Genomic DNA, 72,089 nt, shown 5'->3' on the forward strand with positions numbered 1-72,089 from the left:
CAAAACAACGTAGATATTGTTCAATCTTTTGATTGATACGTTCAGCGGCTCCGTTAGACTGAGGGTGATAAGCAGAAGAAAAATTCAATTTAATGCCTAGTTGAGAACAGAATGACCTCCAGAAACGTGAAACAAACTGGGAACCTCTATCAGAAGTAATCTCGGAAGGTATCCCATGTAAACGAAAGATCTCTTTAGCAAAAATCTCCGCTAATTCAGGTGAAGTCGGAAGTTTAGGTAAAGGCACGAAATGAGCCATCTTGGTAAACCTATCCACCACTGTGAGAATAACAGTGTGCTTTTTCGAAACAGGCAAATCCACAATAAAATCCATCGCCAAACAGGACCAAGGTTTTTCTGGAACTTCCAGGGGATGTAAGAGACCACAAGGAAGCGAATGAGGTAGTTTAGTCTTAGTACAGACCTCACAGGCTCCGATAAAATCCTTAATATCCCTCCGTAAAGAAGGCCACCAGAAATCCTTAGAGATCAAGGAATATGTTTTGCGAACGCCCGGATGACCAGCCACCTTACTCTCGTGAAGACACTGTAAGAGCTCCAGTTGGAGTTCAGGAGGAACGAAGTGTCTAGACGCAGGAGTCAGTCTAGGTGCCAGATGCTGCAGGCTCCTGATCTGATCCAGAAGCGGAGAATGGATTTTGAGAGTTGTGTTCGCGATGATATTACACTTAGGTACTATAGAGGATAAAACCGGCTCAGATATGGCAGAAGGTTCATGTTGGCGAGACAAGGCATCAGCTTTAGAATTCTTAGAACCAGGCCTATATGTGAGTATGTAATTGAAGTGAGTGAGGAATATAGACCAACGGGCCTGTCTCGATGATAATCGTTTAGCCTCCCCAATATAGGATAAGTTTTTATGATCCGTCAAAATGGTAACCGGATGCAAAGTCCCCTCCAATAGATGTCTCCACTCCTTTAAAGCCATGATAACCGCTAGGAGTTCCCTGTCACCAATGTCATATCTGCTCTCAGTACCCGATAATTTTTTGGAAAAATACCCACATGGATGTAATGGTTTATCCACACCCAACTTTTGGGACAGGATGGCACCTATACCCGTCTCAGAAGCGTCAACTTCGAGTAGGAAAGGTAGAGTAGTATCAGGGTGAACTAAAATTGGTGCGGAAGCAAACAGCTCCTTGAGAGTCTTAAAAGCCAGAAGTGCTTCAGTAGACCAATTCTTAGTGTCAGCCCCTTGTCTGGTCATATTGGTGATAGGAGCAATAATAGAGGAGTAACCCTTAATGAAACGTCTGTAATAATTAGAGAAACCAATAAATCTCTGAATGGCCTTGAGACCCTTAGGTAAAGGCCAATCTAAAATGGATTGGAGTTTCTCCGGATCCATTTCAAACCCCTCTCCAGAAATCACGTAACCAAGAAAGGTAGTCTGGGATTGGTCAAAGCTACATTTCTCTAATTTGCAGTACAAGCCATGTTGAAGAAGTTTGTGCAAAACCCTTCTGACCTGTCCGTGGTGAGTCTCAATATCCCTGGAATGTATAAGTATATCATCGAGGTATACAATAACACAGTCCTGCTGAAACTCCCTAAGAACTTCATTAATAAGATCCTGAAATACCGCCGGGGCATTACAGAGACCAAAAGGCATTACAGTATACTCATAGTGCCCATAACGAGTATTGAACGCAGTCTTCCACTCGTGTCCCTGCTGAATTCTCACCAAGTTATAAGCACCTCTGAGGTCTAACTTAGTGAAAATCTTGGAACCCTTTAATCGATCAAAAAGCTCGGTGATCAAGGGGATCGGATAGGCATTTCTAATGGTTATCTTGTTCAAACCTCGGTAGTCAATGCAAGGTCTTAAAGAACCATCCTTCTTTTTAACAAAAAAAAATCCAGCCCCAGCAGGGGAGGAGGATCTCCTAATGAACCCTTTGTCTAGGTTTTCACGAATATACTCCTCTAAGACTAAGTTCTCATTCGTAGACAAAGGGTATACATGGCCCCTGGGAGGCATAGTACCAGGAAGTAAATTCATTTTGCAATCAAAAGGCCTGTGTGGTGGTAAGGTATCAGCCTTTCCTTTATCAAATACCGCCTTTAAATCTAGATACAAGGACGGTATCTGTACTTTAGTAGAGTCGGTAGAGTTATTAAGTGTGTTAACAATACAAAGGGGTGACACTCTCTTTAAACATCTCTCTTGACAATCCTGACCCCACGAGACTATTTCCCCTGATTTCCAATCTATAATGGGGTTATGTCTCTTCAGCCAGGAGTATCCCAGGACTATGGGAACAGAAGGAGATGAAATGAGTAGTAGAGATATCTCCTCCTTGTGTAGAATACCAGTAGTTAAGTTAAGAGGTGTGGTCTCCCGGAAAATCACAGGCTCAACTAAAGGTCTACCATCTATGGCCTCAACAGCCAAAGGTGTCTTCCTTAACTGGGATGGGATAGCGTGTTTGGTGAGAAAAACTTGGTCGATAAAGCTCTCAGCAGCTCCGGAGTCTATCAATGCCACAGTCTCTAAAGTTCCCCTCTCCCAAGTTAAAGAGACGGGTAATAGAAGCCTGTGTTCTTTGTAGTTATGAGTAGAGGACAAAATAGAAACACCCAAGGCCTGTCCTCTAGAGAAACTTAGGTGCGAGCGTTTCCCGGGCGATTGGGACAATTCAAACGTAAGTGACCTCTGACTCCACAATACATACACAGGCCCTCCCTTCTCCTGTACTGTCTCTCCTCTTCTGAGAGGCGAGTAAGGCCTATCTGCATAGGTTCTGGAAACTGTGGAGTTTTGGTTTCAGGACTTTGAAATGAAGGAGCTAGTCTAAAGGAAGGTCTACCGGTTCTATCTCGAGTGTTCTGCCTCTCTCTTAGACGTTCGTCAATGCGAGAGATAAAGGAAATTAAGTCCTCCAAATTCTCGGGAAGCTCTCTCGTCGCCACCTCGTCAAGTATTACATCGGATAATCCGTTTAAAAATACGTCTATATAAGCCTGTTCATTCCACTTAACCTCTGCCGCCAAAGACCTGAACTCTAGTGCGTAATCCACAAGTGTTCGGTTCTCTTGTCTAAGGCGCAACAGTAATCTAGCTGCATTGACCTTTCTGCCAGGGGGGTCAAAAGTTCTTCTAAAAGCAGCTACAAAGGCATTATAGTTATAGACTAATGGATTATCATTCTCCCACAACGGATTAGCCCATCTCAGAGCCTTCTCAATGAGTAAGGTGATAATAAATCCCACCTTTGCCCTATCAGTAGGGTAGGAACGGGGTTGTAGCTCGAAATGGATACTGATCTGGTTCAAAAAGCCACGACACCTTTCAGGAGAACCAGCATAACGTACAGGTGGGGTAACTCGGGAAGAAGCACCTACAGTGGCTACCTCTAGCCCTGAACTCACAGGAGGAATAGAAGTATTACGCATCTCCTCAGGTGGATTATTAGGACGTGATAGTAACGCCTGTAGTGCTAGTGCCATCTGATCCATTCTATGATCCATGGCGTCAAACCTAGGATCAGGAGAACCAAGCTGACAGTTTGTACCTGCAGGATCCATTGGCCCTGTCGTAATGTCAGGATCGGGACAGGGATCCAACACGCAGAGTACAAAGAGTAGCAGATACGTATACCGGACCATAGAATGGCCGGACTTAACGTAATACTACGTATAGAATGGTCAGGGACAAGCCGAGGTCGAGGGAACGAGAAGACAGGTAAGCGAGAGACAAGCCGGGTCAAGGATAACAGAGAAGACAGGTAAGTAATAACAAAGCCGGGTCAGAACCAAAAGACAAGAGAATACAAGAGCACTGTGTGACTAGGCTGGCTAGAACCACGACAGGGCAATGAGCAAATGCTGAGAGCTCCCTTAAATACCCTGGTTCTAGAGACTAATCACACCTCCGCCGAGACCTGATTCGTGTCCGGGATTTGACTGACAGGTCGGGCTAGAATAGCGTCATGACGTCGACTATTGAGCGTCACGTTACAAAAAGGCATAGTTCTCTCGCGGCCGGCGTTTACATGCGCGAGGGGACCGCGAGGAACGGGAGAATCATGCCGTCTGGATGGAAAAACGTCTAAGTCTCTACCCGTCTCAGGGGTAGAGACTACAGGTACCCTGACACCTTCTCGCTCTGGGAGGAAGTGACCTTTCAGCGTTGCCTTGCAGGAGAGCAATGAGGGCTATCTATACAGCTCTTGAAGGTTCTGTATCAGATGAAATCTGCAAAGTGGTCCAGCTATGGGGAGAAATGTATGTATCTCTCCAGCCAGATCTCATATCATTAGCAGGCCCCTAGGGTTACTGGCTGTCACCTCCTGATGGTGTCCCTGAAGAAAGTTTTCTTCTGTAAGGTATCCTAGTGAGTAGCAATGGCTAAAAGCTCCCTAACCATTGCCAAAGGTTTGCTCACTGAATGTAAATTAAAACTGGCCCCGGTTAGGGATTTTCAGAATTAAATGCTATTTGGACTCTTTCTAAAGCAACTCTTGCATGCAAATGCAAATTGATTCCAGGCAGACCATACACCTGCCACTTCTCTTCTCCACTAGACGTTCTTCTCTTCATCAGCACCTTCCCTTCTCTGTAGGTCCACTTGAGGAATGTCTCGCCAAACTTCTTGTTTTTTTTATCAACCAAACGTTATGTCTCTATTCTATACTTTACTTATTGTATTCTGATTGTTTTCTATTTTTTATGCATTAACTATTTAGTAACTGTCAATTACATTTTAACATACTCTGTTTGTATGGTATACTGATTGTAAAGCAGCACTCCTTAGAGTGACACAATCATGGATATATTTATGCTAATTTACAATTTTTTCCCCATAACCTTTTGACTTAACACACATTTTCCCTTTAGAGTGTAAGCTCATGGACCTTCTTGCATAGTACCTTGTAGGAGTTTGAAACCCACCCTATCGTTGTGTCTATTTATATATTGAATAAAGAAATGTAGGATTTCACACATTCAAAATTAATTGCAAAACATATTCTCAGTTTATTTCTCCATAGTTACATTTCACGCTGTCCTTTCTATTGGTTAACATTCTCTCCGGTTCCATTTTCAGGGGTGTGTAATAAAAGAAGAGTACTAACATATGAGTGGCAGTGTCTTTTATTAATATTAGTGAATGTTTATAGAGTATCAACAGATTCTGTAGCACTGTACAAAAAGCGTATAAAAGAAAGCAAAACAAATAAATTCAGACAATCATGTTAAAGAGCGGAGGCAAAGAAGACACCTGTCATGCAAGTTTACAATCTAGAATGCAGCATTATTACATCAATATTCATAATGGTTCAATTTTGTATATTGCTGCTAAGGTTACATAGGAACAGGGTTTGTATCAGAGGGCCCATTTTAGTTACATGGTATCTGTACTCAATATAATAATTCCAGCCAGTCAGAGAGAAGAGAGTTAAAATCCACATCTTCTATGCAGTTTAGGGAGTTCACAGATGTGTTCAAATGCAATCTAAGGACCCTGTGCTATAATGATAGTTACACTAGTGTCCATAGCTCTGTAATTATTATCAACTGCTTTGTAATGCTGCCGTGCTCTTATTATGACTACGTGAAATTCCATAACTCTTCTTACATAATTTTTATAGGGTTTTTACTAAAGCAAGAACTCAAAGTGATTATAAATCTAAGGCCAGCTTTGCCAAACTTTTATAGTTTGGCTATTGTGACTTTAAATTTGAATTCAACTTTGCAATCTCACGTTAGTGAATAATCCTATTACAGGTTTCATGATGACATTTTGAAAGTAAATCATTTTTCAGTTTCCCTGTCTTGCAAATAATCTTTCATTTCCTTTCACTCCCTTCTACCTTTATTTTCATTTACTTTTCCATTTCTCTCTGACCCTCTACTAATGTCGTGGGAAGTCTGCTAATAGAGGTGTCATTGTACAATAGCAGCAACAGACTGCAAATAGCTGGTGTGTGTTCAGACTGTAAGCAAGTGACAGCGTGAGAACTTGTGTTGTCTTGGTCACGAAAGAGTCACACCCTCAACCATCAAAACTGCAGAACCCCACAAAGAGATAAATTCCCAGCGAAATATTTAAAAAAACAAAACACAAAAAAAATTGATGTACATATGTATTGTATAAGAAAGAAATATTTTCTTCTGCCGTCTTGTGAACTGTATATATGTTAGAAATGATATGAGCTATAGTGAAACACTTAAAAAGAATAAATATATATTTAACCCTCTAAGTACTCAAAAATTGTGCAATGCATTTGGAACTCTTTGGCAAAAATTGCAAGATGTATATTAAAGTAAAGGAGTTATGTTAGCATTTATCTGTGGCAATAGATAATTTAAAACACAATACTTGTCGAGTTTAGGTTGTACTGAGAAGTTAAAAACAACAGTAAGAATCCTGGATGGACATTTATGCATAGGGTGCCCTATACATCCACAGAGCTGACATGCCCACGTGGGGAGACGTATTTGTCACTGGTTATGACAAAGTGCACCTCTTTGACCTTGCCCCCTAATATTGGTCTTCACAATCACATTTTCCCCCTCCAGCCTGAAAAGAAATATTGTTTAAAGGTACACTATAGGCACCCACGCCACTTCAGCTCCTTGAAGTGGTCTGGGTGCAGTGTCCCTGTCCCCCCTAGTCCTGCAATGTAAAACAATGCAGTTTTTGCACATTAGGTTGCCCCATCGGATGAGGACGGAGGAGGCAGAGTGCTGACCCAGTGCCAAGGGACATTGGCACTGGAATCAGATGAGTAGATAAAGGGTTTTTAACCTTTATGATCCACGGGGGGTTGACAGAAGGCATAGGAGGGGGGGCGGGACCAGAGGGCATTATTGTATTAGGAATACAACTTTATATTCCCAATACTATAGATTCTCTTTAAGTACTTGTCTTCTTTGTATGCTTTCTCTAGCTGATTGACAGATGCAAGGATATACAATAGCTTGTAACAATAATTGAAGGAGGTAAGATGGAGATGCCCACTTACAGTATACAGAAATGTTAACTTATATTATTACATTTTACATTTAATAAAAAAATTTCACATATCACAAATACATATTTGTTAAATAGATGAGATAAGTAAACATAATGTTAAAAATCCTGGTCACTGCCAGTTCTTTAAAATATTTCAATATGTGGTTTATACCTCAAGCAGAGTCATACGTGTTGTGCATCCCAAGTAAATATACTTGTCAGAAACATCATACATTGATTTTCACACAGATACATATATATATATATATATATATATATATATATATATATATATATGAACAAGACATTATAAGCAATTAGATTGGCTTCACAGTAGGCAGCTTCACGGGAGACTATCATGAAAAATGTATTTTTGATATGTTGTAGAATGCATCACTACGGAAATGTTTGCAAAGTTGTAATGGCCATAGTAGTTGATTTTAAAACATATTAATTAATGTTTTATTCCTACGTCCAAACACTTATAATTACTCAACTGAAAACAAACAAGAAGTGAGCACATCTAACCAAGCATATTAGGTTTCCAAACAGGCAGTCTTTGGAATACTTAGAAATCACATTTCCAACTACAAGAATAATTATTACCAGTACCAAAACCAATAATTTCTTAACAACATGGCTACTGCCATTGTCACTTTGCAGAATAGAATATACTATCTATTAATGTATGCAACAAAATATCTGAAGATATTTGATTAATAATCCCACTTTATGGAAGCTAGTTTAAAACTGGAGTTTTTTCTTATATATAATTGCTGGGGAAAAAAAAAACCTTTAAAACTTTTACACAAATCTATTCTACAGTTCACTGAATTGTCTTGATAATCTGCGCTCAAGTTGCTGGCGTCCTAGAAGATTTTACATAAAGCTGGCATGCTCAGTGTTCTGTAAGTTTTTAGTATGCCACAAAAGCTGTGTGTCAATCTGTCCTGCCCGATTCCACCTCCCATTGTCCTCTCTGGTCAATGAGTCCACAATGTCTCACATCAGTGACTCCCAGTTGAGAAAAAGTGTGACAGAGCAAACTTTATTTAGCAATTATGTGCTGTGTATTCTTTAAATGTCTGAAATCAAGACATTCTGTAGGTTTTTTTTATTTTGCTTTGTTGCAGGTCTATTATTTAAAAGTTGAACTTTTTCATAATATAGATGTTGTCTATATTATTTTTATTTTGGAATGTTTTGAAGTGATCACAGCTTTTAAAAAGTTTGCAGTGCAAGGGACCATTCATATGGCAGTATACGTGCTAGACAGTGTGTATGCCGCGCCATTTTAGGCCCTCTTTTTTTACATGCTCTTTCACTTCATTGCTTCATCACTTCACTGTGGGTGCACAAACTGATAAACAAGGCGCTGTGATACATCCGGCTTGCGAATTATTCCCTTTTTGTAGTACTGACGGATAGAGCGGCTCAGTTTATCGTAGTTCATTGCTGGTCGGTTTTTTCTGATTCCCCACAGACGTGCAACCTGTGCAGAGTCTTCTATCTTGAAAATACCTGAAATTAGAAAATAATCTTTCACAAAAAGTACAACTAGGAGACAAATATTGACCATATAAACTAATGAAATACATCAGAAATGTAAGAAAAAAAGCTAGGCATACTAATTGACCAGAAACAAACACCACCCCCACAAAGGTGTCAACAAAAATAAAATAATTTATGTAGCTGTATTCATTGTTTTCTAAACATTATAGGAAACATTTACAGACTTTTGATTGAGCATACATCTCTGTATCAAAAGCTGCAAGTTCGCCCTTCAATACAGGTACAGCTCCTTATGCACACACGAGGCAACCCCTATTTTCTTTCCATTGATGGTGTTTGAGTTTCAGCTAAGGCCTCACAAACTCTAGAGCAGCCCCTGTTGATGAGGCTCAATAAGCAAAATTGTCTGGGGTTGTTGTATGTCTCTCTTGCCCAGGGAACTTTCCAGGGTTTTGGATCTGGACTGTTCTTATGTGTGGGATCAGTCTAAATGCGTGACTAAGGTTCTCTTTTTTAATGACACATTGAGCTAAAACTTAAACAGACCTGAGCAGGGACTCAGCAAAGACAGAGCTACTTGAGCCAGTATCCGTTCTTAGTACCACTTTGTTTATGCAGCCCTAGCCCATTTTCCCTGTCTGACTCATACAGCCTTGCTACACACTTCCAGAAAAATAGGTCAAACCTTATCTTATTGCACTGTCTGTTTAATTTAGAAGTTTGTACCGCCTGCTCTGTTAATTGCCTGCTTGACCATACAGCAGCCTTCTGCATGTGTTCAATTAACAGAACAGGAGATAAGAACAGTAAACACACTGTGCTATGAGATCAGTGTGAAAATGAAATCTTTCTTTCATGAAGTCTGTGGCTCACAGCTGATTGTGAGTCACAGCCAGGAGAGGTGAGACTTAGAGCTGCATATTTAAAGTAATTTAAAAGAAAACTCCCAGCACCATACCAGTACAGCCGGTTGTAGTACATAAAGTGCCAGGATCATACAGGCACCGTCCAAAGATAAGTACCCAACCTGATTGATGTTGCACTCAGCAAATGAGCAGGCTCAATGTACAGCTTAAGCAACGCCTGCCTCAGAGTGGTTTGACGTCTTACCATGGGAGAGCACCAGGGCACTGTTGGCACCACAACCATTATAGCAGTAGGGTTCTTTTAATTAAACAATGTATCTAAGTGTCACATAGCGTCTTTTCATGTCTATGATCAGTAGGAGTTATGAAAGAAAAAAAATAAAATCTCAATTTTCCTAGGAACTTCTTTTAACACTAGCTAGTAAATCAGACTCAGCATCACCAGTTTGGTGCTTTTTCTTTAAAAGTAATACTGTGGCTGAGTTAATTTTCTATGGCTCCATTTGAATTTTTTTTTACCTCAATACTAAATAGTAAATTAAACTTATGGATATTCTCAATTGTAGTAGCCTAAAAAGTAGTTATTGAAGTGTGCAGAATGTAAAAGTAGCACAGAAGAAACGGTCTGTGCCAAGCTTTTTCTAAAGCTTTCCTTTAAAGGACCACTACAGGCACCCAGACCACTTCAGCTTAATGAAGTGGTCTGGGTGCTGGTCCAGCTAGGGCTAACCCGTTTTTCTATAAACATAGCAGTTTCAGAGAAACTGCTATTTTTATATTAGGGTTAATCCAGCCTCTAGTGGCTGTCTCATTGACAGCCATCAGAGGCGCTTGCGTGCTTCTCACTGTGAAAATCACAGTGAGAAGACGCCAGCGTCCATAGGAAAGCATTGAGAATGCTTTCCTATGGACTGGCTGAATGCGCGTGCGGCTCTTGCCGCGCATGCGCATTCAGCCGAGGAGGCGGAGAGGAGGAGGAGAGCTCCCAGCTCGGCGCTGGAGAAAGAGGTAAGCTTAACCCCTTCCTCCCCCTAGAGCCCGGCGGGAAGGGGACCCTGAGGGTGGGGGCACCCTCAGGGCACTATAGTGCCAGGAAAACAAGTATGTTTTCCTGGCACTATAGTGGTCCTTTAAATATAAAAGGAAAAACTATAAATATATAAGCAATACAGGCAATGCAATATCAAGTGTCGGGGAAAAAAATGTGCATTCACCTTTCTCTTTGTTCAACCAACGAATGGATCGCCCATAGTTATGTGGCTTCAATAAAAGTTCTTTTAAGAACTGCCAAAGGTGGATAGGCTGCCCTGAACTAGAGGAATCCACTTCGGAGTCTGCCCAGCACTCGCTCACTACCCCACTGCCACCTGGAAAACAAAAATCAGGGGAAAATTATACAGTCAACTTTAGAAAATCAATCAGCATGTTAATGTATACACTTCAGTTACTGTCACTAGCAAACATGCAGTTGAACTTTTTTTTAAAGTTACGTAACAGTCTTAAAGGGGCCTTGCATAGACCAGTAGCTAACTGTAAGTTAGCCATGTGTTGTGTTTTTTAAATACTTTACACTATAGTTCCCTCTGCCCCCACACCATTCCCCGCGCAGCAAACGGCACATGCGCATTAGGCCTACCATATAGGAACATATAGAATCAATGTTTTCCTATGGGAATTTTGAAAACGCTGAGTTTTCAATGGGCTTGAAATTTCTTTGGAAAAGTCCTGAGTGTGCAATTCCTAAGAAATAATGTCTTGTGTGGAGAATTTAATGGCAATATGATATCTTCACCAGAAAGACAGATTTTCTGTTCTTCTAACCTTGGAACTTGATCACCCCATATCCATATTACTTCTAATACTAAACACCAAAAAGCTGTAACATAAAGGGTTGGGGAAAGAACCTAATTCCCATAAAACCTCATAAAAAATTATGAGAAATAAACACTGAGATTGAAACTTCTCATCACAATGATCCCTTTCCTTTTTTAACTGGTTAGATAGCCCATATTTATATAAATGAACACTTTTTTATTTTTTAGAAGTGATCATGGTGGTAAGAGTCTATCTGTGCTTTGATTTTGCTTGAAACAAGGAGTGGAATATAATTGATCAGCACTGGATTCCAGGTAAGTTTTAAACTGATTTTTGAATTAATAAATTATTTCATTAATTTATTTTATAAGTGAGGGACCTATTACCTAGTGCCCAATAGGCCATTATAAACAAACAAAAAAAAAGATGTATAAACCCCTTTAACACCCTTTCCATATATCCATGCTCTTCTCAACATATTTTTCTTATCACAGTATCAAAAGAACCTCTCCAAGTTCACTGTAGTAGTTATAGTTCAAGAAGTGCCCTGGTGCACCCCTATTGTAAAGCATCAAATTATTTTAGAAAAGTTTAACGTTTCCCTGCCTCAAACAATGGAGAACTGGGAGTTTCTGCCAGTTTTCCTAAGCTAAGCCTGGCATTGCATGGCTTGCTCATTGGCTGAGAGTTCCAATTGATTATTCTCAGCAAGGTTTAGCTCAAATAGAGAAAGTATGTCAATTAATTTGTGGGTGTGTGCTAAACAAAGCCAGGACGGTTTTCCATCTCTGTGCACTTTAAGATGGGTGCTGCGTCTATTAAGCTGTTTTGCCTTGAAATGCCCAGGCTGAAATTGTGCCCAATCTGGGCCTGAGTCAGTTTTATTGAATAAATCTCACTGTTAAAATATTTTTTCCTTACCACAGTATCTCATGTCTCCTTGACCTGTCTTCTCTTTCATCCAGGCCGCTGTAAAGAGCATAAGAAGTTAGAGAACAAGAAAAAAGACTGCAAAAAAGGAAAGATGCAGATTAACATAGACACGTGTGGTATGCCAATGAAATGGCTACCTCAATATGCTTTTCTGTCTTTACCAACTATAAATTATGCTTTTGAAATGAAATGTGGTTGCATTTATTAGAGATCAGTGCTATCACATCCTCATTCCTGATATTGCTGGACTAAACCACTCTCACAACTCCTGGCAAGGACCAATGACCAAAGGCATTCAATAAGGTTTGAGCTAAACCAGTAAGAGCAAGTCAGTTGTGTGCCAGGTGTGCCAAAACCAATAAACAGGTGGGCTTGAAAAAATGAGGCAAACATACCACCTAATCTCAGAACAAAACTAAATTAATAAACCCCCTCCTATTTTTAGGCCTTGCTTGTACCTCGACTGATTCAACAACTCTTACATACTGCCAATATCGCCATAGGTTGCTTGGAAGATAAAAATGAAGAACTTAAAGGACCACTATAGTGCCAGGAAAACAAACTTGTTTTCCTGGCACTATAGGGACTTTAGATCTCCCCCACCTCAGGGTCCCACTTCCACTGGGCTCAAGGGGGATGAAGGGCTCTTACCTTTCTCCAGCGCCGGGCTCCCTCGGCGCTGGGGAACTCTCCTCCCTCTCCCGAAGTCAGCTCTGAATGCGCATGCGCGGCAAGAGCCGCGCGTGCATTCAATCAGTCCAGAGGAAAGTATTTCTCAATGCTTTCCTATGGATGTCAGCGTCTTCTCACTGTGATTTTCACAGTGAGAAGCGAGGAAGCACCTCTAGCGGCTGTCAGTGATACAGCCACTAGAGGCTGGATTAACCCTAGTGTAAACATAGCAGTTTCTCTGAAACAGCTGCAGGGTTAACCCTAGATGGACCTGGCACCCAGACCACTTCATTGCGCTGAAGTGGTCTGGGTGCCTATAGTGGTCCTTTAATAATGTAATTAAATAGTAGACTTGGGCAGAAATTATACTGTAACCCAGTGAGGAATATTGAAACATAAAACTATACTAGTTGTAAGATAATGTATTGGATGTAACTACAGCTGCTGACTAGCCACTGTAAGTAAATTGCTGGCTCTTCCCAACAGTTTGTGTCTTAGTGCATCATCCAAAACTGGACCAAAGACAAACTGTCAGAATGTTGATTGACCCCAAATTCCCTCTTATCTTATTTTCTCCACTCTATCATTCCAAATGTTGTAGTGGTCGTTATAACCATACCTGAAACAGAAGAAATTAATTATACTGAAAGGTTTTCAATGAGCTCAACCATGGGTTCTTATGACAAACTGTAAAACATCCAAGTACTGGCTGAGCTATCTTATGTCAAGCAGTGAAACAATTGAGGTAACACTGGTGACTTAGGAGGCCCAACTAGTTGCAGATGGTGATGTGAGGCTGTAACAGATCCTATTATCCCTGTAGGAAAGATCCTTGTAGCTTCTCCCAAAATCCCAGCTGAAGTAGAGCAGAATAGTGATTATAGCTCTCAATCCCCCAAACATGAGTTGAGACTTGAAGAGACATGAAGGGGTAAAACAATCTGTTTAATGATGGCCACAGCTCAGCCTTTTATGCAGGTCCTCCAGCAAGGGATACTCCCACAGGGACCTTGTGGAGGAATGAAACACAAGATACATTAACCAATCATTTTACAGCAGAATATAAAACACACCCACATAAACAGTGAAATCCCTCCTCTCTATCCTGGAGATAATTGGGTTAAGTATCTGTAGTAAACTTAATTATCTCCAGGTAGAGAAAATACTTCCATTTTACAAAAGTAACAAAATACATTAAATTATATAACTTTTATTTTACCGAACGGAACCCACACATATCCCTAGATAGCTTGGGTCTGAGCGCTCAATCTAACCGAACAGAGCTCAGATCCCATGAACACAGTCCAAACTCCATGGAGCTAAAGAGTCTGTTCACCGACTGTTCGATATAAATATATCCAAAATTGGCTCCATGGATTTAGCTATCTGGGGTCGGTCTTGTTCGTGTATTGAATGTACCGAACTACATGGCGTTTGCGTAAATGGAGACGAAAGAGGTGGAAGTTGGATAGTCCCAGCGGGGTTCATGAGAAATTGTGGCCGAAAATAGTTCCACGCGGTCGACGACCAAACACCGCTGGGCGTTCGTCAATTTAAAATGGCAGCCGCCACATGTTCGTTCAAACGAACTGCGACCACCCAGCCGTTTGTCTAATAGTTGTTGTGGTTAACCGCAGCTTCTGGGCGATTAATGAGCTGCACACTCCTATTGTGGGTGGTCTGGCTGTTCGGTATTTTGTTCGGTTTTTAAGAAAGGAACGAAATAGGGATAAATACACGAACAGCAGACGAAATAGAGGGTCCTGGCATTCACAAAACGGGTTTTGTCACAGAGGGTTGGACCATTGAGTAAGTATCCTACCAAGCGTTGTGGTGGAAAGTTGGCCTCTCGTTGACAATAAAGAGATTTAAGATAGATTGGCCAGGACAGGTTAGGACCTAACTGCTTTTCCAAAAAGGCAGTTATGAGGCACTAACTATGATTTGAACCAAAGGTGAAATACCTCCATAGTTGTGAATAGAAGTTGGCCTTATAGTACAGCTACCTAGTTGCACAAGAAGCCTTAATACTACCTAGGGCTGAGTAAGGTATCCTAACAGCCAGAAAAAGCTAAATGTAGAGTCCTGTAGAGAAAGTGCCCTAAGAAGGGAGATAGATTCGGAGAAGTGAGTCACTTGGAAAACGTGAATGCGAAAAACCTAAAATGACTAAATAGATCTACAATTGGAAGATTGACAAAACGAATAGTTTTTGAAAGCTAAAGCTCAGAACCTGACAGTATAAGTGAATAGAAACGCAGAGGGCAATAGGTGTACAGAGGTTCAATAGTGACAAGGGAATTTAGTGTTCATAATTCAGTACTACATTACTAACACTATGAAAATGTGCCAGTAAGGTAGGTGAAGAAAGTAAAATGAGCACCGAATGATTAAAATGCTCTAGTTTTAACAGAAGAATACCAATTAAAATTGAATCAGTATATTAAATGATCGAGTTGACCATGTATGCTAAAATAGCTCTAGATCAGGGGTAGGCAACCTTTGGAACTCCAGATGTTTTGGACTACATCTCCCATGATGCGTTGCCAGTATTATGACTGTAAACGCATTATGGGAGTTGTAGTCCACAACATCTGGAGTGCCGAAGATTGCCTACCCCTGCTCTAGATATTTAATGGCCAGTATGAAGCATACATGGAAAGACTTAATGTACTTAATGTGAATAGATATATGTGAGAAGGTTGCGAAGGAGGTGGCCAGTATGTATAAATATCTAAACCCCTGTAATTAATATGCTGAAAAGCAAGCAACAAACAACTTAACACAAAAATAACAACTTGCCAATAACCAGACACATGTCTGGGCATTGTCACAGTGAGGTATAGTAAAAAAAAAAAAAAAAACACACAAAAAAAAAAACCAATGAGGACATGTACCGTGCCTGAAATTTACTTTTAACATGACATAAATGAATGAATGACATGCCTCAAACAAACCTGATATATTAATTAGATAGTGAGGCATGCATACTTCATAACACTAAGCAATCGAGACTGCTACGTAAAGCAAAAGCCAAATAAACATAATATATTGAACAGTGAGACACTGTAAGTGTATATGTTATTGCGGATGAGGGGTGTATTGTTGTTCATTATGAACAGGGTCCTGTTTTACAACGTAAAACTATATACTATTACTAACAATAACACCACAATATATCATACTGACCAAGTATATTGTCTGATTCTGGAGAAAAAGATAAAGTAAATATATCTATGTTTGCTATATAGCCAGACTGGGGCTCAAGTAGCAGGTAGCTGAGAACAATACATAGTCAAGCTGGATTCTGCATGAACAGAAAATGATATGGCTATGAATCAACAAACTAGTTTTGGAAGCAAATTTCTATTTGGTTTTAGTCATAGTCTTTTGACTAAAAAGCCACTTTACTTCTAGTCGTATTTTATTCAGTATAGTTTTAGTCGACTAAATTTTCAATAGATTTTAGTCTACACAACTTTAGTTTAGTTAAAGCCTTTATCTGTCTCTTTTGTCCCTTCCACAGCCCCTCTGTGCAGTTTTAATTGTGGCGGTAAATTTCAATTTAGTTTTAGTCATAGTCTTTTAACTAAAAAGCCATTTTAGTTTAAGTCGATAAAAATACATTTGACTAAAATTGTTTATCGACAAAATTAACACTGCAACAAACCACTTATGTGAAAGGAATGATTACAGCAAAACTATGGACATCAGTATTAATACCATACAATACAAGTAATCTTTGCCTGAGAATCATGTTTACAAACGTAGCACACAATAACAGTAATTACGAAAAACTCAAGTGATGTCATAGGATGTGTAGGATAGTTTCTTTTATATCACTCATACATGCGAAAAGCAAAACTGTGAAAAACAATGTGTACATTTATGCACCACAGAGTTCCATAGCAGCAAAACCAACAGAAATAAGTAGTGACCCTGATTACAACAGTGCTCCACAGCAACAACGCAGCGGTACAATCCCCGCTTATGGGATATATGGTGAGTGTTCTTAAAGATGGTTGTGTCAGGAACCACCCCCCAAAAAAACCAACAACAATAGTGCTTTCAATAAAATATTTGTAATCAATAAAATGTAATAAAACATCCTTACAAAGGATAGAGCAGGCTCACTGCTCTTTGACAACAGCATCAGTGGTATGATCCCCACCTGGGATTCTTTGGAGTATGAAGAAAGAGTAGTTGGTGTCAGGTTGAATAATAAAAGATAATGGTAGAAGTGGAATAAAATTACCAAAATCTATTTATTAAAGGGACACTACAGTCACCCAGACCACTTCAGCTCAATGAAGTGGTCTGGGTGCCAGGTCCCCCAGGTTTTAACCCTGCAGCTGTAAACATAGTAGTTTCAGAGAAACTGCTATGTTTATATTGCATAGTTAATCCAGCCTCTAGTGGCTAGAGGCGCTTCTGCGATGCTGGATGCAAAAATCGCATTCAGCGTGCAAAATGTCCATAGGAAAGCATTGAGAAATGCTTTCATATGGACTGATTGAATGCGCGTGCAGCTTTTGCTGCGCATGCGCATTCCGCTCCACTCGGGAGCTGATGTCGGCAGGGGAGGAGAGGTCACCAGCGCCAAGGGAGTCCGGCGCTGGATTAAGGTAAGTGGCTGAAGGGGTTTTAACCTGATGGTTTATGTACTGAAACCAAAGTGAAATATGAAGCAAGGCCGAACATAGGCTGAATGTATAGAACCACACTTAATATGTGCGTGGCTGAACATAGGCTGACCATGGGTCACGGAACGGAATCTCCCCAACCGATGCCAAAATGCCTTTCTAAGCTGGGAAGCCAGCGAACAAGAAGTAGTGTGTAGTAACCTAGCAACCAGGTTGTAAATGTCAGCATAACGTCAGGAAGAAGCAGAGAGAGAGAGATACATACACACTTATATACTTTCTCTTCCCTCCAGGTGATAATTGTTTGTGTTTTCCTCAATCTCGTGTCCTATGGTAGTTTGAAAGTCTGAGGGTTCTGTACAGGATGTAAGCTGTTCCTAGAACTGCACTCTTCTGGAGAGATGTAAGATGTACTACCTAGAATCTGCTGAAGCCACTCCCCCAACTTTTGGGTATAGCCCAGAGTGCTCCTATTTCACAACCAGAATATTAAATAATACAATAATAATATTGTTTGCTAAATAAACACACGCTTTGCTTTTTCAGTTACAAAACAAACCGTTGCATTTTCAGTAAAATTTCGGAAAACCACTTAAAGCATTAATTGTGTTAAGCTATTTCAATGGTTTTTTTTTTTGTTTGATTTGTTCATTGCAAACAGCTGAATGTCTGAAAATCTGATTTTCAATGGGGATTAAACAATTTTGATTAGAACTGTACACACACACACACATATTGCCACACTCTCTAAGGTTTGTTTTCCTTCCTATGCCACCCACAAACAACTGCCCTAGACCCCATAATATACAGATCAACGCAGCAGCTGTTCCTTGTACCCCTTGGCACTGCCAGCAAGAGGCTGCAATGGCCATGAGCTGAGGCCAACAGGAAAGTTCCAATTATCTCCACGGCTGGTCCTTGTTGGGCAAACAGTGCTGGACCAGAGAATCTGCGCTGTAGCGTAGATCTCCCTCATCAGCCAGTCAACTGTTAAAAAAGGGTGCCCTTAGCCAGTGTATCAGAGCGTTGCTGCTTCAGCAGTGGTCCCTGCATGGTCCTGATGGCTGGAGGGCCATCACAAAGCCTGTTGGTGGGCAGACTTGTCCCTTTGAGCGGACCTGCCCATTATGGGCGTCGCTAGTGATGCAGGTCACATTACTGGTGACAATGCCACAGGGCCCCGCCCACCTTGTTCCTATTCACCTGTCCTGATTGTTGGGTGGTATGATAAAAACCTATATACACTCTGATTGGCACATAGAGATTAACCCATACACATAAATACACACACTGACACCTCTAAACAATTGACACACAGATACTGATTTATACACACTGACAGACACCGAAACACATTCACATACGTTCACACACTTGCACTCAGTTAATATGGTCTGTTCACTCCTCCACTGTACTAAAGGGCCATAGGGCATACAAAGGGTGACAGAGGGTGAGGCTTTCGCAGCCTCCATCTATTACAGTATGAATATATATTATGCCAAGGATGTCAAGGCAGCATCATGAGACAGATTCTGCAGTTCTTCTTCACAATTATATTCCACTGCTGCAGTTATGCCAGGCAGGCCTGTTGTGCCCCATCAGACCCGGCACCTGGTGACATCTACCCCCTCTCTGCTACCCCACTGTCTAGATAGCATGGAATTTTCTTTGTTTCTGCCCTGTTCTCCATTATGTTGATATTGTTTTAAGTAGAGGTAATATGAATGTTTGCTTTGTGTGAATTGCCAGTTCAAATGCATGAATACATATATACAGTGTCATGTAAATACATGAGTCTTATTTTAGTGTGACTGTCAATATACATGTTCTGTTAAATGTAAATGAACTGTATGTATGCAATTTCTGATTAAAGCATTGTTTATGTGAACATGTTTGTTTCTATGAAGGTTATTGTGCATGTATATATTTCTCATTTTGAATGTATACATAAAATACCCTACAACAAAATAAAGGTGCCGTTACAGATTTTAATATTATGTATAAATTATGCCTGAAGTAAAACCTTATGTATCTATCCATGAGCCATTTCACTGACTCACCGATCAGAAGACTCTGCCATGTGATACCCATGAGACTGACTCTATCATCTTAACATCTATGATGATTTAATATTTGGTCTCTTCTCAAATTCTGCCCCTAAACTATAAAAACTGTAATCTTACGTATAATAATACCTACTCCTACAAACAGATACAGATAACAAATACACTCCTACAAAGGTAGATATAGATGCGTGGGTAGACTCAGACAGATGTATAGAGATCAGGGGCGGATCCAGAACCTAATCTCGGGATGGGCACTGGTAAATTATTGAAAGGAACAATCCAGGCACAATAACCACTACAGCTCTATGTAGTGGTTATGGTTTCAGGAGTGCCGTGGTGTCCCCCCCAGTATAAGTAGTCGAACCGTTTTAGAACAGTTTGACAACTTACCTGGAGTCTGCCAGGATAGGGGCTCTAGTAGAGTATATGGGCAGTAGTGTGTGAGGGGTGCAATGTGAGTGTGTGAGGGATGCATAGTGTGTGAGGAGTGCAATTTGTGTATGTGTGTGTGGGGTGCAGTATGTGGGAGGAGTGAAGTGTGTGTGTGTGTGTGTGTGCGCATGTGTGTGTGTGTGCAATGTGTATGTTTGTTAAGGGTATAATGTGTCTGAGGGTTGCAATGTGTGTGTGGGGTGCATGGAGGGGCGCAGTGTGTTTGTGAGGGTTAGTGTGCTTGTGTGGAGGGGTACAGTGTGTGAGTGGTGCAGTGTGTGTGTGAGGGTTGTATTGTGTCTGAGGGGTGCAGTGTGTAAATGAGGGGTACACTGTGTCTGAGGGGTGCAGTTTGTGTGTGTATGTTAGGGGTGCAGTTTGTGTGTGTATGTTAGGGGTGCACAGTGTGTGTGAGGTGTGCAGTGTGTCTGAGGGGGGCAGTTTGTGTGTGTTTGAGGGGGGCAATTGCCCCGTTGCTCCCCCCCCCCCCCCGATCCACCACTGAGAGAGACACTAATTAACAGGCCAATACATAAAGACACACATTTACTTGACATATTAACCTTCCTCTGTATCATACCATAACAATATCCCCTCCTAATGCCAAGATATCTTATCCCCTTCAATACCTATTTTATTTACCCTCTCCATTCCCTAGCATGTAATATTACCCATACCATATAACTAGCTTCTTACCCATATTATTTTAACATCCTATCCCTATCCTAAAAACACCTTAGACACAACTGGGTAATACCTAAATCCTGGACGAATAGTCAATGATGATATCTAACTTATTTATCATCTGCTATCCACTTTACATCTAAAGTCATTAAGTTGCCAGAAATGAATCATTGCAATATCTACAGCTCTAAAACTCCAACTCCTATCATTCTCACATATTAGGTTTTGTTATATAATTTCATAGTTGAGTGAATTTCATTTTCAATCATTTAGCAGGAAGTTGGGATCCAGTTCACAATTAATCATGATTTTAAGAGGCTCTGTTTTTGTGACTACTGTATTTATAACTGCTGGCTAAGTTACATCTCAAGTTCACTTGACACGTACTTTAGCCTGCAGTATTCATGATACTTTTTGTAGCCGTGGACCTCTGTGTTTGCTGGGGCATCCTGCACAGTACTAGGAGGTTTGCTACTGTGGAGCTTTGCCAGACAGGCAGTGACACTATAAGTGGCTGAGGGGTTTTGTTGTTGTGGAGCCAGGGCCAGATTAACTGGTGCTGACAATTATGAGGGGCCTAAGTACAGAATCTTATCGACCAAAAAGACTAAAACAGTCATACATCTCAAGCGTTATGTATCTGCTGGAGATGTTGCCGGAGGGAAACTCATGGGATGCAGCTATAAAAACACTCAGATTCTATTAAAATATGCTAATCTCTCCCTAATTCATGCTTTCATCTTTCAAGTAAATCCATACCCCCTAAAGCAGTGTCCAGTGAAGCAGGAAGTCAATGGGCGGTGTAAAAGGGTGGCCACGACTTGGACCATGTAACCAGAACTTCAGAAAGGGATGAACATGCCCAAAAAGGAGGCGTGTCTGCCCAAAGAATTGGAAGGATGCCTGCCAATCATGCATGCTGGCCAACAGCATCCTGAGCTTGGCATAAATGCGTCTAATGATGCGCTTGCTTCATGCTTTCTAAGGACTGTCCCTTAGCACTCACATGTCCACTTGTCTCCTTACCTTCTTACTAGCAGGCAGAAGCTCCTGGTATACAGTCTAAGACAAAGAAAAGGTGGATGTAGTGAGTGCAGAAGAAAGGGAACATGCCACAGTGTTAGAGAGACCAAAGTCAACATTACCTTAACTAATTTAATTTCAACTAGTCCACACAAGTTTTGTTTCCATATATCCCTCTTAAGTTTCCATACTTAAGCAAGAGTATGTGAAGAGTAGTTAGGGTTGCCACCTTTCTTGGAAAAAAAATAAGGGCTTACTAATTTGCATAGCTAATTATGTATGCGTGACATCACATGATGCAACTCACAAGGAGTGACAGAGAAAATTCTGTGAAATCACCAAAAAACTACTTACAATTTGATTCTGCTGTATAGATGAATTGCTCCCAGTGTCCCCATGTCGCCCAGTGTCGCCTATTGTCTGTGTCCCCATGTCACTAGGGGACACAAAGACCGATGTCTCCTAGTGTCCCCATGTCTTTGTATCCCCATGTTGCCCAGTGTCACCGTTTTGCCCAATGTCCCCTAGTGTCTGTGTCCCCATTTCACCCAGTGTCCCCTAGTGTCTGTGTCCCCATGTCTCTCAGTGTCCCCACACACATGGGGACACTGAGACACTAGGGACACTGGAAGACATGGGAGCACTGAGACACTTGGGGCATTGTGTCCCTGGTGTCTCAGTGTCTCCATGTTTTCCAGTGTACCCAAGTGTCTCAGTGTCCCCATGTGTGTCTGTTTCCCCGTGTCTTAGTGTCCCGATGTGTGTCCATGTCCCCAAGTGTCTGTGTCCCCATGTCTCCCAGCGTCCCCCAATGTCTCAGGGTTCCCAGGTCCCAGTGTCCCCTAGTGTTTCAGTGTCCCCATGTGCCCCCATGTGTGTCTGTGTCCCCATGTCTCAGTGTCCCCATGTGTCTGTGTCCCCGTGTCTCAGCGTCCCCAGAGGTCTCCCTGTGTCCCCATGTCTCAGTATCCCCATGTCCGCCTGCAGTCTTTACCCCATTCCTCACTTGCCTGTGCTGTAGGCTGTTGTCTGGACTCTCTGTGCTGTGTAGCTGCTCCCCCACGGATCAGTGAGTAGAGAGATGCAGGTATATGCTGCAACTTCCTATCCTTGCCTCTCTCCACTCACACAGTGACCCCTCCTGGCCGGCAGAGTAATCTCTGTTTATACCGAGAAGAATACCGGCATTTGTATTGCCGGTATTACTGCAATATCGACACCGGCCAGGTGGCAACCTATGAGAAGTGTGTTAAAAAAAAATTATTTTTTTATTTTTTTTTTTTTATCGGTGGTCCTATTCCATCAGCCCCTATGTTAATCATAAACATCCCTAAGCTATCCTAAACAATCTAATTACATCAAATGTGTTTTTTGTAATTACAGTTCTTGTGTGCTAGTTTTTTAAAAGCGACTTGTTTCGTCAATCTTACTCAAAGTAGGTTGTCTTTGTTTTCATGTTTTTTCAGGTCATTACGCAAGTGACTCGCTTTTCCAAAAAATGCCTCCCTCCTTAGGGCAGCCACTTGCTCTACAGGACTTAGCCTGGTCTGGCTTGTAGGGTACCTTAGTCAGCTCTAGGTATTATTAAGGCTACTTGTGCCTCCAATCTTCAAATATCATATTAAGTACATCACAACTCCAACTCTTGGCAAAGCAATTAGGACTTCACCAGTCCCGACCAATCTATCTTAAATCTCTTTATTGTCAATGAGAGGCTACAATGTCGCCACAATGCTCAGTGACATACTTACCCAATGGTCCAAAACATAGGTAGTGTCTCTAACCACCACTTGGCAACTAGTTAGGCCTATCAAGTCACCAATCTTTGCTTAATTGGTTTACTACGTGGCATAAGATAGGTTAGCCAATATCTGCATGTTTTACAGTTTGCCCCACTAACCCATATTGCGTCTCGTTAAAAACCTTTCAGTATAATTATTTTCTTCCGTTTACAGGAATGTTTATAATAATTGCTACAACATGTGGAATGACAGAGGGAAAAAATAAAAAATACTATACTTACAAACAGTATAGTTTCATGCTTTCAACATTCCTTACCGGATTACGGTATAATTTTGCCCAATCTTACCAATTAATTACATTGATAAGTCCTTCGTGCTTATCTTCCTAGAAACCTGGGAAGATTTTGGTGGTATATAACAGTTGCTGAATCAGTCAAGGTACAAGTCAAGCCTAATAGGGGGTGAGGGGTTGGTAATTATTTTTGTTCTGAGATTAGGTGTTAATATTTTTTGCCTTCTTTTTTTCAGGCCTACCTGTTCATCTGTTTTGGCAACCACACCACCATCCATACAGGTATAGTTCAAACCTTATTGAATGCCTTTGCCTTTTGTCCCCGATCACACATGTAAAAGCAGTATGGAGCAGGTTTAATCCAGTATCTACCTACCCACTTCCCAGCTACCTCCTGATGTTCTGTCGACGGTTGAAACCCCTCTATAATGCTGTATGTCGGTTTTGGCACACCACAAGGCCTTTGTATACGTTTGCTTGTATGCAATTAAGAGCACCAATATTTTAATTGAAAAATCCCTTGTAGTGCACCCTCATTTTTTTGGAATATATATATTTATTTGTGGTAAGGTGTAGATACATATACAAAGGGCCATGCACTCTGGATTACACAGCAGTCTCAGATCCCAGTGCTATCTTTAGCAATACATACAATTGGCCTAAACTGTCCAACCTATTTGACATGTCTCCACAATTCCAGTTTTAGAGGGAGAACACTTACGGGTCTAGTCATTAAAGTAGAAAATCTTTGTTTTGAATGGAAATTGAAGAATAATTTTCTACATTCTTGACTAGATCAATTCTATAACTGGAATTGTGGAGACATGTCAAGTAGGTTGGACAGTTTAGGCCAAGATAGCTGAGCTAGAAAAATAATTGACTTGGAAAATATTTTCAATTTAAATATTTTGTTCTAAAATCTGCATAAACTATATATCTTATACACAATGCCCAATTTAGTAAATACACAGAATTGTTAATAATTTCTACTTTTTTCCCCACAAGATAACAGGTTTACACACGTGCCTATAGTCAATTTCAAGCACATTCATTATTTTAGGTTACTTGCACTCTTTATGTTTTATCTGTATCACCTGATTTCCAGATGTCCAAGTGGGCATATAAGACATCTCCACACAATGGTGATCTGTCTCTAAAGCTGTCTTCACTCAGAGTGCACAGGTCTCTTCCACTCAGATCCTGGAAACTACGTCCTACTTGTGGTAGACGATACTGATGCTCTGTCCATAGGATCCACTTCTGAACGTTACTTGTGGACCACTCCATTGGGTCTATAAAAAAAATATATATATATATATATATATATCTCAGAATCTCTATGCGTACCACTAAAGGGAACATTTCCATGACTTCTTCAAATGCTTTTCTAAGTTATACAGGTTGGTTAAGTTTTAATGCAATACAAAGTGGAACAACTACCAGAGTACATCCAGGGCTTTTTCTCTACACTAATCCTTCATGTACACAAAACCAAGCGATGATACTAATTTCTAATGTAAATACATACAAATGTGTATGTATATTTATAATATTGTATTATATAGATAGGCAGATACCTGGTGTAACATTTAACTGAAATCCTGAAATTTTGCCCTTATGTCTGCAAAAGTGACAGTCTAGTCCCTACAATTTAGCTTTTACTAGCAATGTAAGTAAATGAGTATGTGACTGTCTTTTGTTTTCTATTTATGATTTGCTTGTAATATTATTAACAGCCATTTAAACTAGATTAAGCACTAACTGTGATCCCCAGGTATGCATGTTGTTAACACAAACCCAATTATTCTGCTTTTTTAATGACAATCTAGACGAAATCCAAATATATTGATATAGAGTTGTGATCACATGTATACTGCAATAATGTTTGCGAAAGCAGAGACAGATTTTAATTTACATATTAAAACACACTTTAACTGATCTTATTTTAATAACTTACCCAACCAAACTTGCTTTCCCACTTCATTGCTTTGAATATTCTCTAACTGGAAGAGATTGCTATTTGTGAGTCTGTTAATACCTGAGGGGCTAACTGATGTGTGTGTCATGCTTTATGTTGGCACAGTGCTTATAGTCTAAAAGTAATAACGTGAATGTGTACACTGACAATACACATGCAGAATAAAAATTCTGTTAGCTGTGTGCAACAGTGAACACATTCTATTATATAGCTATTTTTACACACTGGTCTGCTCACAGTTTCACTGATATAAAGAATATACTAGAGTAGAGTAGGCCTAAGAAGAAAAAGTTATGCATTGCAAGAAGTAGCAAAAAATATGTACAATAGCAACCGTACAGTACTGGATGCTCCAAAGTCATATGCAGTAATTTATTTGTCAAATTATGCTGGAACAGAGCAGAAGCTAGAAGGCTATCCCCACCCTAATAATGATTAGAAAGAACAGCTATCTAGAAGGGACAGTCCTTATTTTGGGCCCAAATCCCCCTGTCCCTCTTTTGTAATCTAATGTTTTTCTTTTGTAGGAACTCATGACATGCGCACAGTCGATTATTCGGCAGGTGCGCTGTGTACCCCAACCCCCCAATAACTTACAGACACCGTATTTCTGTTGGAATAAAAAAGTCCACAGCTTTATTTATTATTATAAACAAGGTAACAAATTGGGGTCATTGCCACAAATGTAAATTTACCTCCACCCCCCACCGTACATAAATTACCCCCGGCAATGACCCCGCCCAATAACAATAAATAACATTATAAATAACAAATAACACATAACACATGGCCTACCAAAGAGGCCCCATATCCATAACTTTTTTAACTGTAGGGGTGTACCGAGACCCCCCTACACCACCTGGTTCGGAGCCACCGACGAGCTCGAACCCACAAACCATTTCACATTCCAGTCTAATCCAGCCTAACCAATTTATACTCCTCCTACCTTCCAATTACCCAAGCCCTATCCCGCCGCTGTGACCAAACGGGAACTACAAAACAACAGGGAGGGTGGGAGGGACAATTACCAGGTAAGTGTCAGTTTAGTTAAAATGTCCCTTACTCATAAAATGGCCGCTTAATATACTCCTATTATCCAGCCCCCATTTTCCAATAACCACGCCCCTTTAACTGGTTACTCCCCTGCCTACTCCTGGCTCTGTCAAGGCCCACTCCCCTGACTGCGCTGTTCCATGGGCTTCAGTATGCTGGATGTGTGTATAGTAATAATACTCACATTAATGTGTCTTTAAATTACAAAAAATGTATTCAGAAGTTGTTCTAAATTGCATTTCCGTTGTATAAACTGTTATTAGTAAGCAACCCAACACTTGTCAAAACAGCTCCCCCCTGGCAACACAACATTTACACCTATAAAATTAAACTGTTTCTCTTTGGCCATTTGAAATGTTGAGAGCAGTGGCAGAACTATCGCGATCACAGCTGTGACCGGGCCCGCCACTGCAGGGGGCCCGGCTTCCCTGTTGACCCCTGCGACCGGGTGCCCACTGCCATGTGTTGCGGCCCCGGCCCACACAGTAGAAACACCAGGGCCACACGTTTAGGGGCCCATCGGGTGGCCCATGCAGTTAGGGCCACCCGATGACAAAGTATAACTAGGGGGGGCCCAGTCAGCGCTTCGCGGCATTAACAGCACGACCGGGCCCCTGTGATGACATCAGAGCTGGGAAGAAGTGACTACCCCGGTCACTCCTCCCAGCCTACACACAGTGCTGCATGGGAGGAAGGAGAGGAGGGAGTCAGAGTGGGAACTCTGACTCCCATCAGTCTGAGCCACCACTGGACCCCAGGGAAGTCACCCTCCTGCATCTAAAAGGTAGGAAACAGGAGGGTGACTAATCATCATCATCATATCATATAATTTACTATTACATTTTTTTATAAAATATTATGAAAAAAATGCACCACACTTTTTCTAACTTTGACCCCCAAAATCTGTTACGCATCTACAACCGCCAAAAAACACCCATGCTAAATAGTATCTAAATTTTGTCCTGAGTTTAGAAATGCCCAATGTTAACATGTTCTTAGCTTTTTTTGTAAAGTTATAGGGCTATAAGTACAAGTAGCACTTTGCTATTTCCAAACCATTTTCTTTCAAAATTACATTGTAACACTAATATCTGTCAGGAATCCCTGAATAACTCTTCACATGTACATATATTTTTTAAAGAAGACAACCTAAGGTATTAAACTTGGGGTATTTTGACTCTTTTCATGCAATAATTTTACCACCAATCTATGCCAAATGAAAAAAAATAAAAAAAAATAATTGGTGATTTTTTTGACACACATAGCAATTTAAGAATACATGTATAGAGAACTTTAAGGGATACTGCCAAAGAACACCCCAATATGTGTTCAGCAACATCTCCTGAGTACAGTGATACCACCCCCATGTATAGGTGTGTCGCATTCTCTGGGGGCTAAAAGACCTTATTTGGAGGGTGCGCATTCCAGTTTTCCAACTTGGAATTTACAACCGCCAAAAAACACCCATGCTAAATAGTATCTAAATTTTGTCCTGAGTTTAGAAATGCCCAATGTTAACATGTTCTTAGCTTTTTTTGTAAAGTTATAGGGCTATAAGTACAAGTAGCACTTTGCTATTTACAAACCATTTTCTTTAAAAATTACATGGTAACACTAATATCTGTCAGGAATCCCTGAATAACTCTTCACTTGTATATATATATTTTAAAGAAGACAACCTAAGGTATTAAACTTGGGGTATTTTGACTCTTTTCATGCAATCATTTTACCACCAATCTATGCCAAATGAAAAAAAATAAAAAAAATAATTGGGGATTTTTTTGACACACATAGCAATTTAAGAATACATGTACGGAGAACTTTAAGGCTTACTGCCAAAGAACACCCCAATATGTGTTCAGCAACATCTCCTGAATAAAGTGATACCACTCCCATGTATAGGTGTGTCGCGTTCTCTGGGTGCTAAAATACCTTATTTGGAGGGTGCGCTTTCCAGTTTCCAACTTAGAATTTTCACAGCTGGTCATCATGCACCATGTCCTATTTGGGACATTTGTGAAGCTGGTCAATGTAATTTACCCCCATCGAACCATATATTTTTTTTTAAAGTAGACACCCTAGGGTATTTTAAATGGTGGTATTTTAACACTTTCCATGCACTAATTCTACCACCAGTCTTTGTCAAATTTTTGGGTAGTCATTTTGTGTTTTTGTTTTTCTCACATTATACTTTAGGCATGGATTCTCAGTTCCTGTTATGTGTTACTGACAAAGAACACCCCAATATGCATTCAAGCAAAATCTCCCGAGTACAACAGTGCCCCCAATGTACAGGTTTTACGGGTTTTTGCAAACTTACAGGGGTCAAATGTAGAGTTTTCCCGTTTTCCATATTTGCACATTGAAATTTGCCAGATTGGTTTGCTGGGCCTATGTTGCCTTTGAGACCGTATGGCAGCCCCGGAATGAAAATTAACCCCTTTATGGCATACCATTTGTAAAAGTAGACAATCCACGGTATTCAAAATGGGGAATGTCCAGTCTTTTGTAGTAGCCACTTAGTCAGAAATACTGGCCTAATTTAGCGCTCATATTTGTTTTTTGCATTTTTTTTTTTACACACAAACTGCACCTTTTCTGGTAATTTCATTGTCGTGATAGGTTTTACTGTTTTAAACACTTATATTTGTGTTCAGCGAAGTCTTCTGAGTATAACAATACCCCCCATGTACAGGTTTTATGGTGTTTTGGAAAGTTACAAGGTCAATATAGGGCTTGCCCGATTCAGTTTGCCAGATTGGTTTGCAGAGTCTGTGTTGCCTTTTGAGACCATATGGTAACCCAGGAATGTGAAATAACCCCATCATGGCATACCATTTTCAAATGTAGACAACCCAGGGTATTCAAAATGGGGTATGTCCAGTCTTTTGTAGTAGCCACTTAGTCACAAACGCTGTCTAAATTTAGCATTTTTATAATTTTCTTTTTATAAATGTGTTTTTTTTTCCAACTTACAATGTATATATATATATATATATATATATATATAATATGTGTGTGTGTGTGTGTGTGTCACACTCCCCAATCCTGTCACATTCGCCCCCCTTTCACCCTGCCACACTCACCCTATCTCATTAACCACTCCAATTCTGTCATACTCAACCCCCCAACCATGCAACACTAACCATGTGGGGTGAGAATGAGACACATGGAGGGACTAAGTGGCTGGGGGGCACCAGGGCAATTTTCACACCGGGGCCCCATGGTTTCTAGTTACACGTCTGGTTGAGAGATATGATATATCCTTAATGTGAAATAGGCCTTCATTTAGGTGGTATGTCAGTGGGCCTAAAAATTGAAATTCAATTTATGGTTTATTCAGGACAAAATATTTATACTCACTTTAGGGTTTTTTCACTAAACATTGAATTATACAAACATGAAAACCACATATTTAAAGTTTAGGCTAAAAAGCTAAACTATGACTGCAGCATAGTTGGAAAAACATTTCCAATTCACCATTTTTTGCCTAAGTTTTACAGATAAGTTTTTTTTTACTACAATTGAGAGTTTTGTGAATGAACCCAGTTGCTCATTAAACCATCCTTTTAATGAATAACCCTGACAGGTTTACTCAACAGATTGGTAATTGACCAAATATTAGATTTGTCAAGTTTATTGAAAATATTCATGTTTGTTTATGTATGTAAGGACTAAAAATGTGCTTTTAATTAGAAACTAACCTAAACCTGTTGTGTCATCCCACCTCCTATAGACTGTAAGCTCGTTTGAGCAGGGCCCTCTTCAATCTATCGTTCCTGTAAGTTTTTGTGATTGTCTAATTTATTGTTAAATCTCCCCCTTTGATAATATTGTAAAGCGCTACGGAATATATAGGCGCCATACAAATACCAGTAATAATAATAATAATCAGAAAATGAATGATTTTTTCATGTTATAAACACCAACATTTTGCACGGCGCTGTACAATAAATTAATGAGATTTCGAAATCGTTTGATCTGTGATGTGAATCACAGGACACGTAAATGTTATTTTAGAACGGAGACCTGTTTGTTCCAGCTGTCTGAGATAAATGGGAGTTGCTCTCTTGGACAGCAACCGCAATTCACAACTGCCATCATTCATTCCGTTCCCCACACCTATATTACAGCTGCGATTTAATAAGGTTTCCAAATGATTCAGTACTGCTTTATCTACAAAAAGTCTCATATGGTGAATTCTATACATAAATAAAATGGAAAGTTTTTCTAACAGCATTGAATTAAAGTGCTTGGGGCGAGAAGAGAAGACTTTAAGGGAAAATCTTTTAAAAGGATTTAATATATATTTAAATTATTGGTTTTTAAAAAAAAAAAAAAAAACAATATTTCTTGATATTTTAATATTAAAAAAAATACAAATTTAAAATATATATAAAAATATTAAATAATTTAAAATATTTTATAAAAATTACTGAATTGGGGCCTATGGCCTTCCAAATGGTTCGATACTGTTAGAATCTAAAAACAGGGTGCAAGAGAATACTTAGAACAGACAACTTAAACAGCTTACCCATTAGTGAGATCCCTGCCCAGTTCTCAAGCTGATTTTAGCAATTGTTTGCCTTTACAGAGATAACCTAAACATTTGCATATCAGACTAATCCCACCCAAAATGGCAGTCCATATCCAATATACAGGCCAGTTCACTCTGCACAAGAGATACAGCAACCCCGGACAATATGTTAGTAAAACATCCCAAATGATTTATGTACGGAAGTTAACATTACAGACTACTGAAATGTTTGTATCTAAATCATATGGAACGTTTTTCTAACAGTATTAAATTATTTGGGAAGCTTAATAAATTGAAGCGTATGGTCCTGAACTATTATTTTTAGATACGCTTTCCAAATGGCTTAATATTTTTGGATAAACGTTTAGAACGATTTAATCTTATGGAATATATTTTAATTTTGTAATATTTAGATTTTTATTTTTTTAAATCCTTAATTTTGTGTCACGCTGCACGAGTGTCAGGGTCGACATTCAAACATTTGAAGCATAATAGTCAGTTCCATACATATGGCAATGCACGATAAATAGTACATTATGCAGCATGAACATTAATATATATATATATATCACTAATATATATAGATATCATTAATATATATATAGATATATATATATTAATGTCTTGAAAAAAGTAATTTAAAAAATGTATCCAAAAATATTGACGCATTTGGAAAACTTATCTAAAAATAATAAAACAAGGCCGTTGTTAGTAATGCGAGAGGACAAGATTACATATTTACAGTTTTACATAGATTCATGACATTCTATTGACATTCCAGTTGCTATGGAATAAAATCTAATAAACACATTAATAAAATGATGTAATATAAAAGATACATAGCAATAGTAGCATCATCTCACTCTCTGGAGTGTACGGCTCTACGGAATTTGCTGGCGCTATATAAATAATAAAATAACAATATTAATAATAATAAAACACTTGATCTACAATATTGTGACTTATTATGATATCTTCAGGAATTAACAATGGCATTATTTTCCTGTGAGAACTAAAGGTTAAGTAGTTAATGAATTTCTCCAATGATTATTTTCACGCTCCAGAATTATGTATCTTGTGAATTACAGGATTTTTAAAATTAGGATTATGGTTAAGGTTAGAGTTAAGTTAAAGGAATGCTATAGGCAACAAAATAACTTTTGCTTAATAAAGCAGTTTTTGTGTATAGATCATGCCCCTGCAGTCTCACTTCACAATTCTCTGCCATTTAGAAATGAAATCACTCTGTTTATACAGCCCTAGTCAAAGCTACCTGCATTTGACTTGCAAATCCTTGCTGGAAAGGAACCTAGATATTATAAATTCCTATATTGCACAATCTGTTTAATCTAGAATTTCTTATCGTCTGCTCTCCTAGACTATGCAGGAGCCTCCTGTGTGTGATTAAAGTTCAATTCACAGAGCAGGAAAGAAAATCTTTTAAGCAAGCTAACATCTGATTGAAAAAAAAGTGTGCCTATAGTGTCCCTATAAAGGGACAATCCAAGCACCTCTGTAGTGGTTAAGGTTGGTGCTGGACGTGTCCTGGTGCCAACCCCCAGTAAGATGCCAAATGGTTTAAGCACTGTTTGACCACTTTCCTGGCAAGATGCCAAATAGTTTTAGCACGGTTTAACCACTTGCCTGACATCTGTGCCCCTCCACAGCATCCAGTCTTCTCTAGCAAAAAAAGCTAAATGCCACTTTAGAGCAAAGCAGGACCAGAATCATTAAAGGGAAACTATAGTGACAAGAAAACAAACTTGTTTTCCTGGCCCTATAGCTTCCCCCTCTGCCAAGCCCCTCCCTCTCCCATCCCCCATGGTGCAGAATTGTTAAAAACTCCTTCTGTCACTTACCTGGGGTCAGGGCCGGCACGGGTCCACCTTATCTCCTACCCGGCAGACGTCAGCCTGCGGGGGAGGCCTAATGCACATGCGTGGGAGTAGCCACACTCGCATTTGGATTTCCCCACAGGAAAGCATTATTTAGTGCTTTGCTATAGGGTTTTGTGTGACACTGGAGGAGTCCACCGTCATTTCGGCGACCAAAAGTCACCTAACAGCCTGGAAGTCCCTCTAGTGGCTGTCTGGTAGACAGCCACTAGAGGTGGCGTTAACCTTAGCAGGTAATTATTGCTGTTTCTTAAAAACTGCAATAATTACCCGCTCAGGGTTATGGGACCTGGGAAAGTGCACCCAGACCACTTCAATGAGCTGAAGTGGTCTGGGTGCCTATAGAGTCCCTTTAACTGAGAGCACTCATCAGACAGTTTCAGCCAATGAATGCAGTCCTTTTTTACACTGACATGATATCTGGCTTCTCCTGCTGATGGATGTGGCATAATCGCCTGGTGGGATCAATATAAGTTGTCAAACCATGCTATAATAGTTTGGCATCCGACTGTGTGACGGTGTCAGGAAATTCTTCACAACATAACCAGTGGAGTATGCTGTTATAGTGCTTTGCGTGCTTCTTTAACAGAATAGGAACTGAGTTAATGATAGCAGCTAAGAATGTAACTGTGTACTCTGAGATTCAACCAATTTGTGTAATATATAGACTGAGTGGTTCCCCAAGGCCCTAGGCAGGTTACCAGTTTGATTCCTTTTCACTCTATATAAGGATTGTAAATGGGACCAAGCATTTGCACTGTGCATGGGCCCATTTCTAACTCCTGGATCCTACGTTGCCGCCTTAGTTGTCTTTATGTTTAATCTGGCTATGTTCTCCTTTAAAGGGACATTTAGGCATCCAGACCACTTCATCTCATTGAAGTGGTCTGGGTGCAGTGTTCCTGTACCCTTAAAACTGCAATTGAAAACATTGCATGAGGACATACAGCAAAATGCCCAGTGAGGAAAGTCTCATGCGCTCAAGATACTCGCCGCACATGCACATTAGTTTCCTCCACTGGCATGATGTCGCTGGAGACCTCTGGAATTAAGGTAAGTGGAAAAAAATGCATTATTAACCCTTTCATGGTCACAGAGGAGACCTAAAGTTACAAGCAGGGACACACTAGAGTATCTTTTAAATCACATGATTTACAGGGTTAGAGCTAAAATGACGTAATCTCATTGCAACCCAAGAAAGATGAAAGTTACATTCCTTAGCAGGATTAACTATTGCACCTGCCACCATTATTCAGTTTTTCTCCAAATAAAGAGGACTTGTAGATGGACTGATAATGTTTTTGACTGATGATATCATATCTGCATTAATCTCCATAATGACTAGAGGCTTACATAAGGGTGAACATGTGATGTCCTCTTTGCTTTACTCTCCAAAAAAGAGCCTTACCTTATGGTGAAGTGCATACTATGAAGATTCAGGAGACATCACAATAATCCACAAGATGGAAGATCAAGTGGTTAATGAATGTCTATAGAGCCTTGAAATGGAATCACAATACACATTTAATTTGGCATGCATTAAATAATGTATAGATTGCTGTTCATGGATACCTACAATAAAGTATATTGTATATTTACACAATTTAAAGGGACACTCCACTTACCAATATACATATATGACCATTTAGAAGATATACCCCAATGAAAAGATACATGCATTAATTATACCTTTTTTTTTTACTGGTGGTTTACCTAAAACAACATGCAAAATATGGATCTTTATTGGAAAAGAGAGGGGAGTCTGTTAGGTAGAGGAGTTCTCTAATGTAAATAATAATAAAATGGATTATAGGGCATGCAATGAAAGAGAGACTAAATGGGATATGTAACCGATAATGATTGACCCTGTAAATGTTTGTGTGAAAAGCTTTATGGTATTTATAAAATATGTTACCAGGATGGATACATTGAGATTTCTCCAATCAGTTTGATTTTCCCAAAGCAGTCTGAGTTAATTTAAATATCTTTAAGTGGTAACCCATTGGTTGATCAAGGGGGGTCTCTCCCCCATGATTTTGAGGTATGCCCTCTTATCCTGTTGGTTGACATTAACTGTATAGAAATTACACAAATATAGAAGTATTGAAATAAAACAAACTGCAATTTAATTGGTAATATATGCCTGACCATGCTGGCTATATAAAATGTGGATCCGAAATTGTAAAAACAGAACCATGTGATTTGTTAATTGACTTCAACAAAATGGAGAACATTTTAGAATTTTCGTGAATCTCCTCAATACCTAAATTTATATTTAGATCACAAATACTAAACAAATAAATAAATACAAATGTTTACAATATTACTCAAAACATCATATAAGAAAGGAAAAGGAAACCCTTTATAGTGATTTAGGGCCCTCGCCCACCGCTCTGGAGGGGAGGACAATAGGTGTCCCCCTATTGTTATTTAGGGCTCCCACCCACTGCTCAGGGCTGGGGGCCGGGGGGAGGACAATAGGTCCCCCCCCTATTGTTATTTGTGGCCCTCACCCGTCGTTCATGGGTGATGGGTGGAGGCCAAGGGGGACCCTATGTCCCCTGTTTACTTTTATAGCCCCCACTCGCGGGGCACGGGTGGGGATCGGGGGGGGGGGGACTATGTCTCCCCCCCGCTAGTTAGTAGATGCCCCACCCCAGGGCATTTGTTAGAGGGGGGGCTTTTTTCTTTTTTCTAACAATGAGAAGACACTGACTGCTCACTGCATAGTAGACATGCCCCTACTCGCGGCATAGCGAGTAGGAGCATTTGAGAGATTTTATTCTTTCTTATGCTCTTATGGGGGTCATATTGACCCCCATAGAGTGAGTGAGGACACTGGGGGCTTAGGAAGTGACGGGGAGCACTGCTCCCTGCTGCTTCTATTTTTACATATTACAAGGAGGGGATTGCGCGCCGGTAGCTCCCTCCTTGTAATAAAACAAACGATTGAAGAGGTCTTCGTTCATTCATTTAAAAATTCTAATCAATTATTCGTATTTATAGTACTGTGTTTACTGTACAATGCGCTCTTTCACTCATCCTTTCACTTGTTCTCTCTTAAAGGAACACTCCCGTTGTAGCAGTTATGGTGCCAGGATTTCCCTGGCACCCTCCCAGTGTAAGTAGTCAATAAGTGAGGAGGTTCTGAGTACTGAACCTTGGGGAAAGGAAGACAGAGGGAGGTAGAGTGGAACATTAATGACAGACAGAATTTGAGTCGTGGCAGGGAAAGAGAAGGTAGAATGGAACATTAATTTCAAAGAGAAATAGAGTCGTGGTAGGGAAAGAGGGTCATAGAGTTGTGGTTTGGGGGGGGGGGGGGGAATAAAATAAATCCCCATTTACATTCTCATAGGTCCTTTCCTTTCATCCCTTTAAGTATCTTCACAGTTTATTTAAATTTTTTTTTACACAAAGCAGCTAAGAAATACAAAACTTAAAGGGTTATTCCAACTTTCACAACTGGGCTGTAGTGGTTATTTTAAAATGGTTTGCTCTCTTACCTGGTCCTGCTGGGCGCTGAGGGTTTTCTGAAGCAGTGTTTACAACATCTGGCTTCAGCAGAGCTGCGGAAGTCAGGTGCCTATTCTGCCACTGTCAGGTCTCAGCAAAAACATTTGATTCTGTGCATAGAAATTTACACAGAATTGAGGTTAGTCAGCCCTCAATTCTAGATTTGGGCTGGTTGATGACATCCCAAAACTCGGTATGTGCAGGGTTTCTCTGCACATACAGGCAATAGGCATGGTCATGGTGCCTGGAGTAACCCTTTTGATGTATTTAAAATTGTAGTGGTATATATAGTATACATGCAGAAATATTTACATGCACATACATGCAACTGGGATTGGGACATGGAAGAATATGCTGGGGGAACATACATAAATTGCCCAGTCTCTGACATGTGTAATGTCAGCGTGACCTGTTACATGAAAATGGTCACAGTGGAGATTAATGAGTACCTGCCAAATTGCCAAGTTTCTTGTTGTCATTTACATCCGTGATTATAGTTTTAAATCTGGAGAGTATTGTAACCTTTTATATGACTGATCTTGAACTTCAGCTTGTTGCCAATTGGCCTAAGTAAAGAGTTAATACTACTGACCATTAATGCCCCTCAACAATATACATTAATACTTTACTCTAACCATTATTTACTACGTCCACATACTCCTGGCAATTACACATGCTACAATGTCCCTCAAAATTCTCTCATAGACCCTTGCCAAGTGACTAGCCTTACAATATTTATATCACAATACTCTCTTGCTAATATTTCACCTAACTATGTTCACGTTCTCAATTCTCCAGTCAATTATGCCACCGCAATAATTTACATATCTATTTTAATATGCTAAGTAACCACTCTGTCCACAATTTACAACCTTACTTTTTCCCCTGGTCATTAATCTCTTTACAATGTACAGCTGCACTTACCCCTGCCAACTACTCTCCATACCCTATTCACACCCCCATTTCCCAGTGCCAGTTACCCCCAAACAATATTTTACTTACCATATTCACATCTCTATACTTATTTCCAGAAAATTGATTTCCCTCGACAATTTACATTACCCTGTCTAATATAGCAGCGTCCTTCCACAATTTCCCACCCAAATTCCCCCCCAAAAAACCCTCATAACAATTTATGGCCCCACTTTCCCTAGTCAATTACCCCACCCCATAACTTTTTAACCTACTCTAACCTGTTCACAAAATTACCCTCAATTTTCCATATAACCTACCACTCCCCCATTTAGTTCAATTTTTTTTTGGCACAGTGGCTGATGCGCCAGGTGTTTGCATACACCAGCTGTACACATATGTGCCATGGTTCTCTTGCATTCTGGTACGTGCCTGACAAGGTGCAGAGTTATAACATCAAGACGTGTGATATCTTAACTCTTCTCTTTGCACTATTCAGGTGTGGAATGGAATGGATCAGTGACAGAGCTGTGTGCTGCAAGTAAACTGACTCAAGTCCTTTTCTTGTTCTGTAGTGTGAGCTGGTGTGGGTATTGCTCAAAAACTTTTTTTCCAGGACATTAGACGTATAACATGCTGACACTATCTGCCTCTGAAAATCTGTAACAGCCCCTGAGTGCAATGAGTTCTCCTTACTCCTTGGTTAGGAAATTTGTGGATAGCAACTAATGGCTTCTTTGCCACCAAGATCTAGTGTGTAATCTGTACATCAATCTACATATTAAACTAATTATTGTATTGCTGAATTTAGCAATCCTATAGCAATTTGTTCCAGGACATTAGGACATGGTGTGTAGCCTGTGTGCCATGTTTAAAAACATGCATATTAAATGGCACATTCGAATTGCTGAATTTGGCACATCTACAGCATAGTCTGTTTGGGTGGTGCAATGCCTTTGTGTGTGGCAAAGATAGAGGGGTGCTGAATCTGACATTGAGTACAGCGCCTAGACTTAAGGGGAATAGATAGCGGATTTTAAGAGAGTGGGTGCAAGCATGGAGTTGCAATGTGACTGCAAGCAGACACTGTTTTTTGGATTTAATAGGGGCATAGCAGCAGAGGTCAGTATGGTTTTGATATTTATTTTTTACTGGTATTTATAATGTGCCGCACTGTACAAAAATACAAAAGATAGAGAGGGCCCTGCCTTTAAGCTGAGATCTACCAATTGAAGCACTTTTATTCAAAGTGCTTAGCTAGATAGTATGTGAGCAAATAATAGTGATGGTTACGTGTGCATTTTTATGGTGGATTGGGAAGCAAGTTGGAGTTTTGAGGGTGGTGTCTGGTATGTAGATGGATTGACGGTGGCGGTCAGTGTCCAAGAGCAAAGCATGGTGTGGGAGGAAAGGGAACATGTCTGAGCCTAAAATTCATCAATCTTTTGACTCAGCAGATTACCAGCAGAGAGTAATTAACAATCACAAACAGTCACACTTGCTCATAAAATCTAAAATATTTGTATGTATTTTCAAAGCTGCTGCTTCTCATGTAAAGGAATGTACACAGAGATTGGTGGATATTTACCTAATTACCTGAGAAGTCAGGTTATTGTCAGTCCACCCCTTCTGTGATGTGTATATATATTTATTTATTTTATTTACTGTTAAAAAATGCATCAATAGCCATTAAGGGATTTAACATTTTGTAATCACCTAAACTGAGAGCAAAAGGGTCTGAAGCATGATGGTGCTTCATAGATGTCATGAATGTATCTCTGGCAGGTGGTACACTTGGGAGAAGGTCACCCAGATAAAAATAATAATAATAATAATAATAATAATTTATTTGCAGTTTTATTTGGATGAGCAGCCCATATCAAATCAGACTCTACAGTTAACTGGCCAACTGCTGCTCAATCTAAAATGCCTGTGTTTGCAGTTTCACACAGAGCAACCACAGCTGAAGGCAAGTTGAGGCTGAGCAGCAGTTGATCAGGTAACAACGAGTCTGACCAACATGGCTGCTCAGCTAGATAAAAAAAAACACAAGTGCAATTTTAAAAAATAAAATTAAAAAAAATTATATATAATGTAAATATACATAATTAAAAATATATATTTGAGAGGACAGCATATCTACACTGTTATACAGGCTGTACACTTACTACTTTACATTGTAGCAGAGTGTCATTTCTTCAGTGTTGTCACATGAAAAGATATAATAAAATATTAACAAAAATGTTGGCGGTGTACTCATTTTTGTGAGATACTGTATATTATTAAAGGACCAATAATGTCACACAGATCTCTTCATCTTAAGCAAGTGGTCTGTGTGCAGTGTCCCTGTAGTTTTATCCCTGCAATGTAAAACATTGCAGTTTTCGTAGTAATTGCAATGCTTACATTGCAGGGTTAAACACACTCTATTGGCTGTCTAGAAGACACCAACTAAAGGAGTCCTGGCAGCAATGGCCAAGTAAAACTCGGTCACAGGACACAGAAGCCCATAGGAAAGAACTTAATTTGATTTGTAGAGGTGCAGAATGCAGAGAAAGTTTTGGTGCTAGAAGAAAGAAAAAAAAAGCTTTTTATACAGGTTTTCACATCAGAAACTGGGTGGACCTGAATCTAACTAGGGACAGTGGCGCTATGGCGTTAGTAATGTAAGTTTGTATTATTTGTTAAGCTAAAAAAAAAAAACTTTAGCACTACAACATTTAACCTCCAAATGTCACCCAAAATGCAATTCAAATATTTACTAAAAATAATTCATATGCACATCTTTTTTATCCTTACGGAATAGAATATGACTTTGCATGTTAAAATTATTATGTAATATCAAAAATCAACTTACCTGCTGATATGTTGAGAAGTTTACATGCAGTTTCAATGTCTTTCAACACTTCCCCCACTACCATAGTCTGCATTTGCTCCAAAGAATGATCTTCCATATGTAATGAGGTTTGATATTCCAATTCATGGTGTAGTCCCTGGCTGTCTATAATAGGGCATTGCTCTGGTTCCTTTTGCACTTCCCCCCGATGTCCAACTGGTATTAATCCTTTTGATACCCAGTTACCTCCGTCAGCTCCAAAGAGCATATCGCAGAATGGCAGATAGTAACCAGATGTCCCCTCTTCTGGAGGTTTATCCAGACTGGTAAGAGTGGAATCCTGAAGATCCAGATGGGAATGAGTGCCGCCAGGGAGGTTTGTACTGCTGCTGCCCATTTCTTCACACTGCCGGGCATTAATGTCTAGAGAAAATATACAGAAATATTTAACCTAAACGATTGATTAACATTATTCCTTCAATAACTTTTAACAAGTGTCTTATCTCCTTTATATCAACGTGCTTCCCTTGATTTTTATTCCTTAACTCCTCAAGTACCAATGACCAGGCATTATATGATATGAAATGGTGTTCCGGTTATTTGTTAAGCTCCAAAAAAATCTTTAGAACTACATTAACTTCCAAATTTACACCCTAAAATAATTCATATGCACATTCAATGAAAAAACAATTACGTTGCCACTGAGCAGAATTGTGCACAGTGGAAAAATGTGTTTTGGCCTCACCAAATATAAAATTTAGTCCGGAACTTCTGACACTTGTTCTTTTAAGGGTTTGGCTTGCCCGAATAACGTCTATGAAAACTATTCAGGAAAACAATTTGGACAATCAAAAAGAGGGTGAGAAATAGGGTCAAAAAGTGTACTGCAAAATATATACATAACATAAATATTATGTATTTTACGGCTCCTGCTTTTTTTGTTCTGTTGGTTCATCCATTTCACTTATCTTTGATTAAAATCAACATTCAGTTGCTGCCCCTGAGCCACCAACCTTTTTCCCCCATCAATCATCACTTGTTTTGTTCCACAGGTGGAACTCCAAATCCCAAAGCAAATTAACAATTCTCATCCATTGTACCAGTCGTTTAGTCATTTCAGTATACAGCGTCAGCAAAATGAAATTCGGACTGATTGCAATTAGTCTGAAACTGAATGCACAGAGTATAAAACGTGGTGGTCTCCAGGAACAAAATAGGACCAAAGTTGTATCACTCTTCTTCTCTGCAACCTAATGTGTTGTAGTTGGAAGAGACTGTGAAAATTAATAACTGCCATGGCTCCTCTAACTCTTTTCCGTAACATTTGCTGTTATATGTTGGATAATTTATTAATGTGGGATCCCAGGAGCCTCTATAATGTAGTATAAAGCCAATAGTATACCCCTTATTCTTAAAATCATATGTACAGGGGTGTGTGGGTGAAGTAAGGGATTGAGGCAAGTGCCACTTACATTAATTCTACCCCATTTTCACTGCAGAAGCCTCCAGGATCCCAGTTTAACAAACAGGCACTTGCACAGCACCCTTCTCCTTTTCCATAGTCTGAGCAAAAGAATGTGGGTTACTTACACCCGTTTTTTGCTCTCCATAAGTTTAAAGGCTAATCCAGATGTGGACCCCTCGCTCACGGTGCCTAGAGAGATATCAGCTATGCCTCACTGATGATGCCTAACAAGGCTGAAACGATCATCCGGGGTTGCTGTGTCTCTCGTGCAGAGGGAACTTGCTGGCATTTCGGATCTGGACTGTATGACCGTATCGGTGGGACCAGTTTGATATGTTTCAGAGATGTTCTCTCTGTAATGGCAGAAGATGAGCTAAAACCAGCTTGAGAACTGAGCGGGGACCCACCTAAGGGCAGGCTATTTTAGCTGCTGCCTGTTCTCAGTATTCTCTTGCGCCCGTTTTTTGCTCACTTAATTTATAGGGTGCATTACACGCTCAGTTTTAGACTCTAGAAGTATCAGCCATCCCAACCAAAGATACAGTGCCAGAGGATGCCAACAAACAAATTTAACAGGCCATCCACTTGACATCTATATGCTTACATACACAGCTATGGCACAGCACATTTACACCACCTTGTATGCACCTCTGCATGTATGTGAGTGGTTTGGCTGTGCCAAACTGTCACATATCTGAAATCATGTTCAATACAGTTAATGTTTGTTAGTGGTACATATTGCTAGGGATGGTTGGACAATATGCTAGCACCGTATTTAGAGAGATCTATACCATTAAAACCAGATATGGGAATCCACAGGACTACTTATGGTGGTGGAATATGTTTTGGCACATGCAAGCATTTCACTCAAGCTCACTACTCACACTCCGGAGTTCATTGGATACAGAAAATGGAGGAAGCTGTGGTTAACTGCTCTAAAAGCTTGGAATGGGTATCAACAAGTTGTCTGTTTCATACCCACCTGATCAGAATGTTGACACCCAACCTGCTGAGTGGAATGTGATAAAATAGAATTCCTATTTCATTTTAAAAAAAAATGTTTTACCTCATTGCTGCCTTTACTAATCGATTTAATATGTTTCAGAAGTAGTAAAGAGCTGCCCTGCTAGAATTTCAGTTTTGGAATAAATGGGGTTACGAAAACGATTCATCATTACATCAGGTACTGGTTAAATACAAGAATTTAATGAAAAATGTGAGCTTCTGAATTGTCCTAAATTATTCATTTTTGCTACTGCAGTTTCAGTCTTCATACATTTTGAGGTCAACACTGCATCTATACTCAAATATATTTTATCTTAAAATGTATTCTGTTGATACTTTTCTTCTGTGTTGCTTCAAGCGGAACAGCTAAAAGGTTTGTTTATAATTTATTCTTGCACAGTAAATTCATTGACATAACCTAGAAAAACCTGAACGCTTAGTACAAAATTATACCAGTATCTCACTTAACTTCTAGCAATATATTTATTACAACGCATAATGCACAGCATGACATATACAATGAGTATTAACTAATATAAACTTTGTGCTACAAAATTTCAGATTCATAGAATGTATTACATGGCAAGTACATATGTGTTGTAAATCCTATATACGTTGCTAAGTGGTGAAATCCCATATATTCCAGTGGCTGAGCAGAGATAAAGACATTTCTAAGCCTGTTAAAGGGGCCACAGTCTGCACAAAGAGAGCCTCCCAAACAGGGATAAGAGGCAAAGAATTGGTACTTAAAATAGGACCCATGGATATATTGAGGTCAGATTGTTTAATTCCACCAGAACACTGTGCTCTTAGCTCTTCTTTTGTGGAATAAAAGGTTTTATGAAAAGGATTCCTGTATTAATCAAGTTTAATGGTGGCCTATGGAAACAAACGTTACATTAAGCTGTGTAATCAAGTTATTAATATTCAGCATATTTTTGCCACGAAAAAGAATAGTTAATTCTGGTCTCTAAATGTCTGTTGAAGCAATATTACATACACTTTTTGTGTGGTAAATTTAGCCATATGTGTGTCAGCATGGCAGAAAATATAAAAGATCTACTGTGTATACAATATTGACTCATTAGATATTATTGCATAAAATGAGACAGAACCTATGCTTGCGGAGACCTCCTACCACCCTCACCCTCACCCCCCAAAAAAGATATAGGCATAACTTTTCTGATCATCATATCACTCTGTTGTTATCTATGGAATAACCCTAATCTTCAAATTCATTTTTTTAAAGCACTACATTGATAACTTTATTTTACCAGCTGATTTTCACATTTAGACCATACTAATAAATACAAAAGCAAATGTTTAATGTCATGTTTGTCAGTTGACTAACTGATGGAACTTTAACACACTCTTCACTTTGCTGTTTAATGTCAGACTGAGCTGTTCTTGCCAAATATTTTGATTGTTTTAAGCAGTGCTCATTAAAAATCTTTGAATAATAAGACTGGACAAAGTTAGTAATTCACCAGGGAGCGAATTATATAAGATATTTACAGATATATAAACAATGTTTTAATGCATCGCTGGGGATTAATTTTCACGTTTAAAAGAGTTTATATTCCATAAAAAATTTTTTTTAAAAATGTTTAAATGTTTCAGAGAAAGGGTATTTCTCTTGCAACTCTCTTGTATAATAAATAAAGGAATATATTATTAAAGTGTGTGTGTGTATATATATATATATATATGTATATATATATATATATATATATATATATGTTTACATTTGGTAAACTGATTTTGTATTTCTATGGGATTAATAAAACATATACATTCTAAAACAATACTGCATTCAATTTTCTTGAAAAGTTTATCAATGGCTTTAGGTAAAATCAATTTTTAATATTTTACAAGTGAAAATTATTCTTGAAATCAGTTTGGAACATTTGGATGAATAATATCACAATTTCTTGTAATTGACTTGTAATCAGGTATATAAGTATACAACTTCTGAACATTTGGTTTAAGATTATAGGATCTAAGCTAAAAAAGATAAGAACCAGCAGAAATTCCCCAAATCACCTCCGCCTTTTATCCTCTAATTACTAAACTTAAAGGGATGGAACTAATTTTAAACATTGCACTAATCTTGCACAAAATTATTCTAAACCAAAAATGTTGCAGAAACAGATAATTAAACCTAGGACATAAAAGACAGTAGAGACATCATAGCATAGCTAATCATTCTGCAAAATAATCAAAAACTAAAACATAGAATTGAATGCATAACTAACTGCAGGTGTTTCTTTTAGAACAATACATTGTTTCAAAGCTGTTTTTTAAGTTTTGAATTTTACCTTTCTGTAATGTGCCACCTGCGGGTTGTCACACTGTCATTGGTTTCTATGTGACACCTCTGTTTTACCTACTGTCTACTTTCTATGTTCCCCTTTATTTTACTCCCCTTCTTTCTCCCACCCCCTTGTTTGAGTCCTTTCCCCTCCCTCTGTCTCTCGCTGACGATGCTTTAAATCCCAGAAGAGACACGTGTCACTGGTGTGAGGGATGTCACTTTCTTCCTTCTTCTCCCTTCACTTGTTCTGTTAATCTGTTTCTCTGTGTATAGCTTCTTTTACTCCTTAATATTTGCTTTCCATATCTCCTTTCATTTATTTCCTTGTTATTTTCTGCACTCCTTATCTCAACACTATCTACCAAATCTTAATGTTTGCCTTCCTTCTCTATCATGCAACTATCTTATTTTTTTATTTTTTATTTTTCTCCCAACCCCCTCTTTTCTTCTACCTGTTTTTTTTTCCTTGCCGTCTCCGATTCCTTTTTCTCTCTTTTGCGTTTTCTTCTTCTTTTGATTCTCCTTCAGTCTCTCCACTGTAGAATCCTCTCAGTTTATATAGATCTGTCCCGTACCTGAGTAACACACCCTGTATGTTCACATTTAACAGGTGTGGGACCTGCCCGTTTAACCATTTACTGGCATTTTAATTCACAGTGTCAGATAATTATCAACATAAATTGCTCAATAATCTGAAAACAAGTTAGAAAATTTTAAATGTTTGAATGTAACTTCAAAACAACGCACAGTAAAAAAAATTCACAGTTTACGAGCCATTCAGCACTAATATACATATCTGATTACTATTCTCAAAAAGTACAGTCTTCAAAACATATGTTTGTACATTTAAATATTAATTTTGTGGCATTTCTCTTGCTGTGACTAACAAGTTGCAGCAGATAAAAAACTAATTAAATATATCACAAAGCTAGGTTGCTGGTTGTAATAAAAAGACATTATGTTATCGGCTTAGCTACTAAGGTTTAATTGGCAAAGAATACAAAATCTGAAGTAGAAAGTCGTTTCGGAGAGAGATAAATAGTTTTTTTCAATATGAACGCCATGAATTTGGGAGTTCAGAAACCTATATGCAAGATGGGGCACACTTGTAGCAGTACCAGACAAGCAGTGCATGGTTATTCAATAATGTCCCAATCTCCTCTAACTGATGAGAGTTGGGGACGTGGAGACGAAAACAGTATATTAGCATTTATCTGTTTTACATAATGCAGGGAAATTGTTTAAGCATTTAACAAACATAATCACATAGTCATATAGTCCTTACATTGAGAGTTCAATGAGTGAATTGCAGGCCTGCCTCATCACAGAGTCTCTCCATCTGACACACAATGTTTCCTTAGTTTCACTGATCGCCTAACATACTGACACTGTCACCAGTGACAGGAGTACTAAGGGAAAGTGCATCGTGAGCATCTGTATAACTGCACATGCAATGCAATCGGAGTTAATTTCAGGGCATTTTAAGCCCTATAAGTGCCACTGCAGTAGTTTATGGATAGACAGTCATCCTGGCGCACATAGCCCCAATTTTGGGCAGATTTGTTGTCCATGGCACTAATTATATCATGTTAAAATAAATTAGGTCCAGGCACTCAGGGTTGCTGCAGGAAGGCAGGTTTATTGGAACAAAAAGTGCAATGTTTTGGCCTACACAGAGGCCTTTATCATGGACATGACCACTGCTGGCTCCTTACTACCCACTCCAAATATCACAGAAAATATAATATTTATTACAAATCATTTGAAAATCCAAAGTTACCTTCAGCACGAGTGCGCGTTCGTGCGTGCGTAGGTGTGTGTGTGTGAAATACAAGCAACTATTTTTGCTGAATGAAATGGTGATAATTTACACAACCTTCCCTATCCCAAATTTACAGTAATAAAAGCAAGCCCACCATCATATATGGAACATATTACTTCCAAGTCAAAGTTAAGTGAGGGTCTTGTTCCCCAATCCATCATCCGCAGTAGAACCATGACTTCTGATATTTGGAAGACTTTTGTTATGTTGACCATTGACAATTCTACCACCAGTACTCCACCACCACTTTCATAACCAGTATTTCCTTCGGCAGCTAGTGTGCAGTCCCCTACTGTATATTGTCCAGCATCTTCAAGTCCATCTGGTGTAAAATTGGCTCATCCAGTGGAGACAGATAAGACATTAGCTGTACCAGCTACCGCTGGCACAAGTAGATCACCAATTGTCAATGTTACATCACTTGTCCCGCCACAATCAACATATCCATTAGCATTAATTAACTAACTTAATTAAGTTGGTCAAATAAAGGCTAGTGTCACAGCTTCCGTTGATACAAATCCACCAACATCTAGCAGTCACAAGGAAATTGGTACTGTGCTACAAAGAAAACTTTGGGATCATGTTCAGTGCATCCAAGAGGGCCAAATTGCAGCAAATTGTACATCAAGAATGTGAGAAGGGGGCAGGTGAAGGGTCATCTCACTAGTTTTTATTACTGAGGCTACAGTGATAGTAAATCCACCAAGCAGCAACCCATTTTTAAACTACATTACAATGACAGGCATTTAAAAAAGGGGTATGCAGCAGCTCTACCACCTCCACTACCACATCTCTTACACCCTTAAGCAGAGCAGTGAGACGTTAAGGATACTGACAGTTATCAACAGAGGCAGGTTGGACAGGGACAGTTGGAGTCTTCATCATCCCATAGAATGTGTCAATAGGTGTCAACCAGCCCACTCTTGAGCATTTTGTTGGATTTCATTCCAGGCCCTACTCAAAAGCGCAGCCTAACAAAATCGCCTACCTGATTTCCCAAATGTATGGAGTGCTCCTACTGGCCTGCTTGCCTTTATTTCCTTGACAACACACCCGTGGCAGCCCACAATGCCTGGTATGGTGGTGGTAGTGGAGGAGGTCCAGCCTAATGTTGGGCATTTCCTCCATAGTGTAAGGGCTAGTCAATTCTTATTCTGATAGACCAGGCAATATTGTAGCTGTTTTTGCATGGCAACAATCATATGCACAATTTATACTGCTTTTTTGTCTGTTGAGATTACGTTCTCAAATTGTTTGGTACCAAAATTCTGCCAAAATTCTACCATTGTGAAAAAAAAATAATTCAGACAAAGTGGAGATATAAAGTACGTAGAAAGGGAAAAAGGGGACATTTTTGTCAATTTTTTTTTTTTTTTTAATTCTTTATTTTGTTGTGCATTAATAAGACAAGGTACATTTTATACTAGCAATGCCACAATAGCAAATGCCAGAGTTTTCATAAGCATAAATGTACAATCATTTGGCATGGATAGACTGTGCACATTTATGTTATATAAGAGTAGACAACAGTATAATGCTGAGCTTAACGTGTATATAAAAAAATTAAACAGGCTTATCTCCAAGTTATGCAATATAAGAGTGTTGTAAATGCTTGTCTGAGAGTGCTAAGGTAGATGCTTGTTCCCGAGGGGACTATCACTTTGCTCAGTTTAATTATTAGGCAGTTAAACAGTAAAACATGAAACTTAGTACTATTTCACCATGTTCAGTGACGATTAAGTACAGGTAAATATTGTCTGACCTATCAAAAGTTATATATTAGACATATTAACATAATTGCCCGTGTTTGGCTCTGTCTTCAAGAGTGGTGCTGTCAAGGCTGGTAGTAAAATGCCGCTTAGTTATGTTAGCCTGATATCGCTGTATAGTAATGAACTGCCTAATTTCCTAGCAGTTAAAACATAAAGGCTAAAAAATATATGGGTATGTGCTCAAGATTGCCTATGCGTAGCATGGTTAAGTAAACAAGATAATGTGGACGCTTGTGTTTCATAGTATGCATGATGTACAGTGGTAGTCAGCCTGATCCAGCAATTATATACCAACAGTTCCTGCCGATTTTAGACAGTAGATCAAGCAAACTAAACGTAAAACAGGCTTAGAGAACAGGCTTGTGACACAGGCTTACAAGAATATTAATACAAGAAAAGTAAATGTTAATCTCAAACCAGCACTATGTACATTATAGAGTCTATTTTGCTTGGTTAATCATCAGTGAGTATGTGAGTATGTCGGCATGAATACTATAGGACCATGTGTTGTCCCTTCATAAGTACAGTCCACCACAGGTGCCTGGTATCCCAGTCAGCCGACGCCCACCCTTGAGGCTCGACAAGTGGGCCATGGGTACTTGCGGTGTCTGTTGGGGCCGAGAGTTCAGTCAGCCGATGCCTTCCAAAGGGGCTCTGCAGTCCCGCAGCTCTGAGGGGCACAGTGAGCCTCTGATTCTGACGGACGACAGGTGGGGTCGGTCTGCTGCTGGCGTAGTGAGCAGGCAGATAGCGATATTTGATAGTCCACTGGTCGTAGGATCTGGGAACCCGGTGCAGCCACTGCAAGGCCTCTGGTGTCTTGATCTTAAGTCCGCCACGGTCTGTGTCGGGTCTAGGGCTGGAGGGTTGTGAGTTAGTCTCCTGATATTGTGCCCTCCGCATTGCGGCCCTGTCGTTCTGCCACAGCGGGTAGAGAGGGGAGAGTGCATGGTAGCGGTGTGGCTAATTACTCTGCTTCCCGCAGTTGCGGCCCGGGGGGTGAGTCTCTGCTGTGGTTTCAAGCGACTCACCAGTGGGCGAGGATTGGGGCGCCGCTGCTTGCGCCACGATCTTTGTTTTGCTGCGTAGGGGCCCCTTCTGTGCGACTCGTTTGTGGTGCTTCGTTTGGGCCGTGTATAAGGGTGGCCGGGCGGTGGGTTTGATCGTAGCGTGGACTGCATTGTTTGCCGGTGTTGGGCCCTTGGTGTCTCTAGAGGCCTCTTCTCCCTCTGTGGTGCCGGTCGGCCGTCAGGGTGTTGGGGCGCCCGTCGGCTTTTTAATTGTAGCTTCTGCTCTGGGGGGTTTTCCCCTTGGAAAGGAGATGATTGCCATAGTCTGCGTTCCAGCTCCCTCCAAAGCTTCACGAAGTGCCTGTTCAGCCTTATGTGATAGTCTTGTATAGCCTCGTTGTGGTGCTCTGTATCTGCAGATTCGGCCATCTTGGGTGAGGCCTTGCGCTTTCTCTTTACCCCTGAGGCAGTCTGCTCTGCTACAGCATGCCTGGGATAGCCTCCGCTGTGCGGACCGGGATCTCCCCCACCGGTCCAAAGGGGGGGGCAACGGGGCTCGCTCTCTTTGAACGTGTCGGCAGAGTACCTCCAGGACGGGAGAGCGGCCGCCTCTCCCGCCTGTCGTGTGCTAGGCCACACCGCCGGTCCCGGTGTCAGCGGGTCTCTAGCGGGTCTCCCAGGCTCCCACTTCACGCCCACTGTTGCGGGGTGTTTACAGGTATGCGGTACCGCTGTTTCTCCCCTGGGATGTTGCCTTATGTCGCTTGTGCTGTCTTTGTTGAGCAGGAGCTCCTGAGACACACGTCTGGTCGCCATGTTAGTTAGGCCCCGCCCCCCCATTTTTGTCAATTTAAGAATGCACGTGTCAAGAATATTCTCCCTCTATGGAAGCACATACTGATTGTCATCTGGTGCACTGCCTCTGAATAGCTACACAGGAATATTCCCTAACATTTGACTATTAGTAAAATAAAATAAGCAGAGTAAGTGTTTTTATTGTCTGTTGTCTGTACCTCTACTAACATTTCAAAGTGGTGTTCAGCTTTTAAAAAGATGAGCACCTTTGCTCTTAAGTGTCCTCAAAATCATGGAGCAAGTAAAAGAGAAGTTGATGTTTTTTGTTTTTCTTTGGGAGGGAGGATAGTGGGAAATAGACGTTTTTAGGTATTTTGCACCTAAAAGCATCAGAGATGTACATATACCTGCATGTATGCATTCCAAACTTGATCTAATTTTTATTTATTTTTTTTAAAACACCCTACAAAGGGTCTTTATCACATTTTGCCATAACTACTTGCATGTGTAGAATGACCAATTAAAATATTTATTATATTTGAAATGTGTTACTATTAATATTATTATTTAGTTACACATACATAGCAGATTATCAAATAGCAAATGGATAATAAAAAAGAAAGTATGCAAGAATGCAGCTGCCACCAGGCAAACTGGAGAAGGATGCTGACCAGCTGATTTATGAGGAAGAACACATGCTCTGGAGTGAGACACATGTCTTGGGTTAATGAGGAAATGGATAACAACGCAAAATAATGAATAAATGTAGATAAACCAGCAGATCTGACACTTACAAGTCATATTGGTATGGACCAAATTCCTTCCTTTTCTTTGCTATTCTAACAGCTCTTTGACTTCAGTCCATAGAAGAAATGGATCACAATAGCAGGATCTGCAGTGAGAACCAAACTGTAAAAATTCCATAATTGTCCATACTGGACCTCAACCTATATCTGCAATCTGCTAAATTGTTTGAGTGAATTGTCATCAATATTACTGCGTTTTACTGATATGAACACTTAAGTAATGCATCTGTACACCTCTAAACTTGACGATCCACTAATTATTTCCTCACCATGTCTGTTCTCATAAACAGTACAGAACAGAACCACATGCACAGACAACCTTTCTTTAATGAAGCTGTTGACCTAAATAATACTAATCCCATGATTCATCAATAGCCTTAGTTTTCTAAAAAAAAATAATGTGGATTGTAGTCCAGTGTCATCTATGGCTAAAGAGATTTGGACTAGACTTGAGCATTCAGTTTTGTTCAAACTAAGATTCGCCTGGATTTGGGCCAATAGGGGTTTGCTGGACAATATGTGTGCCAAATGATCTGGGCTGCATATCTTGTCCAATCGAAAGGTAGAAAAAAAATGGTGATTGATGGTTTGTGGGCAGTCACTAAGGTTAATTTTATTCACAGAGCAATATGTGACCAATAGAGGGAAGAAAAGGAGGAACAATAAACCAATCCTATTTCTTCACTGATTCATAGGTTTGCCCCCTATCGGTCTCTCCACTCCACTAGTGACCTTCTCCTGTCTTGCTCTCCTATAGGGCCACATTGCACTTTCACCTTCATTTCTGCCACTTTCCCACCATGTCTATTTGCTGTCTCTCTCAATACCCTTCCTATTGTGTTTTTATACCCCACCTCCTCTAGACTGTAAGCTTGTTTGAGCAGGGTCCTCAACTACCTATTGTTCCTATTAAATTTTGTTATTGTCTTATTTGGTAAATTCCCCTTTTATTGTAAAGCGCTGCGGAATAAGCTGGCGCTATATAAATACTACTACTACTAATAATAATAATATTTCCAAACCAGATTCTTCTAGACACTGATTTTAGGCACTGATGGAGAAAGTCTCTTTGATGTTCCTGTGAGGGAATGGGATAAAGCCTGTGTCACTCATTGTAGTGTGAGACTGTTTAGGTTACTGCTGCATCTAGTTCCTGAGAATTATTATTATTTGAATTTTTTAAAATTCTTTATTTTATTTGTGCATTCGGTAAACAAGCAGGTTTGCACTGCCACAACAGCTGGTGAAAACTGGGTATCAAGCATAGTATAGCATTTATGTGGCTATGGGTACAGTGCACATTGTGCACCTTTGACTAAAAATCTATTTTAGTTTTAGTCGTATTTTAGTCATCTGAATTATTTTAGTTATAGTCTTGTTTTAGTAGACTAAATCTCTACAATTTTAGTTGACTAAATCAGACGGAAATTGTCAGTCAACTAAATTAACTGGTAGGAAGGCAAGCAGAGGCGGCTCTCTAATTAGGCGGTTTAGGCGCCTAAACCGCCTGTGGGCAGTCTGTGCCAGGTCCTCGGCTGCACGGCCAGCCACCGCAGACACCGGTCTGCAGCTCCGCAGTGAGCAGAGCTGCAGACCATGTGTCTCGCGAAAACCGGCCAATCAGAGCGTTGCCGTAGGTTACCACGGCAACGCTCTGATGGTCTTGCGAGATTACAGGGTCTACAGCTCTGTGGAGCTGCAGACCGGAAGCAATAGCCACCGGACCACCAGGGAGCCCACTGGACCACCAGGGAGTAAAGGTAGGTTCTCTCACCCCCAACACACTCAGCCTCCCTACCACCCTCAGCCTCCCCAGCCTCCCCACCCTCCCCACCACCCTCAGCCTCATCACCCTCCCCACCACCCTCAGCCTCCCTACCACTCTCAGACTCACCACCCTCCCCACCACCCTCAGCCTCCCTATCACTCTCAGCCTCCCCACCCTCCCCACCACCCTCAGCCTCCCTACCACCCTCAGCCTCACCACCCTCCCCACCACCCTCAGCCTCCATACCACTCTCAGCCTTCCCACCACCCTCAGCCTCCCTACCACCCTCAGCCTCACCATCACCCTCAGCTTCCCACCACCCTCAGCCTCACCACCCTCCCCACCACCCTCAGCCCCCCTACCACCCTCAGCCTCACCACCCTCCCCACCATACTCAGCCTCCCTACCACTCTCAGCTTCACCACCCTCCCCACCACCCTCAGCCTCCATACCACCCTCAGCCTCCCCACACCCTCAGTCTCCCTACCACCTTCAGCCTCACCACCCTCTCCAACACCCTCAGCCTCCCCACCACCCTCAGCCTCAGCACCCCACCACCCTCAGCCTCAACACCCCACCACCCTCAGCCTCACCACCCCCTACCACCCTCAGCCTCACCACCCCCACCACCCTCAGCCTCCCCACCCTCCCAATACCATCAGCCTCACCCCTTCAGCCTCACCACCCTCCTCACCACCCTCAGCCTCACCACCCCCACCACCCTCAGCCTCACCACCCTCCCCACCACCCTCAGCCTCCCTACCACCTTTAGCCTCACCACCTTCCCTTACCCTCAGCCTCAGCACCCCCCACCACCCTCAGCCTCCCCACCCACCCCACCACCCTCAGCCTCACCCCCACCACCCTCAGCCTCCCCACCCTCCCCACCACCCTCAGCCTCACCACCCCACCAGCCTCAGCACCCCCACCACCCTCAGCCTCAGCACCCTCAGCCTCACCACCCCACCACCCTCAGCCTCACCACCACCCTCAGCCTCATCACCCCCACCACCCTCAGCCTCACCACCCCACCACCCTCAGCATCTCCCCCCCTCACCACCCTCAGCATCACCCTCCCTCACCACCCTCAGCATCACCACCCTCCGCATCACCCCCCCACCATCCTAACCACCCTCAGCATCACCCGCCCCCCACCCCAGCCACCGGCAGCATCACCCCCTCACAAACCCTCAGCATCGCCCCCCTCCCCCCTCACCCCCTCACCACCCTCAGCCTCACCCCCCTCAGCCTCACCCCCTCACCCCCTCACCACCCTCAGCCTCACCCCCACCACCCTCACCATCACCCCCTCCTTCTCACATCACCCCCCTCACTCTCACATCACCCCCCTCACTCTCACATCAACCCCCCTCCTTCTCACATCACCCCCCTCCTTCTCACATCACCCCCTCTCCCTCTCACCATCACCCCCCTCTCCCTCTCACCATCACCCCCTCTCCCTCTCACCATCACCCCCCTCTCCCTCTCACCATCACCCCCCTCTCCCTCTCACCATCACCCGCCATTCCCTCTCACCATAACCCGCCCATACACACAACACACTTCAAGCAGCTACCCCATACACATACGGTCTCGGACAAAAACGCAAACATGCTCACAGAGACATACATTCTCACACACAAGGATACTCTCTGTCAGACACACTCTCAGGCACATACACAGGTAAACTATGCATCAATGTGTATATGTGACACTTTTTTGTTAGTGGGGCCTAATGTTTGAGTTACGCCTAAGGCCTCATAAAGTCTAGAGCCGCCTCTGCAAGTGGCAACAATTTATACATTTTACCTTCCATTTTAAAATTTTTCCTCCAATCGATAACTGCCTCGTACGACTGTCCTAGACAGACGTGCAAGGCAGCCATGGCCTATCTCACCTAAATGGTGCACTGGGCGTGATAACTTGCCACTTTCTATAAAGTGTGAAACAAGTAACAATCTTTAAACCCCTGAAGCAGTTCAGTAAGCAAGCAAGTTTTATATATCACAATATATATATATATATATTGTTTAGATTATTGCAGGGTTTCATTTGCTACTAAAGTATAAATCTAGCCTTTTCTTTTTCTTTTACAATAAGGGGAACAATGACCAAAAAAAAGTATAGGTATAAAAAAAGAAATATGCAGATGCTACCATTGGCGTGTCAGTTGCAGTACAGTTGATTAAATGGGAACGTTTGGCTGGAACTGACCCATTGTCTGAACTGGGCTATTAGTTTGTAGTCAACCCCCAGGCCAAATAAAGTTTGCCCTTCCCTGATATAATGCATACATAAAAAATATGAAGAGATATCCAATCCAAGTTATTTAAAGATAATATATATTTTTTTAAATCTTACTTTAGAGCTAGTTACTTTAAAATGTTATTGTTATGTCATCCACCTTAACCCCTTAAGGACCAAACTTCTGGAATAAAAGGGAATGATGACATGTCACACATGTCATGTGTCCTTAAGGGGTTAAACTTTGCTCACTCCAGAAAGATGCTTGGCCAATCAGGAGCCTCTTAAACTGGTCTATGGAATCTTAACCCAGCATGGCAAGGGTTAAAGTTTAGAGTGATTACCAGAAATCAATTTATCCACACACAGTTTCAGTTTGCTCAGGGCAAGTGTTTCTGGGACATGCTTTTCAGTTAACAGCATTCTACTTACGAAAGCTGTTAGCTAAACAACGTTGAGAAAACTTTGCTGTGTTTCCCGATGACATGCATTACTTTGTTACGGGACACTATATTAGTTCAGGAGGGAGGGACATAAACCAGCAGCAACAACATATTTTAGAATGAGATGTGGAACAATGGAGGTGGGACTAAAGTGTAAAAGAACACTTTTCTGGAGCAATTATATTAAACCACAAGACCACAGGCATTATTCCTCCTAAAATATGCTTCAGTATTCTGTAACTTTATGTTGCATACATTATTAAAATTAGGGTCAGGATAATTGCCAGTGTTCATGTTAAGGCTAGGGTTAGAGCAGAATCGGGATGTGCAAAATATTAAAGGAACAATCCAAACACAAACAGTACTTCAGCTTGCTGATGTGATTTATGTTTGAAAAGTTTGTCTTCTCTTTTTCATTTTTCAATTGAAATAGGCACTTTTTCAAAATTGAATCCTGCTACACCTACTAGTTTTGCTCCATGGAGCTAAATTCAAGTGGCAGATGCTTGCTCAGAGTGGCTGCCTTTGGTAGATGTATCAATGAAATGTAACACAGCTCACTTAAAAGTCTGTGATTGGACTGCCACAAGCTTATGTGTTTGGTCCACGACACTTCTTAATTAGAAGCTACTGATTGGCCATTCTCCCAGTTTAAATTTTCTGGAGTTTTCTGGAATCTAGATCTGTAGCTATTTTTTCACATATTTGTCTCTTTTGTCCCTTTCCCTAGCCCTCTCGGTGTTTCACCCCTCCATTCCCTCCTCACCCCCCAAGTCCCTGTCTGTTTCTTTTGCCCCTTCCCTAGCCCCTCTGTGTGACTCTTTCTCTCCACAGCCCCATTTGTGTGTCCCTTCCCCCCAGCACCTTGTCTCTTTCTCCTCCACCCCCTCCATGCATCTCATTTAACCACATGTCTCATTCCCCCACCCCCCCCATTGTGTCTTAATTGTTTCCTCCAGCCCCTCCACCTGTCTCATTTCCCCCCAGTCCATTCATGTGTCTCCTTCTCCCAGCCATCCCATAAGTCTCATTCCTCCAGCCCCCTCGTGTCTCATTCCCCCAGTTTCGCTTATGGTTAATTTGGGAGTATATCTACATGTTTCAGCATTATGTATATTTAATATTTTATTGTATTTTGTTTCAAAGTATAACGCAGTATATATGGTACTGCCATTATCATATTTGGTGTCAGAATCTTTTTGCTGTAGTCTGATCTACATATTCAATAAACCTCTACTATTAGGGGACAGTTATAAAACAGGCCCCCCCCTTATGCATGAAATGCATTTATGCATGCATATCTCTTGTTCTGTTAATCCATTGCTTCGTTTTGATCATCGTCTCTGAAGCTCCCTGCAACACTTACTGGTTAAGCAGTTACAAGGTAACCAGGAAGATATTGGAAAGTAACACATCTGACTGTTAGACTAACAGGCACCAATAACAGTGATCAGATGCACCGTGAAGCTGGATCAAAAGAGTATGTGATGCAGAGCTATAATATGCTTTTAAATTTCATTTACACAGTCTGATGCAACAAAGGAAAGCAGGGTCAGCGTTAGAAGTTGACATGCTGATACACATGACATTCCTTTTGCAAATCACATTATCGTTAATGAAATGATCGTCCTACCTGCTATCTAGTATTTCTGGCTCATTTGACAGCTTTGTTAGACAGCAAATAACATTGTAAGTGTTTTAGTTACAATGTAATCTACCAAAGTTTGACAGATGTGTCTGCCTGTGAGACAGTAGTAGATTTTTACTCTCACTCACTCTGCTTTTTTACTTTCAGAGATAGATATTTCTGGGTGAGAAGAAATATTGAACTGGTCCTTTAAGAGATCCTATAGTGCCAGGAAAACAAAGGGCCCAAAGAGACCCTACAGTGCCCACTCCCTCGTGACCACCCTCCCGCGGGGCTGAAGGGGTTAAAACCTGAATCCAGCGCTGATGTTCCTCAGCACTGGGTCAGGCTCCGCCAATGTTCCTCCCCCGCCGACGTCAACAATGGACGCGCACGCTTTTGACCTCCCCATAGGAAATTGGGGATGCTTTCCTATGGGGAAAATCTGACGCTGAAGGTCCGTGAGGATGTCCAGCATCAAATAACGGACCAAAAGTCAGTTTAGATTCCGGTAACCTTCTAGTGGTGTCTGTTAGATTTTACATTGCAGCACTAAGTGCAAAGGAGTCACAGCATCCAGACCACTTCAATGAGCTAAAGTGGTCTGGGTGCCTACAGTGTCCCTTTAACAAAATATCCAATCTTTAAAGAAAAAAATATGTTTGATCAAGGTAAGGAGGTAAAATGTAAAGCAGTATTGATTTGTTGTATTTTATTTAGAAGATGATGATCATAATATGCCAGTAAAACTGCATTTGAAGTATGTAACATCCATAAATAAGTATAGAGCGTGTAGCGGAACTACTACAGGTATATTATCAACTGCCCTACAACTCCCAGATTGTTTTGCTAGCTGGGGATCTACCATTTGCCCATTCATGCAGTGTTGCATTTGTGAGCAGTGTTTGAATGCATGCTTTTTTTTTCTATGGAGTATGGATGTATGAATGAAGGGGTGTCCATTTTTGTCCAGTATTGGTGTTTAAAAGCAGTTGTGTCTTGGTATGCACTATTGCCATGTGAATGCAGTGGTGTATATGTGTGTAGTATTGGTGTGTGAGTGTAGTTGTGTAGTACCTGCATTTGAATGCAGGGGTGTATTTGTAGAACTGGTGTTTGAATGCAGTGGTGTGTTTGCATGTGGTGTTTCTGTTTGAATGCTGGGGTGTATTTGTTTGTAGAAATGGTGTTTGAATGCAGTGGCGTGTTTGCATGTGGTGTTTCTGTTTGAATGCAGTGGTGTATTTGTATGTAGTATTGGTGTTTGAATGTAGGGGTGTAATGGTGTATAGTCATGGCAGATGAATACAGGCAGGGTTGTCTTTAATATTGATTGGACTCTGGGAAAAGCATTTGCTTGGGCCCCCCGGACCCTGTACACCCTCCTTAGGCATGCAATCATGTTATCAACCTACAGTAGAGAGGTGCAAGAATATTTTTTTGGGCCTCCCTATTGCAAGGATGTTTAAAAGGTAGATCCCCATCTATCGTGCAACTCCAGAAATGCCTTGACAGCTGGGGCTCTATCATTTACCCATGTTTGCAGGTTTGTATTTAGCACTAAGCAGTTTTTGTGTGTTTCAATGTAAACATGTTTTTTGCTTGGAATATGTTTGTATGTGGTGTTGGCGTTTGAATGTAAGCATGTATTTATGTGTAGTGTTGGTTTCTAATGCAGGGGTTTGTATGCATATAATGTTGGTGTTTAACAAAGACGTGTATTTGTATGTAGTGCTGAAGCTTGAATGCAGGGGTGTATTTGTGTGTAGTGTTAGCATGTGAATGTTGAGATGTATGCACATATACACACAAACACACACGTAGATATACACACACTGAAACACTTGCAGACACACAGATATACACACACACTGACACACAAATACACAACTTGACACACATTCAGATACACAGACACACATACTAATAACATACAGATACACATACTGACAACATACAGATACACATACTGACAACATACAGATACACCGAAACACACAAAGACAACATACAGATACACACCCATACACATCCTGACATACACAAAGATACAAACACTGACACACATGCAGTTACACAGACACACATATGCACACCTGACACACTTGCAGATACACAGATACACACACAGACTTCATACAGATACACACACATATATACACACTGACACACACACACAGATACACACAATGACAACATATAGATACACACACAGATATACAGGCACATAGAGACAGACAAACTGACACACAAACATACAATGATAGACATACTTACACAGACACATAAACTGACAGACATACTGACACATAGATAGACAGATATATAATAAGAATCACACAGACATATTGACACACTGACAGACATGCTGACACATTCACCAACACACACATACCGACATAATGACACAAAGAGCCATATTGATACAGACATAAACACACTGACATACATATGGACACACACAGACACATACACTAACAGACATGCTGACATACACACATATACTGACAGACATATTGACACACATTCACAGACACACACACATGCATACTGACATGCTGACACATACACTGACAGACATATTGACACACACATATACTAAGACATACTGACATACATTCATAGGCATACTGACACACACACACACACACACACTGACAGACATACTGACACACACTGACAGGCATACTGACAAATACACTGACAGACATACTGACACATACAGTGACAGACATACTGACACACACAGGCAGACATACTGACACATACATTGACAGGCATACTGACACATACACTGACAGACATACTGACACACACAGGCAGACATACTGACACATACATTGACAGACATACTGACATATAGACAAACTGAGGAATTCACAGATACACACACACACACACACACACACATTTTACACTATTAAACCGTTTCCTACCTTGGAGGGTGGCTGAAGCTGTTGGGAGTTGGGGTCTGGGAAACTCGGTCCAGGCCCCTCCGCTCTGCCTCTTCCTCCTACCGCGCGGCTCCTCTCTTTATGGGAGGAAGTGACTTGTGGCCATCACTTCCTCCCAGCCGGCTGCCGAAAAGCAAGAGTGCCCAGTTGCGCTCTTAAAGCGCCAGAGCGCAAGACCGGGCCCCTGCTGACAGAAGCCCACCGGGTGGCCCTTAATGCATGGGCAATGCTGTGGGCCTCCTAAGTGTGGTTGTAGAGGTCGGTGGGAGAAATGCTTGAGGCCAGCGGGGCCCACGGTGCAGCTGCTTCGGGCCCCCCAGGAGTAACTGGGCCCGGACAGCTGCCCCGTTTGCCCTGCTTGCCCCGCGGTAAAGACGGCCCTGAATATAGGGGTGTGTTTGCTTGTAGTGTGTTTGAATACAAGGGAGAATTTGTTTGTATTGTTGGTGTTTGAATGCAGAGGCATATTTGTGTCTAGTGTTCATATTTAAATGAAGAGGCATTTTTGTGTACTGTTCTTGTATTTGAATGAAGGGGCGATTTTGTATGAAGTGTCGCTGTTTGATTGGCGTTTTTGTGTGCAGTGTTGGTGTTTGCATGTAGTGGCTTATTTGTGTGCAGTGTTGGTGTTTGCATGTAGTGGCTTATTTGTGTGCAGTGTTGGTGTTTGAATACAGGAATATATTTGGGTGCAATGTTGGTGTTTGAATGTAGGGGTGTGTTTGTATGCAGTGTTGGTGTTGAATGCAGGGTTATGAACTGCATTTGTATGCAGTGTTCCTTTCATTTAATGTTTTTCATTCACTGTATTCAGACTATATTCTGATTTTCCCTATGATAAAAATATATCTTGAAATTAGAATGAATCTCTTTTGTTGGTCACATGTGCTAAAAGAATACTTACTTCTCTGGATCAGTATGGGTACTTAATATAATCACTAGTAATTGTGTCACATTATGAGAAATATACTGTATTAGCAAAATGAAAAAGAAAACATTTACTAGAAATAGAATATTTTCCTTAGATGCCAATATATTTGTATTATTAATAATATTATTATTAGGATTTATATAGAGCCACAATTTACGATTATATAATGTTGATATTTAACAACAAGTAATTGATATACAAAATAATATTGACAGAGGCAATAAGTGAAGATGGTCCTACTTAAATGAGCTTGTAATCTATGAGGAAGAGAAAGAAAACCGTATGTCAAAGAAGAAAAGGCCATAATTCTATAATCCTAGTTGTCATGAATCATCTGACTGTATTGGCTCATTTTCTTTCCCTCCTACTATTATTAACTACTATTTTTACTGAACAACTGAAAAAACTAATGCAGAAATTGTCCAGCTATGGTCTCACCAAGTTATGGTCTCATTAAGTTATCAACTTGATTCAATAACTCACAAAAGGTTAGACATACCCTATATATGAAGCACTTGCACAATATGTTCCCTTGGATATTCAATATGTTCACTTCTATACTTCAAATCAACTTGATAACTGAACATATGCTCTATGCTTTATCCAGTTAACCAGTAACAATTCACAGACAATATCACAAATTCCATTCTTCTCAAGGTCTGTTTCTTCTTTAATTCTTCTGTCTGGACAATGAAGTTGACATACAATGCATGGTCAGTCAATACATATCAGTCTTGACTGGGAATTCTGAACTAGAAAAACAATATGATTATTAAATAAAAATAAAACAAGTGACGGGGAGGGGTTGTCCACTGTGAGGGGGATATTTCTTGTGCCACAGACATGGCCAGTTAATTAACATATTCTTCCATGCCACCCAAGTTTTATGGTAAGAACACAGCCTGGTCAGCCTGAGTCATATCAGTCGACTGTATCAATCAAATGTCCATGAGTTGATTGTCTTAAAGGAACACTATAGGGTCAGGAACACAACCATGTATTCCTGACCCTATAGTGCAAAACCCACCATTTAGGTGGCTTACCCCCCCTTGACCCATTAAAATTTAATTAAACTAACATTATTTCCAGCGCCGCGCGGGTCCGCCTTGGTGACATCATGAGAATAGCCGATATTTTGCCAATCCAATGCTTTCCCATTAGGGAAAGCATTGGATTAGCTAAAAATCGACAATGGGGCAGGTCCAAATGCCGTTTGGAACAATCAACACCTCCTCATAGAGATGCATGGAATCAATGCATCTCTATGAGGAAAATTCAGCGTACACATGCAGAGCGTGGAGACGCTGAACGGCAGGGCTGCTTACTGTGCAGCACTGAGCCAGGAAGCACCTCCAGTGGCCATCTAAGGAGTGGATGTGTCCCTAGGGGCAATGTAAACACTGTCTTTTCTTTGAAAAGGCAGTGTTTGCATTAAAATGCCTGAAGGCAATGATTATACTCACCATTACAACTACATTAAGCTATAGTTGTTCTGTGACTATAGTGTCCCATTAAATTAAAAACTTCCCTCATTGGGGGGGTGGAGAGGGGGTCGAGTCAGAATTCATATTCATATAGCCTTTGATCAGAAAATAACACTCATTAAATTTGCCCATAGTTTCAAGGTTCTAAAAGAGAACATTTGTGTAGCTAAAGTTTGCTATAAAGACGCGTCAGAAAATTTGAAAGAAAATCTTTTGTTTACAGTATTGGCATTAAGCCTAGGTCTCCACCCTTACATGGATATTCTAAGCAAAAAACCTCTACAGTTTATTTTAGTAGTTATTATACAAATACTTCATGGTTGTGTCAAAAAGCTTACTAGCAGTTTGACTAAAACCATGACTCTCCCAGTATCTACAGATAAGGCCCACCTTCGCTGCTTGTTAATGTGGAAGTAAGCTGAGATGTTAATGATTTTTATGATGTTTTTGGTTAAGAGATATCTTTAAGAAACAAGGAAGTAAACTGCACCTCTTCTTCTGTTGATTTGCTTTTCCCTTCGATGGACCATACTAACTGCTTAGCAGCTTGAAAAACAAAAGGTCGTCTATTATTATGGTTCTTAACAACCCTCTCTGTTACCTCAGCTTGTATGTTGATGCAATCATTTAACTTTTACAGCCATTTGCTGTGATGATGGTCTGGTTTAAACTTTTTTATTTACAAAATAGTCATATATATATAGTATTTACTTCATTATTTCAACACTGCCCGACTAATACCATCAGGTAAGCAAAAATAGTGCACTGGATGCCACGGACAACATTATGTTTTTAATTCCCTTAACCCACCCCACTTAATACATTATGCATGCACACTGCTCAAGCTGAAGCTTTTTCCAGATAAAATCCTAGAGGTTATGCTAAAGTGGACACCCCAATACACCATTACAGATCGCTCTCTGTCACTTAACCATCAGACAAATGATTTACCTAAATCTGAAAGAAACAGACATATAAATATAATGTAATGTCCTTTTCTGAAAAATTGCAGTGGCGCCAAGTGCCTACACTCCGATGGAGAGCCAAGCATTGATCTGCTGCATCAGCATTGTACTTGCCCTTTAAAAAGGGTTGACTACTCTGTGGGTCGGCCAGTAAACAGCCACATTGGACAGGGGCACAGTTTCCTGGTGACTGGCAGGAGGGGAGAACACAGCATAGTGCTCCCTTCCTTCGAGTCACTGCAAGTAGCTTGGCCATGCAGACTACGGTCTGAAATGCATGGAGGTCAGCAGACTCGGAAGTAGAGGGAAACGGACAAATGGAGGTGCTGGGGGTGCAAGATAAGACACATGGAGGAGCTGGGGGGAAGGATAAGATATTTGGAGGAGCTGGGGAGAAGGATAAGACACATGAAGGGCTGGGGGGAATAAGGCACATGGAGGGGCTGGGGGGCAGGATAAGACACATGGACAAGCTTGGGGGATAAGACACATGGAGGAGCTTGGGGCAGGATAAGGCACATGGAGGGGCTGGGGGCAGAATAAGACACATGGAGGGGCTAGAGGTAATTTGACACATTAAGGGGCTTGGAGGCAGTGGCGTACACACAATCCATGGGGCCCCAGTGTGAAAATTGATCCCCTCCAACCCCCACCCCCCTGCACTTACCCTGCGCGGGCCGGAGCTGCTACACTGTCACATACCAGCGGGCACCTGGTCGCAGAGCTGTGACCCCTGCGACCACGGTATGTACGCCAGTGCATGCAGATACACATACACTTAAAGGACCACTATTGGCACTCAGATCACTTCAGCTCAATGAAGTGGTCTGGGTGCCAGGTCCCTCTAGTTTTAACCCTGCAGCTGAAAGGGTTAATCCAGCCTCTAGTAGCTGTCTCACTGACAGCCGCTAGGGCCCCCTCCTGGTGTCAACCCTCCCGCCGGGCCCCCTCCTGGTGTCAGGTCTTCGGTCGTTGACCGAGGACCTGACACAGTCTGCCCACAGGTGGTTTAGGCAGACGCGAGGCCCCAGCCAGTGCGAGGCCTTAGGCGGCCGCCTAAACCACCTAATTAGAGAGCCGCCTCTGCTCAGTAACAGACACACACACACAGTAACACACACACACACTCACTGCCACAGAAAAACTAACACACTTACTGACACTCACTAGCAGACACACACTTAATAACAGACACACACAGTAACACACTCACTGACACACACACACAGACACTCACATTTTTTTTTAATTTAATCCCCCAGCCTCCCTACCTTTGGGAGTGCTGAGGGGATTCCAGCTTTCCCTGGGGTCCCTCGTGCGCCGCTTACTGATGCCAGAGCCGAAGTGACCTCATATTCTGGCTCCGGCATCACTGGGGTGCGCGCGAGGGAGCTGGGCAGAGAGCGCTCAGTGGAGAAAGCCCCTTCGCGGCCCGCCCGCCCGCCATGTAATGCCAGGAGACGAGGCTGGCAAAATGTGGCCACACTGTTGTACATACCGGGTCGCAGGGCGGCCGGGCCCCTGGAGGGCCGGGCCCGGTAGCAGCTGCGACCCCTGCGACTGCAGAATGTACGCCAGTGCTTGGAGGCAGGATAAGGTACATGGAGGTGCTGGAGGGCAGGATAAGACACATGGAGAGGCTTGGGAGCAGGATAAGGCACATGGACGGGCTGGGGGTAGGATAAGAGTAGGAGGGACTACGGGGTAGCATAAGATACATTGAAGGGCTGAGGAGAATAAGACACATGGAGGGGTTGGGGGCCGGATAAGACACATGGATGGGCTAAGGGGCAGGATAAGACACTTGGAAAGGTGGGTGGGGCAGAATAAAACACATGGAAGGGCTGGGGTGCAGGATAAGACACATGGAGGGGCTAAGGGGCAGGATAAGACACAAGAAGGAGTTGGGGCTAGGATGAGACACATGGAGGGGCTGGTAGAAGCAGAATAAGACACATGGATGTCAGTGTATCTGTATGTGTGTGTTTGTAACAGTATGTATGTCACTGTTTCTATTTGTGTGTATGTGCATCTGTATATGTGTTAGTGTGTGTATCAAATCAGACAATGGCAGCTTGATTCTTCTATTAAACTTTTGTGTCAGGTTTCTCATCACTTTACATGCCTGTGCTTTATGTGATAATGACTATGCCTCTCTCCTTCATGACATTGTCAAAAAGGGGCAGAGCATGGATGTCATTACATTTTGTGCTCCGCCCCCCAACCCTGGAAACATTTATGTGGGCATGGATGGGAAAATGGGGGTAGAATAGGCAGAATAAGACACATGGAGGGGCTGGGAGGGCAGAATAAGACACATGGAGGAGCTGGGGGGATAGGACACATTGTAATACTTGTGGAAAAGTTATTTGGAACTCAACCGCAGGTGAATGAAGAGATTCGATACTGTCACTTTAAGAAGATAATATTGCTTTGGCAATCTTCTGTTGTAATAAGATTCTAAAATGATAATGCATGAGCAAAGATAATCTTGCAGGTAATTGCTTCAATCTGAATAACGTTTGGCAAAATTAAATTAAATAAGGCAACTCATTAGTTAGGAACATATAATAAAGTTCTTTTAACTTCGCCAATAATAACACAAAGCTAATTCTTCTTAGAAAATAAAACAGAGTCCTTTAGGTTCTGGCAGAAGTAAATAATGAATAGGTCTCGTTAGGAGATGAGTAGCTGAATCCCAGACGGCAGACTTCAGGTGCGAACCAATTAATAATCCCAAGAACTGGAGAACTTATTTTGCTTAATGTGAATGATGGCCATTGAAGTCCTTCCCAGAATAGATGAGGGTTATAGTTTCCTTTAAGTATGTAGAGGAATAGAGGAAGTGGTGATGTCTGTTCCGAGGTCTGGGAGTGGAGAGATCAGCGTAGTCAGGAGAAAGTCTGTGGATTCAGGACACAGAGAAGTCAGCGTTGTCAGGAGTAAGCCAAAAGGTTCGGTACACGGAGAAACTGGTAGTAAAGCTCAGACACCAATCTGCAACAAAGTAGCAAGTATGCGAGAGGCACAAATTGATTGAGCAATATTGATTAGTTTGCTACTTCCTTTTCAAAGGGAAGTGCGTGACGTCAGACGCATGGGCGGAGTCTGATCGGTGAAACCTGGAAGTCGTACAGGAAATGCCGATTGGAAAGGAAGATATGGGGGAATCCTAATACGCATGGAGGGTAGATGGGCAGGATAAAACACATGGAGTGGCTGGTGGTGGCAGAATAAGACACATGGAGAGGCTGGGGAAGGGGGGAAAAAGAGAGACAGAGGGGCTGGGGCGGGGGTGCAGAGAAACACAGATGGGCTTGGGCATGGAATAATGGCACAGAGGGGCTGAGAAAGGGACATTGACTCACTGATGGGTTGAGAGGGGGATTGTGAAACACTGACTGGGAAGGCGGCAGTGATGCTGCAGAGAAGGGCTGGGGAAGGGGACAATGACACAAGGAGCTAGGAAAGGCGACAATAGCATACAAATGGACAGGGGGAAAGTAAGACATAAAGGGAAAACATAAGAGGCACCAAGGGGGCTGTAAGACACAAAGGGGGAAATGGGGGATAAGATACACTAAAGGTGAGGTAAGATACACAAAAAGTGATAAGACATTCAACAGATGAGATAAGAAGCACAAAAGAGGGGTTAAGAGATACACAGGTGAAGATGGGGAGGGGGTGCAAAATTCATCCTTGCCTGAGTAGTCAAAAATTATTGTAGAATAACAATTTTCATGTATGTAAAAACAGGAAAAAGGCACAAATCAAGTTTAACATCAGTCTATGTACTTGTCCATGTATTTGCATTTGTGGCAGTGTTTGTATCTGTGTGTCTGTGTATCTTCATGTGTAGCAGTGTGTGTATCTGTGTATCTAGATGTGTGTCAGTGTTTGTATCTTTATGTATGTGCACCTGCCTGCGTGGCAGTGTTTGTATCTGTGTTTCTACATGTCTGTCAGTGTGTGTATTTGTGTATCTAGATGTGTGTCAGTGTTTGTCAGTGTCAGTGTTTGCTTCTGTGTGTCTGTATCTGTATGTGTGTCATTGTGTGTATCTAGATGTGTGTCAGTCTTTGCTTCTGTGTGTCTGTGCATCTGAATGTGTGCCAGTGTTTGTATCTGGATGTGTATCTGTATATGTGTTTTTGTGTGTCTGTATCTTTATATATGTTAGTGTTTGTATCTGTGTGTCTGTACATCTGTATATGTGTCAGTGTGTGTATCAAATCATAGAATGACATCTTGATTCTTCTATTAAATGTTTGTGTCAGGTTTCTCAACCCTTTACATGCCTGTGCTTTAATTGATATTGACTTTGCCCCTCCCCTTAATGCCATTGTCAAATAGGGTCAAGGCATTGATTTCATTACACTTATGCCCCCCCCCTTCTGCCCCCCTGATTTCTGTTGATGCCAATGCTTGCACCCTCTCTTATGCTCTTATGGATGCTCTGACATGTGTGAGAGCAGAATTTTGTATTTTTATTATTCTTATTGTAGAAAAGCCCTATCATTTGCTGTATATTTTTTTATTATTATTTTTTTAAGAACCAATTGCTGACTTCTTTGAACTTTCAACTTCTTATTTGAACAGTCCTCTTGATGAACATGTCACTGGATTGCTAAAAGAAGGCAAAAAAAAAAAATAAACAGTTTGAAGCACTTCCCATTTTGCAATCCTTCTTGACCCAAGAAAGGCAGTCAGATTTATCCTTGGTTCATAAGCTATTACCCTACAGTTGAAAAATTATATAATTAAATATATCCCCGGATATATTTGTATGATATTATCATATCCCATCTGAGGCAAAATTTTTCTAAGCTAAGGAGGTTTAAATTTGTAAACCTTTTTTCATAGCTAAAATATTCTATTCCTTTTGTTAATTTTGTAGCCGCACATTTCTAGTCCCATAATATCCTTCTATAGAACAGGTGCCCAAAATTGCACAGCATATTCAAGATGTGGTCTTACCAATTGATTTATAAAGAGGCAAAATAATATTCTCATCCTGAGAATGAATGCCTTTTTTATGCATGACAATACCTTACTTACTGGCCATAGCCACTGCAGATTGACATTGCATATGTTGCCTAGTTTGTTGTCTATAACAATTCCCAAATCTTTCTCGCGTGTTATCCCTACTTCACTACCATTTAGGGTATAAGTTGCTTGTGCATTCTTCCGAAGTGCATAACTTTGCGTTTTTCTACATAAAATTTGGTCTGCCATTTGAGTGCCCAGTCCACCTTTCTATCTAAATCCTTCTGCAGCAAAGTAATTTCTTGTTTACATTGTATTACTTTACAGAGTTGTGTGGCATCTGCAAACACTGAAACATGACTTTCAATGCTAATTTCAAGATCATTTATAAATATGTTAAATAGAAGGGGTCCCAGAACAGAACTCTCAGGGAAACCACTTACCACCACTGTCCAGCTTGAAAATTTACCATTAATGACAACTCTCTGTACTCTATTTTTAAGCCAATGTTCTACCCCAAAACAAGAATTTGCATCTAGACCAATTTCTTTCAGTATGAAAACTAATCTATTGTGTGGAACCATACCAAAAACCTTGGCAAAATCCAAGTAGATCACATCTACTGCAACACCCTGATCTATACTTGCTACTTTGTAAAATGTAATTAGGTTAGTTTGATATGACCTATGTTTCATAAAACCATGCTGACGTTCTTCTCAATGAATTCCTGAATATTATCCTTTACTAACCTTTCAAATACTATCCTAGCCACAGAAGTTAAGCTCACAGGTCTGTAATTTCCAGGCAAGGATTTTGAACCATTTTGAATATAGGAACCACATCTGTCTTTCTCCAATCCTCTGGTACAATTCCTGAAAGAAAAGTATCTTGAAAGACTAAAAACAGAGGTTCACTTATTTCCAAACGTAGTTCCTTAAGTACTCGTGGATGAAAATTGTCAGGCCCTGGAGCTCTGTTTTGTATTAACTTTCTTTAGTTGCTGCAGCATTTTGTCTTGAGTCATACAATTACTATTTTTCTGCAAGTTTTGTTGCAGCAATCATTTGCATAGTTTCTTCCTCAATATATACTGAGGAGAAATAGTTGTGTCATTAACTAACACCCCCATCCCTGTTTTCAGTGTGCCAATACTTTAATTTTTTACATTTTTATTTTTAGAATTTATGTACTTAAAGATGCTTTGGGGTTGGTTTTGCTCTCTTTGGGATCACTTTTTCTCGTTTTGTAGTTCAGCGCATCTAATTTTTGCACTCATTATTGGCTTCTTTATATCTTTACAGGATGCCTCTGATTTGTCAGATTTAAAGGTTTTAAATGCCCTTTTCTTATTTTAAATTTTTTGATTCACTTACCCACTAAGCCACATTGGTTTCAAAGTTTTTCTTTTATATTTATTACCCAATGGTACATACTGAGAAATGTACTTTTATATTCCATTTATCCTCAGTGTTTTTTTTTCCACTAACGAGTTTATGTCAGTCAATATGTTGTAAAGATGCCCTTATTTTATTGAAATTGCCCTTTTTAAATTATATGTTTTAGTATACCCAATGTGCTTTTGTTTTTTTGAGTTTATTTCAAAAGACACTATATTGTGATCACTATTTTCCAAGTGCTCACCTACCTGAATGTTAGTCAGAAGATCAACGTTGTTTGTTAGAACCAGGTCCAGACAAGAGTCCTTTCTAGTTGGTGCTTGTACCAGTTGTAACATGAAGGTGTCATTTAACAAGTTCAAAAACTTAATTCCCTTTGCTGTACTAATAGTCCCTCCAGATTTGTAGCTTTCTCAATTTGCTCAAACAGCTGTTCTTCCTCATCAATATTAACATTAGGTAGTTTATAATATATCTCAACCAATTAATTTGCCCCAAACGTATATTTACTCATAAACCTTCCACATTTTCCTCATCACATTCCACTTGCTTGAGATTTGGTTTTAACTCATAGTTGACAAATATACTCCACCACCTTTCCTGTTTTTTCTATCCTACGTAAATAGTGTGTAACCATGTTAGTTAACTGCCCAGTAGAGATGTCGCGAACATAAAATTTTCCGTTCGCGAATGACGAACGCGAATTTCCGCAAATGTTCGGGAACAGGCGAACCGGGCGAACCACCATAGACTTCAATAGGCAGGCGAATTTTAAAACCCACAGGGACTCTTTCTGGCCACAATAGTGATGGAAAAATTGTTTCAAAGGGACTAACACCTGGACTGTGGCATGCCGGAGGGGGATCCATGGCAAAACTCCCATGGAAAATTACATAGTTGATGCAGAGTCTGGTTTTAATCCATAAAGGACATACATCACCTAACATTCCTAAATTGTTTGGAATAACGTGCTTTAAAACATCAGGTATGATGTTGTATCGATCAGGTAGTGTAAGGGTTACTCCCGCTTCACAGTGACAGACCAAACTCCCTGTTTAACGCACCGCAAACAACCGCAAACAGTCCATTTGCACAACCGCAAACTCCCCATTTGCACAAGGTTGGATACCAAGCTAGCCATGTCCCGTTCCTTGTCCTCACTGATGTCATTGAAGGTCTCTTCCTCCAACCAGCCACGTACAACACCAAGGGTCACAGAAAGGTGACAACAAGCCCCCTGGGACACCTGCTGTGTTTGGTCTTCCACCTCCTCAAAGCCACCTTCCTCCTCTGACTCCTCTTCTTCAGACTCCTCTCTCTGCGTTGCGTCTCTCTGTGTTATTATAAGGTGTGTTAAGTAGTACTATTCCTATCAGTTTAATCCCTGTTACGTCCCCTATCAGGGGACGTGTATATGGCATCGATTTTAGGAACCAAAGATGGAAAAATATGCTTGGTCGGTCCTCCTACTTCAAATTTGGGGCACTGCGCATGTAATCTAATGTGCCACCAGATAGGAGTGGTGTGTTAAGTAGTACTATTCTTATCAGTTTAATCCCTGTTACGTCCCCTATCAGGGGACGTGTATATGGCATTGATTTTAGGAACCGGGAGATGGAAAAAGATGCTTGGTTGGTCCTCCTACTTCAAATTTGGGGCACTGCGCGTGTAATCTAATGTGCCACCAGATAGGAGTGCTGTGTTAAGTAGTACTATTCTTATCAGTTTAATCCCTGTTACGTCCCCTATCAGGGGACGTGTATATGGCATCGATTTTAGGAACCGGGAGATGGAAAAAGATGCTTGGTCGGTCCTCCTACTTCAAATTTGGGGCACTGCGCGTGTAATCTAATGTGCCACCAGATAGGAGTGGATCAGTTTAATCCCTGTTACGTCCCCCTCATCAGGCCTT

General features: G+C 40.9%; 1 protein-coding gene across 1 annotated transcript; it reads right to left on the bottom strand.

The window, feature by feature from the left end:
• Positions 1 to 7,744: 7,744 nt before the first annotated feature.
• On the bottom strand, positions 7,745 to 45,239 carry SPDEF (SAM pointed domain containing ETS transcription factor). The gene is made up of 6 exons (XM_063444401.1): positions 45,178 to 45,239; positions 40,411 to 40,812; positions 24,757 to 24,954; positions 12,097 to 12,144; positions 10,575 to 10,727; positions 7,745 to 8,503 (listed from the first exon to the last, which is right to left on the bottom strand). Exons 2-6 carry the CDS (start codon positions 40,784 to 40,786, stop codon positions 8,325 to 8,327), a joined length of 954 nt encoding a protein of 317 aa, XP_063300471.1. The 5' UTR covers positions 40,787 to 40,812; positions 45,178 to 45,239; the 3' UTR covers positions 7,745 to 8,324.
• Positions 45,240 to 72,089: the final 26,850 nt, after the last annotated feature.

This window comes from Pelobates fuscus, chromosome 1 (assembly GCF_036172605.1).
Source record: "Pelobates fuscus isolate aPelFus1 chromosome 1, aPelFus1.pri, whole genome shotgun sequence".
In the NCBI taxonomy this organism is placed as follows: domain Eukaryota; kingdom Metazoa; phylum Chordata; class Amphibia; order Anura; family Pelobatidae; genus Pelobates; species Pelobates fuscus.

Excerpts from the sequence above, each read along its gene's own strand:
- SPDEF (XM_063444401.1), bottom strand. The coding sequence starts at position 40,786 with ATGGGCAGCAGCAGTACAAACCTCCCTGGCGGCACTCATTCCCATCTG. Across the intron at positions 10,728-12,096 it reads AGGAGACATGAGATACTGTG|GTGGCAGTGGGGTAGTGAGC; the intron begins GTAAGGAAAAAA and ends TTTGTTTTCCAG. Across the intron at positions 8,504-10,574 it reads TTGGTTGAACAAAGAGAAAG|GTATTTTCAAGATAGAAGAC; the intron begins GTGAATGCACAT and ends TTCTAATTTCAG.